General features: G+C 44.5%; 1 protein-coding gene across 2 annotated transcripts; it reads left to right on the forward strand.

The window, feature by feature from the left end:
* The first annotated feature begins 9354 nt into the window (after positions 1–9354).
* On the forward strand, positions 9355–52919 carry copb1 (COPI coat complex subunit beta 1). Of its 2 annotated transcripts, XM_084337993.1 has the most exons (23): positions 9355–9424; positions 11289–11438; positions 12068–12297; positions 16328–16497; positions 20166–20280; positions 20391–20483; positions 21228–21338; positions 22426–22563; positions 23528–23647; positions 24182–24289; positions 24648–24794; positions 25381–25526; positions 25647–25743; positions 33861–34021; positions 34298–34418; positions 34908–35135; positions 41870–42049; positions 43377–43521; positions 43645–43764; positions 48738–48883; positions 49430–49519; positions 50722–50877; positions 51758–52919. In XM_084337993.1, the coding sequence occupies exons 2-23, from the start codon at positions 11348–11350 to the stop codon at positions 51815–51817; spliced, it is 2973 nt and encodes a 990-aa protein (XP_084194119.1). In that variant the 5' UTR covers positions 9355–9424; positions 11289–11347; the 3' UTR covers positions 51818–52919. The 2 variants fall into 2 exon arrangements, with proteins under 2 accessions (XP_084194119.1, XP_084194120.1); XM_084337994.1 differs by lacking the exon at positions 21228–21338 and having other exon boundaries at positions 51758–52917.
* Positions 52920–61195: the final 8276 nt, after the last annotated feature.

The following is a 61195-nucleotide window of genomic DNA, read 5'->3' on the forward strand; positions in this document are numbered from 1 at the left end:
CAACTGTTTCCACTGACTGTACATAACTGTTTCCACTAGAGGGCGCTATAGGCGGAGCCGCTAATGCTACCACCAGGTGGAGAGTATTTAAGGAGATGTCTCCTCCCCCTCTACCTCTTTCCCATCTGCCTCTCATGGAGAGTAGAACTCATGTACTGCTGCTTTACCATGCAAATAATAAACCACGCTGATTAATGGCTGAAGGTAGAAACCATGCCTCTTGACCACATTATTGTCGCCCCATAGCCAGACTCTGTCAACAGTGTCTGTGTTCATCATATCTCGAAAAGCTAATTGTGGTGAACATTCTATCAATCCATGCCAAAGCTAGATATGTAAAAGGTGAAAATCTCACAGCTAAATTACATCCAGCCGTTTTGAAACAACTTTTAGTCAGGGGAGTGTCATGGTTTCTCCATAGAGCCCTGTTGTATTATTTTAGCACAGCAGCTCACGCAGGTAGTCGGCAAATTAGTCACGTGACACAGTTGGTATTGCTGATTGGCTCGAACACGTGGGCGGAATCCACAAAGAATGGATTGCACGGTGCTAATTGCACCCTTAACTGTGAGTTTAGCGTGCGGTATCTGCTCCGTCTTTGTTTGCTCCTGATCTGCTCCAGCGCAGTTGGCTCGCGGAGCAGTCTGCACCTGACAGCGCTGTTGGCAGATATCAGGAAGGGGACAAATAAACCCGAAATGAGGCATAGACATAACAGCATTTTCACCATTAGTATTCTGTTCATTTCGTATTGTATTTTGTTTACTTCGTAATGTATAGAGCTTGATTTTTATTTTCATCACACATTGCGTCCTTTGTTTTTGTCTTCGCCATTGCATAATCGTCACCCTCTTAAAATAATGGCCTAAGTCATTTTTTGGAGAAAATGTTTTTTTTGCCTAACTCATATCTTCATGATGCTGGCCACCCTCTGGTACAATCGCCTACATCCTTAATTGAAAGGATCATGCTGTTTCTACCCTGGAAGAATATTGCCTATGTCAAGAGTGTGACTTAGGCAGTTTTATCTTTTGCCTAAGTCACAAGACATGCGACTTAGGCAATTTTACAACTTTTCAAGATGGCAAGCCTGCTTGCCTCAACGACTACCGCCCTGTAGCTCTCACCTCCATAGCCATGAAGTGCTTCGAGAAGCTAGTAAAGGGCTACATCTGCTCCTCCCTCCCCATCAACATGGACCCCCTGCAATTTGCATACCGCCCCAACAGGTCCACGGAGGACGCCATATCCCATGTGCTGCACACAGCAGCATCACACCTGGACAAGAGGCAGGGGAACTATGTGAGAATGCTATTCATCGACTACAGCTCGGCATTCAATACCATAGTCCCCTCCATACTCATAGCCAAGCTCAGGGACCTGGGCTTGGGCTATGACCTCTGCCAGTGGGTCTTGGACTTCCTGACTGGCAGACCCCAGGTGGTGAGAGCAGGCAACTGCACCTCCTCATCCATCACCCTCAACATAGGGGCCCCCCAGGGCTGTGTTCTGAGTCCCCTCCTCTACTCCCTGTACACACACGACTGTGTGGCTCAGCGGAGTAGCAATACAATCGTCAAATTTGCTGACGACACAGTGGTGGTGGGCCTGATCTCTGCCAACGACGAGAGGGCCTACCTGGAAGAGGTCAAGGTCCTGGCGGGATGGTGCCAGGAAAACAGCCTCTCCCTGAACGTCAGCAAAACAAAGGAGATGATTGTGGACTTCAGGAGGTCGGGGGTCAAGGACTACAGCCCCCTCAGCATCGACGGGGCACCGGTTGAGAGAGTCAACAGCTTTAAGTACCTCGGAGCCTACATATCCGAGGACTTGACATGGACCACACACATTAACAGTGTTGTGAAGAAGGCACGACAACGCCTCTACTTCCTCAGGCGCCTAAGGAAGTTCCAAGTCAGCCAGAAGATCCTTAAGAACTTCTACTCATGTACAATAGAGAGCATCTTGACCGGCAACATCACCTCCTGGTTTGGGAATAGCACTGCACAAGACCAAAGCAGACTACAAAGAGTGACACGTTCAGCCGAACGCACAATTGGAGGGGGGCTCCCCACCCTCCAGAACATTTACTACAAGCGTTGCAAGGGCAAGGCTAAGAGAATCATTAAAGACTCCAGTCACCCGAACAACTGCCTCTTTGAACTGCTGCCGTCAGGCAAGCGATACAGGAGTCTCAAGGCGAGCACAGAAAGACTCAGAAGAAGCTTCTATCCCCAGGCCATCAGGCTGCTAAACGAACAATGAATGAACACTACACAACAACAACCACCAAACGCACATAGCACACACATCCACACGCACACACTCACTTTAAACAAACACACTGTAGCACCCACTCCACACACTTATAGCACACACCCACTTTAAACAAACACACTGTAGCACCCACTCCCCACACTTTATATTTATGGATGAAGGATTGCACTACAACTCGTACACCTTACTGTAAATTGTACCTAAAATTGTACCTCATCCCATTTCTGCTTTGCACTAGATAGTACTGTACATTAGTACACTGCATAGTATTGTGTATTGTATATTATATGGTAACTCAGAACATTGTACATATGTCTATACCGAACACTGTGACCTCATTTTCTTCTTTGTCTAGCACAGTCTCTGGAGCGTAACAGTAAGAAGCTTTTTGTATGAAAGTATTCTGTACTTCTGTATGACAACTATTAAAGAACTTGAACTTGAACTTGGCAGATGCTTCGAGAAGCAAGAAAAGCTACAGTCTGGATGAAGTAATTTCCATGATTCAGGGCTCGTCCCCTATTGGTAAGTGATAAGGTTTACTATAATATAGGCCAGGCTATACATGTTGTGTAGTTATTTAGTCTTTTACTGTCACAAATTATAGTTTAATTACAAACACAAAATAGTGAATGAATCCAAGCAGAAACGTCTCAAAGGAATGCCATACAAGGGCAAAGGTGGCAACAAAATACCTGCGAAGGCTAAGGGTCCTCCCTGCAATTCAAAGTTCTGTCAACGAGTCAAGACTCGAGACTGCCAATCCATTACAGAAGAACAGAGGCAGTGGATATTTCAGAATGTTTGGTCGATGAACACCTGGGAAGAACGTCGGTTATACATCAAAACTTTGGTCACAAAGGTCGCCATAAAGCAAAGGAAAGTTGCTGAAGAATCCAGGCGCAATGTGTCATTGTCCTACCAACTTAAACTTCAGGATGGAACGAGTCATAAAGTGTGCCAGGCACTTTTTTCTTTGTCTCCATGAAAGAACCATTAGACACTGGCTGAATGAAGACACCATCGACCATGACAGACAAGCAGCAGCCCCGCCAACTAAATCTGGACCTAAGAGTGGCAAGCATGCAAAGCTGGAAACTGACATCACAGATTTCCTTAAGGACTGGTTGAAGGACCTGCCCACTGTTGATTCGCATTACTGCAGAAGCACAGCGACCTACAAAGACAAGAAGTTCCTTCACCCAGGCACAACCATCTCCCAACTACATCGGGAATATTAACAAGCAGCTGCAACTGCTGGAGTGAGGGCCGTTGGGATACGGCATTTTACAGATGTGTTCCATGAAGGAAAGTATTCCGTATTCATTCCTCGAAAAGATCAGTGTGATGTTTGTGTTTCATTCAAGCATGGTAATATCAGTAAGGCCAAATATGATGCACATGTGATGGCAAAAGATGAAGCAAGACAAGAGAAATCACACGACAAGGATTCTGCAAACAATGAGAAGTCCGTTTGGACAATGGACTTGCAAGCTGTGCTGCTGTGTCCAAAAACCCAAGCCAGCTGCCTGCATTACAAAACAAAGCTGCAGGTCCATAACTTTACCCTCTATGACTTGAAATCAAAGGAAGGGTACTGCTACATGTGGGACAAGATGTGAAGGTGGTCAAGCATGATGAAATCCTGAAATTGAATGGCTCTTACATCCTCAGCATCAGACCAGGCAAAAAAGCTGGAGATCCGACTGTACATAATTTGCGGGCTCTTCAGTTTAGCAGTGATGGCAAGGTCCATTACAAGCTACCCTTCTCGGATAACTCATGGGAAGCACTGCCACAGAGGGTCCAGGTGCCAAACGAGCTGATGACATGGATTAGAATGTTTCCACATGCTCTGCCAATCACAGAGAGGAAGTTTCAGGAACTTCAGTCCATGAAACATGTCATGCCCACCGAGTATCATCACTTCTTCGATAATTTGCCACATAAATAGGCATCAATCGTTAGCTCTGCAAAGAAGAGCTGAAGGGAGAAGTGAGGAGAGGAACATGCCTCCCAGTGTTTGATTTTCCTGCCATTTGTTTGATTTTGAGTGATTTAACTACAATAAAAACCCAGTAAAGAAGAGCTGGGGGGAGAAGTTAGGAGAGGAACATGCCTCCTCCTCAGTGTTTAATTCACCTGGCATGTTTGATTTAGCCAAGAGTGATGTAGGAGCCAAAGCTATATATTTAGGTTATTGTATTATATGAATGTTTATTTTTATAACCTTACATTGAAACGGCATTAGGAATATTGATTGGATTTAGATAAAGTCATTGAACCGTCTTATTTGTCATAATAGAACATTCTAGAACATTTGTGATGTCACAGTATGATGTCATGACAACAGTGTATCCAGCCTATGTGGCGTCTCCTCTCCTCTAATCCCGACAGAGAGCTTAGTCAGAGTTGGCCGCTCACCAGAAGAAAATTCTCCACGTAGAGAACCACATCGGCATCTCCATCGCCGGCCTCACTGCCGATGCAAGGCTTCTCTGGTAAGAATGAGAATGGATTAAATGGATCTATAGACCACTGCACTTCCGCGTTACATTGAGCTCATGTGAGAGAGAGCGGGGGGAGAAAATGAATGAATGTGGATGAGAGCCTTGACATTAAGTGGTTGTAGCTACGGCTGTGGGGGTGCTGGAGACATGATCCAATAGACTTTTATATGCCTGACCTGAGTCTCCTGAGCATGGAGAGACCAATCCCAAGTCGATCGGCACTTTATCGGCTGAGCTACCTTTCCCGCACCTTCCCGTACTCCGCATGCGCGGATTGCCCACAGAGTCAATAGTATCCAGCTGCAGGACGACAGCACCAACACTCTCAGGACCGCGACACTTTAAGGACCCACACTTTAAGGACCCTCGCTTCCATTGGCTGATTTGGGTCATGTGACCGTCCCACCCAATGGCTGAATTGGAGTATTGCACTGCGCGATTGATTGATTGATTGATTGAAAACTTTATTAACAGATTGCAGAATGGGTATACGTGACCGTCAAAGGCCCGGATTTGGGTCACGTGACCGTCCCACCCAATGGCTGAATTGGAGTATTGCACTGCGGGATTGATTGATTGATTGATTGATTGAAAACTTTATTAACAGATTGCAGAATGGGTATACGTGACCGTCACAGGCCTGGATTTGGGTCACGTGACCGTCCCACCCAATGGCTGAATTGGAGTATTGCACTGCGGGATTGATTGATTGATTGATTGAAAACTTTATCAACAGATTGCAGAATGGGTACACGTGACCGTCACAGGCCCGGATTTGGGTCACGTGACCGTCCCACCCAATGGCTGAATTGGAGTATTGCACTGCGGGATTGATTGATTGATTGAAAACTTTATTAACAGATTGCAGAATGGGTACAGTACAGCTCAATACACACAATTGTTAAGGGGATGCAGACCAGAGAAAGACCTCAATGCAGTACTGTTACATTTGTGACATACAGTAAATATATACAAGGGGGAGGCTTGATCTCTCTCTCTCTCTCTCTCTCTCTCTCTCTCTCTCTCTCTCTCTCTCTCTCTAAGTCTGATGTTTTTTTTTTATCCACTTTTTCTCCCATTTTCTATTTTTCTCCCATCCCAATTTCGTATCATCCAATTCAACCCTCCCCTGTCTCAAACGCTGTTTCTTGCCTCCCACAAGCCGGCTGCAATGTGGACTAAGTCATACATAGCACGAGTCCCCTCCGATACTCGAGGTAACAGCATTCGCATCTTTTCACCTGCGCGGCGCGATCTTTCAGTGTCAGGGGTCTGCACTTTGGAGGGGCGCCGCCCCCATCGCTTCCTGATTCTACTGCGCAGGCGCACCAACCGACCTGTAGGAGTCGCTGTCCACAACGCCCGATCCCCACCCATCAGTTTCCCACCCCCTAATACTGCCAATGTGTATTAGTACGGACGACCAGCTAAACTGAAAGCAATGTGGAGCGCTGGGCTCGAACAGGGGGCAAAACTAGCGGAGGTCAGTGGCCAATCAGAGAGCAAAACGCGAACGCGGAAGCATGAACCGGTTGCCTTTCGAATAGACGCTGCTGCGTTATTTTTTTTTCCTAGCCGCATTTCTGGCAAGACGCTCTCTGATTGGCCGACGCCTGTTTCTACACTGGTTAAGCTTAGGCATTCTTTTGAAGTTGGTTAAGGTTAGAGTTTGTCTTAGAGCGTGACGGCAAGTTATTTCGACGGTTAAGCTTAGGCACTCTTTCGAAGTTGGTTAAGGTTAGAGTTTGTCTTAGAGCATGGCGATAGAACGCCAGGTAGTTTGCAGGCTGTTCGACGCGGAAATGGGCAAAGACACAGCTCGTCACGCGATTGGGCAAACATGTCAGTGGCCAATCAGAGAGCGTCAGTCAGTGGCCAATCAGAGAGCGTCTGCCAGAAATGCGGCTAGGAAAAAAAATAACGCAACGCTGCCGGGTCTTGCTTATCCGGCCGCGTCTATGCTTTTACCAACGCGTTCGTGTTTCCGGGTTCCCGTTTTGCGCTCTGATTGGCCAGGTCATGTGACATGTGCGCCAATCGTGGGACGGCAAGTTCTGCGCCTATTTCCGGGTCGAACAGCCTGCAAACTACCTAACGCCTAGTTTATCACTGGTTAAGCTTAGGCGACTCTTTCGAAGTTGGTTAAGGTTAGAGTTTGGAATCAGGGCAGGCGTTCTATCGCCATGCTCTAAGACAAACTCTAACCTTAACCAACTTCGAAAGAGCGCCTAAGCTTAACCAGTGTAGAAACTTGCGGTCCCACGATTGGATGTACATGTCACATGACCTGGCCAATCAGAGACGCGGAAACACGAACGCGTTGGTAAAAGCAATCAGGCTATCCGGCGTGTTGATGGGATGTACAGTAGGTGGCGGTATGCGCCTTTTTTGTGATTGCGACCCGACATTAATTCCAAAGAAGAAGAAGGTATATTGGATTTGGCCCATTGACAAAAAATGCCGGGATTTTTGGCAGGGACTCTGGGGCTAAATCTTTTATAAAAGGTCCATAGAAGTCAATCATCAAAACATCTTAGCCAAAGAATGGTCACGGAATTGAGGTTCTTGACCCAACTATTATGAGCAGTTAATCTCTCTTGACCCTCCGAGTCCTCAAAAGCACAAGCCTAGCTCTTTTTTGGACTCTAGCCCAGTGGACGCTCTCTCTCTCTCTCTCTCTTCCTCTCTCTCTCTCCCTCTCCCCCCCTCTCTCTCTTTCCCTCTCTCTCTCTCCGTCCCTACCAAATAAACTATCAAATGAAATCAATCTCTCTCTCTTTCCCTCTCCCCCCTCTCTCTCTCACTCTCTCTTTCCCTCTCTCTCCATCTCTCTCTTTGATTGATGATTGATTGAAAACTTTATTAACAGATTGCAGAATGGGTACAATACAGTACAGCTCAATACACACAATTGTTAAGGGGATGCAGACAGAGAAAGACTTTCGTCTTGTTTACATCAGGGTCCCCCATTTTCAATTCATCAGGACATATATGACATACATTGACATACAGATATACAGTACTGCTACATCTATACATTTATGACAACAAACATTGTGATACAAAAAGAGTCCAGAAAAGAGTATATACATTTGACGTAAAAACTGTACATTGGGGGAGGTTGGATAGGTGGGGTGGGGGGGGGGACTGTACATTGGAGGTGGGGGGGGGGGGGGGGGGGGGGGGGGGGTTGGGGTAGGGGGTGAGTGGGGGACACTGTACACTGTACATTGGAATACTGGACAAAGCCATACTTGGTCATTTACTGTACAACTGGGTGGGGGGGGGGGGGCTGTACATTGGAGGTGGTTCGGTGGGGGGGGGGGGGGGGGGGGGGGTTGGGCAGGAAGGGGGTGGGAACACTGTACAACTGTAAGCAAAACTGTACATTGGAATATTGACAACCATACTTGGTCATTTACTGTACATTGAGGGGATTGGGTTAGGAGATTTACATGGGCCAGTTTCGAATTGCAGTCTCCCGTAGGTGTTCTTTGAGAGTGTTTTTGAAAGTGGGTAGTGATTCACATTCCTTTACAGCTTTGGGTAGGGCGTTCACATTGATGTGGCATAATTGCGAAACGTGTTTAGTCCCTTGTTTGAGCCGAATCTGGGTTTAACATGATTTGTGGAGCTCCCTCTGGTGTTGTGATCGTGGTATTCACTGACCTTTGGGAAGTATTTTGACATGTAAATTGTACCTTGGTCGTGTAGTGTATCTTGTAGACCAGGCCCATTGCAAGTTGCTGTACTCTGTCGTCTACTCTAAGCCATCCTAGGTTGGTCAAAGTGGGCAGGGGTGAGGTGGGTTCTAGAGTAAGGTCAAGCAGTAGTCTGACCAGTTTGTTTTGAGATGTTTGTCATTTTGTTTTTAGCGCCTTTGAGGTGCTTTGGTACCATGAGGTGCAAGCATAGTCGTAGTACCTTTGTATGAGTGCTCCTGCCAGAGTCCTCAGGGTGTTCTTGTTTACCAGAGAGGAGGTCCAGTACACTCCCTCTCTCTTTCCCTCTCTCTCTCCCCCCCTCTCTTTCCCCCCCCCCCTCTCTCTCTCTCTCCCCCCCCCCTCTCTCTCTCTCTCTGTTGCCCCCCTCTCTCTCTGCCCCATCCTCTGTCTCTTTCTCCCACTCTCTCCCACCTGTCACCGCTCTCTCTCTCTCTCTCTCTCTCTCTCTCTCTCTCTCTCTCTCTCTTCTCTCTCTCTCTCTCTCTCTCTCTCTCTCTCTCTCTCTCTCTACCTCTTCATCTCTCTTTCTCAGCCTCTCTCTCTCTCCCACCTGGCATCGCTCTCTCCCTCTCCATCTCCCCCCCTCTCTCTCTCTCTCTCTCTCTCCGGGTCTCTCTCTCTCTCTCTCTCTCTCTCTCTCTCTCTCTTCTCTCTCTCTCTCTTTCTCTCTCTCTCTCTCTCTCTCTCTCTCAATATAGTAATAGTTGGAGAAGAAAAGCAGTCCCTAGTATTTACCATTCGCGTGGAGAGAGTAGAGACCTTGAATGTGACCCTCTTGCCGCGCTGTAGCAGTGACGTGGCTCAGAGACTGGTCCTCCACGTCACCACGTCACTAACCTCCACGTCACAGGGAAGTAGTCAACTGGCAGCTCGGTGAGAGGCGCTCTACAGATGTAACTGGCACAACAAACGGTACATATCGAACACTTGACGTATACATCTAGATATCTATCCTCGGTTTCTTATGATGATGAATGCGTGGTAATAATAACGTGTTTATTAGTTGATGGCTGTCTGTTTCATTGTGGCGAACGTTAGCAATGGTTTGCTAGTTGACTTGGACGCTACTAGCTAACATTAGCTTATCTTCCTACGCGTTTCCCACTTCTTCTACGTTGTTGCTGTCATATTATAAATATAATAAACATTTAAATGAGCAGTGTTTGAGTTGCTCTTGTTGTGAGTTGTCTGGTGATTAAGTAGGCCGTTGATTAACAACGATGTAAAGTTGGTTGAACAGTGTTTTACAGTATGCTTTATTATTACGAGTAACGTTAGAGTTGAGCTCAGAGAATAATGGTGTAACTTATTAATGCTGTTTGATCGCCTCTTCTCGTATTGTATGTCTGGAAGGGCATCTAGCTAACGTGAGCTATAATCTATAATATAATCCAAGTCTGCAGACAGTAAGCTATTAGGCTAATTGGTTAGCTAGTTGCACCAGTGGTTCTCAAGCTTTTTCATAACAATCAAGCACTCCCAAAATGATACACAGTTGATTGATTGATTATTGTATGAACAGATTGCAGGGTGGGTACAGTACAGTACGGCTCAATACACACAATTGTTAAGGGGATGCAGACCAGAGAAATACTTTCGTCTTGTTTACATCAGGCAGGGTCCCCCATTTTCAATTCATCATATGACATACAGATAGACAGTACTGCTACATCTAGACATTTATGACATACCTGATTTACAAATACAGTACTGTTTGTGATACAAAAAGATAAAAAAAAAAAAAAAAAAGTATACATTTGACGAAGAAACTGTACATTGGGGGGGGGGGGGGGTAACTGTACATTGGATTATTGACGAGTTGGGAGCCCGAGTTGTCCACAGGCTCCCATTTGATCAACTGTACATGGCAGCTAACGTTGCAGCATTGACATCCCTGACTGCCTTTGAGTTACCCAAGAGATACACCTGTAATCAAAAAGGTTATTCTTAGGCCCATTCTATGATTCTATGTAATTGTGCTCAACTTAAAATATGGTAGAAAAAATCAACAACTATTTATTTAGCTAGGGACACCCTGGAATCACCGGACCCCACGTTGAGAGAACCACAGGTGTCTCTAGACAAGTAGTCCGCTTTTCTCGCCACACTTTGGCAGTTAAGGTTAAACTCGCATGGTTCTATTTAGTGACAGCAAGGCTATATCTTGTTTTTCTTGTGGTTCTTTTCTGGACACTTTTCACATTTGGAGAGGAAAAGGGTCCTCCAGTTTCCCTAATTTGACATGGTTTTAACTTTTAAGGATCCTCTTGGGTCTCAATCTTGGACCTGGTGACAAATTAGCATTCGTCTGGTACGGTAGTCTGAAGGTTCCCGGTTTGATTCCGGCTCCCCCCGGCAGCGCATAGAAGTGTCCTTGAGCAAGACACTTAACCCCTAACTGTCAGCAGGTCGGCACCTTGCATGATTGCCTCTGCAGTCTGTGTGTGAGTGAATGGGTGAAGGTGAGACATAAGTTGTGAAGCACTTTGGATAAAGCGGTATTTAAAAGCAGTCTATTTACCATTTTAATGAGAAATGCTAACAATGATGTGCCATTATTATTATTATTATTATTATTATTATTATTATTATTATTATTATTATTATTATTATTATATATATATATATATTTTTTATAACTTGAAGCACACATGTAGACACTTTAACTACAGTGCAAGTAATGTCTGGTTTATATATATAAAAAAAAAAGATAGAATTTCTGTAAATGTAATGGAAATGAAATAAGTGTGGTTTTGATGTTTTTGCTTTCTCACAGATATCAGACAGTAACGTCCGTTGGGATTCTATAAAGAGAGACACACACCTAACGGCAGAATGACGGCGGCAGAGAACGTCTGTTACACCTTGATCAATGTTCCAAACGACTCCGAGCCCCCTTCTGAAGTCAGTCTAAAAGCTGACCTAGGTACGTTTTGGAATACACTGCGGCTAGTGGTCAAAAAAGAAAAAAAAACATGCTTGCATTGTTTTAGGTCCTATTTGTCACTTAAGATTATAGGTGACGAGGGCCGGCTGATTGGCGCAGTGGGCAAGGCACTCGCCACTAACGCAGGAGACGCTGGGTTCGAGACCAGCTCTCGCCGTTGCTACCGGCTGGCCGGTCGTTCATACTAACACAATTGGCAAGTGTTAGAGGGTGGGAAAGCCGGTGGGTTGGGATTTGACGTTGTGCACAGCGACTCCTACAGGTCGGTTTGGTGACGCCGGTGCGACGGAAGCAGGAAGTGACGGGGCAGGGTGAGCCTCCCACACGTTACTCCTCGCCACAGAGTTCGAGCTGCTGCGGTGAAAAGATGTGACAGGCTGCCTCCTTGTGTCCCGGAGGGGACACGTGATGCAAGGCTTCTGTCCTCACTACAACCGACCTGTGGGAGGCATAGTCTAGCAACGTTCAAGACGGGAGGGAAGAATTGGATAATACGAAATTGGGATGGGAGAAAAATAGAAAAAATGGGGAGAAAAAGTGGATAAAAAAAAATAGTATAGGTGCCGAATATGTGGGCTAATAATTGTTACGTGTGGCCCCGTCCAAAGAAAAGGGAGAGATCAAGGCGAAGACGGAGGCTCTGAAGAAGGTGATCATCATGATCCTGAACGGGGAGAAGCTGCCTGGACTGCTGATGACCATCATTCGCTTCGTCCTGCCCATGCAAGACCACACCATCAAGAAGCTGCTGCTGATCTTCTGGGAGATCGTCCCCAAGACCACGACAGACGGCAAGCTGCTGCAGGAGATGATCCTGGTCTGTGATGCCTACAGAAAGGTACGATGGTGACTAGGTGTACGTATTAACACTTCAATTAATGCCTGTGTCTGATAAGGACCAAATGGTCCTTTGAGATTATTATTTTTTTAATAACTTTGCAGTGGTTATGTTTGTAGCCAGTATATGTGGCAAAGGTGTGTATTTTTAATTCTCTTGGAATTTTCTTTTGGAACACACCTTCTGTGATATTGTCGCAGTGAAAGGGTTAGCCGCTTAGTAGTGCGGCAGTGAAAGGGTTAACACATTGAGTGCCACGCCCCTTCCGGGAAGTGACCCCTTCCCTGCCATCCATTAACCCCATGTAAACGTAGTTGTAGTTTGTAGAGCTAAACCTATATTTTATATTATAGCTATGGGTCTAATAAAGCCGTCGAGTCTCAGAGAGTTGCTTCTGGTCAACGTGCAAAAAACAGATTATTTTTTCATCCGTACACTTCCGTTTTATACCGTTTTCAATATGAATATAGTTTGGTTGCTTCTGAGTAATTCCAGGGAAAAGACGCGAAAACAGCGTTTTTGTGTAATTCAATAAACACGTTGTCATTTTTCGCCTGATTATCGGATCCTCCTGAAATCAGCGCTAGATCATAATTATTATCCTTGTGTGGTTTAGACCTCACCGCGCCGCGCGCTCCTCAGCTTCCTCAATTTATACGCATGGAAGTATTGACTACGCCGTAACGAATCATTAAAAAAATATACCATTAACTGGAATATGTTGTTTCTTTACACATATGTTGGATTATGTAATTGGTTTGTCATGACAAACCAATAAAATCGCTACTTTACATCAGGCTGAACGCTGTTGGTAACACCACCCACTTCAATGACAGAGCTCTCATATTTGCGAATGCATAAACTATTAAAAAATATATACCGTTAACTGGATTACAGTTCTGCGTTTTGTTTTGATGTGAAAAGTGATAAGTGATGCTGCTGAGAGGGTTGTTTCTTGACTCAGAGTGGCGTTGCATAAGATGACTGCGTTTCAAGTGATAAGTGATGCTGCTGAGAGGGTCATTTCTTGACTCAGAGTGGCGTTGCATAAGATGACTGCGTTTCTTGACTCAGAGTGGCGTTGCATAAGATGACTGCGTTTCTTGACTCAGAGTGGCGTTGCGCGTGATGCGCGACAATATTATAAAATACAATATTATAAAGCACTTTAAACTTACCAGAACTTTAGCACGCGGAGGCGGAAACAGGCTTCGACAGCGACTTTAGAAGCGGCTGATTAACAAGACGAAAGCGAAATACGAAAGTGAAAGTCAAGTCGTCGCCACTCATAGCAAATATGAGAGCTCTGTAGCGATTTTATTGGTTTGTCATGACGAACCAATTACATAATCCAACATATGTGTAAAGAAACAACATATTCCAGTTAACGGTATATTTTTTTAATGATTCGTTACGGCGTAGTCAATACTTCCATGCGTATAAATTGAGGAAGCTGAGGAGCTTGGCGCGGCGTAGCGGCAGGCGGGCATAAGGGGGCGTGCTAGCGTGGGGTCACATGGGCGTTGTGGCCAATCAGAGGAACCCGGAAACCGAACAGCGTTGTATTTGGCATAGACGCGTCCCCCCCACCACTGACAACAGAGTTACGCCCTTGTTTGGACTACTGACCTCGCCCGCCCGTTGAAGTGCAATGCCCAACAACGTCGGAGACAGGATCGCTGTGGATAACTGGAATGGCGATCATATAATTGGATTCTTTTTTTTGCATTACATCAGAGACCAGGTAAGGACACTATATCAGGGGTGGCCAGCTCGCGAGCCGCATGCGGCTCTTTGCCCGTCAATGTGCGGCTCTTCCACCCATAAAATAAAATAAAATCTTAACTTTTTTTTTTTTTTTTTTTTTCACACAGAAAATACCACTTACAGCACCTTTAATTAACAGCCTGGGCTTTTATTTGCTTCAATCACTGAACACATTCATTCAATCTTTATTTTGACATGAACATTTACACAGGGGCAACTCTCATTCACAGTGTTGGCAAGTTACATTGTCATCATCAATAGTCAACAATCCTCAATTAATATATAGAAAGAGAAAACATACTTTTTAAAATAATAATAAAGAAAACTGTACTATAAGTCTTATAAACATAGATTCCTTTATAACTCAACAGGACAGGCCTTTACTTCCTTTCACACAACTCTTCCTCAGCAAAGATGCAAAACTATTTAAACCAGTATGAATATTTCTTGTATAAAAATGTTATAGAAAATCAAATAACATGTAAATTATGAAATTATTTATTTGATCTCGCTTTGAGAGGCAGCACTAGTGAATGTAACATTAGAAAGAAATGAGACTTTGTTTTCAGTTCCCACTCAGCTCTTCAGCACTGGACAGCGCCCAGCCCACACACACTCAGCAGCTTCCTGTGCAGAGAGTCAGATCTTCAGCCCTGGACAGCGCCCAGCCCACACACACACTCAGCAGCTTGCTGTGCAGAGAGTCAGATCTTCAGCCCTGGACAGCGCCCACCCCACACACACTCAGCAGCTTGCTGTGCAGAGTCAGATCTTCGGCCCTGGACAGCGCCCAGCCCACACACACTCAGCAGCTTGCTGTGCAGAGAGTCAGATCTTCAGCCCTGGACAGCGCCCAGCCCACACACACTCAGCAGCTTGCTGTGCAGAGAGTCAGATCTTCAGCCCTGGACAGCGCCCAGCCCACACACACTCAGCAGCTTGCTGTGCAGAGAGTCAGATCTTCAGCCCTGGACAGCGCCCAGCCCACACACACTCAGCAGCTTGCTGTGCAGAGTCAGATCTTCAGCCCTGGACAGCGCCCAGCCCACACACACTCAGCAGCTTGCTGTGCAGAGAGTCAGATCTTCAGCCCTGGACAGCGCCCAGCCCACACACACTCAGTAGCTTGCTGTGCAGAGAGTCAGACAATACAGTGCTGCTGACAAGTAAACTCTGTTACCTTGGCCAGTCTGGGCCACTCTGGAATGATTTACACCAGACTTTATGACCCTACAATGTAGTTTACTTTAGCTTGTAACAAGCTTCCTCACCACACAGTCTGGCCCTTTTAACGTCTCGAATTTCAGGTTGTAATAATAATAATGGACTTTTGAAGAAGTCTTTATTCGTCATGCAGTGCCAGTGACACACACATGCGATGGGCAGAGAGTCGTATGCAGAGGTCGTATGCAACAATGTTGCGTAAAGATGGCCTTTTTCTAGCTGTTAAATGAAAACGTATGGGTTGTGGATCAAATAGATATCCGTGTTATGTTCATTCTCTTCAATTTCATTCCCTACCAACGACAAGACACAAGGCATTTGCCTCATCAAGATTTGAGCGAGTTTGCTAGGTGCGCCTGTAAAAAGTGACCGTGTGGAGGTGTGGAGGCGCGTGCCAAGAGCGAGACTGCAGCAAACTCGTACATTTATATGAAATGTGTGCTTCTCACAGTGTTTTAACCTGTATGAAATGATTATTAAAGGACAACTTCGCTAATTTGGACCTTTGACCCTGTGTCCGTCTACCATGTACTTGACACATAGAGATCATCATTGACTGATTGGTCCAGTGGAAATGGGCAATTGTAAATCCTTTGAAACAACAACAATAAATGGGAAGCTAAGGGGTGTATTCTTACTGGCCTCAGTATGCTCTCCTTTTTATTTAATTATTTTTTTAGCTTTGTGCCCCATTTCTCTTATAAATTATTAAAAATAGACTTGTGTTACAAATAGTGCTGCTGTAGGCTACTAGCCCAACGTGAGGTGCGGATTTGCCATCCGCTAGTAAATACCATCTGATTATTAAAGGAACACGTGACACCAACATTTTGGGAAATTAGCTTACAGTCTTCTCCAGAGAGAGACAAGAAGATATACCAGTTTCCTCTCTGTGCGTTCAGTAGAAAGCCATCTTGTCTCTCTCTGGAGAAGACGATAAGCAAATTTCCCAAAATGTTGGCATGTTCTTTTAATGGGTTGACTGACACATCTGGTCGCGCCCTGCTTCTCATTGAGAAATTGTCGTGTTCTGCTCCAGGACCTGCAGCACCCCAACGAGTTCATCCGCGGCTCCACGCTGCGCTTCCTGTGCAAGCTGAAGGAGTCAGAGCTGCTGGAGCCGCTCATGCCGGCCATCCGCTCCTGTCTGGAGCACCGGCACAGCTATGTGCGCCGCAACGCCGTCCTGGCGATCTACACCATATACAGGTACATCTAGAGGAGTGTTTAAAGGTCACAACACTGTCCTGGCCATCTACCGTACTTTTCGCACTATAAGCCGCACCTGACTATAAGCCGCAGCAGCTAAATTGAACGATGTGTACATATATAAGCCGCACTGGACTATAAGCCGCAGGTGTTTTAATGTTTAATTACCATATGTAATTAGCATTGGGACACAATACTGTCGGACAAATAACAAGAATTAACTCATTTACAAGTTGTATTAAGTTTAGCAAATAAGGGAACATTTCAATGCAGTCAAAAAAGCAATATTTAGATTTTTACATTTTCGGGTTTGGTCACGTCGAGTCACATATAAGCCGCACCGTTATATAAGCCGCAGGGTCGAAAAATGGGGGAAAAAGCCGCGGCTTATAGTCCGAAAAGTACGGTACACCATATACAGGTACATCTAGAGGAGTGTTTAAAGGTCACAACACTGTCCTGGCCATCTACACCATATACAGGTACATCTAGAGGAGTGTTTAAAGGTCACAACACTGTCCTGGCCATTTACACCATATACAGGTACATCTAGAGGAGTGTTTAAAGGTCACAACACTGTCCTGGCCATCTACACCATATACAGGTACATCTAGAGGAGTGTTTAAAGGTCACAACACTGTCCTGGCCATTTACACCATATACAGGTACATCTAGAGGAGTGTTTAAAGGTCACAACACTGTCCTGGCCATCTACACCATATACAGGTACATCTAGAGGAGTGTTTAAAGGTCACAACACTGTCCTGGCCATTTACACCATATACAGGTACATCTAGAGGAGTGTTTAAAGGTCACAACACTGTCCTGGCCATTTACACCATATACAGGTACATCTAGAGGAGTGTTTAAAGGTCACAACACTGTCCTGGCCATCTACACCATATACAGGTACATCTAGAGTGTTTAACACATTGAGTGCCACGCCCCTTCCGTGCCAGCCCATTAACCCCATGTAAACGTAGTTGTAGTTCGTAGAGCTAAACCTATATTTTATAGTATAGCTATGGGTCTAATAACGCTGTAGAGTCTCAGTGAGCTGCTTCTGGTCAACGTGCAAAAAACAGATAATTTTTTCATCCATACATTTCCGTTTGATACCGCTTTGAATATGAACATAGTCCGGCCGCTTCTGAGCAATTCCAGGGAAAAGACACGAAAACAGTGTTTTTGTGTAATTCAATAAACACGTTGTAATTTTTCGCCTGATTATCGGATCTTCCTGAAATCAACGCTAGATCATCATTATTATCCTTCGTCGTGCACGCATTCAATGTGGTTTAGATCAACGCAAGCTTTCATATATAGTGTCCTTACCTGGTCTCTGAAGTAATGCAAAAAAAAGAATCCAATAATCTCATCGCCATTCCAGTTATCCACAGCGATCCTGTCTCCGACGTTGTTGGGCATTGCACTTCAACGGGCGGGCGGGGTCAGTAGTCCAAACCATCCCTACAAGCGTGTGTTTTGCCGGAGTGTTTAGGACCCGCCCCCACGCCACAGATTGGTAGAGAAAATAAACGAACCCGTTTCTAACGGGGTGCAATAATGGCCGAAGGCGTTGGAGGGCGGTATAAGACCGTCTGCCAGCTCAGACACACTCGGAACAGTTTGCACAAGGTGCCCCGCTGAATTATGAATGGCAATAGCAAATAAAAGAAACACTGTGACAGAAACGTAGATCTACGCTTCCGGCACTCAACGATCGGGCGACAGAAATGTAGTTCTACGTGAACGGCACCCAAAAGGTTAAAGGTCACAACACTGTCCTGGCGATTTACACAATATACAGGTACATCTAGAGGAGTGTTTAAAGGTCAGGTTCGCTCATATCTTTGGGGTAAAGTGACCAGATAGCTGTCAGGTCCTACTTGGATTATTGTTTTAATGATGGTATATAAATGCGCTATTTTTATGGTTTTTGGTCAGGATGTTATTGTCTTGTATTTAGATATGTAGAATATGGATTTATTGTATTGGACTTTTGCTTTATGTGTTGTTTGTTGTTACTTTTGTATGTCCTTTGGTCATAACATCGGTGACCATGCTGGAAATGGAAAATCCCTTGGATTTGTTGTGTCTTTGGATCCATAAATAAATTCAATTCACTGTGGGAATTCAGCTCAAATTCACTAGATGACGGCCCTTTCGCTATTCTATTTAGTTATGCCTTGGTTATTAGAGGAAGGACTGTTAGGACTGTCTGACTCTTAATTATATTCTTATATTCAGAGTTAGTTATATTGTTTACACTGTTTATTATTTTAATTTCTTTATATTCTGATACAATTTTGTATGTTGCTATGACACCTGAATTTCCCCAAGGGAATCAATAAAGGAATATCTTGTCTTAATTGCTAAACATTGCATGGACTCTGCCTCAGTGTGCTACCATGATATATACCATGTATACTATTATTATTATTATTATTATTATTATTATTATTATTATTATTATTATTATTATTATTATTATTATTATTATTATTATTATTATTATTATTATTACCGGTATTGATAGAATATACTGCCATTCCACTACTATTATGATCTACTCTATTATTATAACTATTTCTATTATTGTCTTTCCCTGTCTGTACCTCCCCTCCCCCATGCTGCTATGACTCCTGAATTCCCCTAAGGGAATTAACTCTTTCAGTGCCACTCACGAGATTTCTCGTTTTTTTTTATAGGTGGTTGCGTGCCACTCACGAGATTTCTCGGAATTATTATAATTTTATTTTTTTTGCGATCTGAAAAATTATTGCATCACCCGAGCCTACCCGAGTATAGCCGAGCTGCGCCGGTGATCACTGTGGAAAAAAGCGCCCCCTGTCGTCTCCCAGATGACATAAGTGATTTTGGAATGGACTCAATGAAAATGAATGGGGAAAAAAATCCGGTACTCCACATTTTCCAGTTCACTGATCCAGCCGGGGTTACCACAGTTCATTCTGGAGCCTCAGAGCCCCGCGGATCATGGAGATCTACTGTGTCGCGTTGGATCCATACACGTATCGATTTTTTCGAATGGTGATCAGGAATTGGAATATACCAGTTGGATACCATCTGATGTCAGGTAAGGACTATGTTATCAGTGGTAGGATAATCGGAGTAAGTTTGATGAAGTTATAAGCTGTTTTGTGAAATGTCTTCTTTCGGTTTCACTGTAAAACTCTGTGAGGAAATCAACGGAGCGATTATCAGTGCGCGGCCGTAATGTGCTTGCGTGCACGTATAATATTGATCATCTAGCGTTTATTTGAAAACGATTCATAAAAAGGCCGACGAATATCAACGTTGTGGAATATTCCACTAAAAGACGATTTTCATAGAATGCTCCAGAATGAGCTGTTTTTTATATCAAAACGGGGGCTTTTCTAACTGCTCTGAAATGGAAACGACGCGATAAAAAAACAATCTGTCTTCACAGCACTGACTGGAAAATAGTCTTTGATAATGCGATGGGCAGATTAGACACATAGCCATAATTTAAAACATAGATTAGGCGATATTAACGTTAACATTGGCGCCGATGGTGGCATTCAAGCGGTAAAACGGAAAACCAGGCGTGGCACTGAAAGAGTTAATGAAGGAACACTTGACTTGACTCGAAAGCACTTAACACCCACCGTGTTTCTATCGCTCAGGAACTTTGATAATCTCATCCCAGACGCTCCGGAGCTCATCCACGATTTCCTCGTCAATGAAAAAGACGCCAGTTGCAAGAGAAACGCTTTCATGATGCTGATTCACGCGGACCAGGTGTGCAGCTCCTTTCCCTTTTCACTGGGCGACCAGCAGAGTTCACCACAGTCAGACCCCCCCCCCCCCCCCCCCCCCTCCAACTAACTGTGCAAAATGTCATTCTACAGGACAGGGCTCTGGATTACCTCAGCACCTGCATTGATCAAGTCCACACTTTTGGCGATATCCTCCAGCTGGTAATTGTGGAGCTGATTTACAAAGTGAGTAAAATCTTCCCCTCTCTTATTGAATTCGAATTGCCTATGTGAGCCGTATGAGAGCCGTTCTGACAAGGCTCCTCACCATTTCTCCCTATTTGATACACTTAAAATGGTCATCTACTCCCTATAACACCAGAGCATATCTCGCTAGATGTTCCCTGTGTTTCTTCGGTCAATCCTTCTACAAATTGATCCCCCCCTCACTACTTTTTGTTTTATTAGAAGGGATCTGTCAACTAAAGCTGCTCAACTTTATATGCATGCTATGATTCTTTCCCACTTGTCTTATTGTATCACATCATGGTCACAAACCTCACAAACATACTAAAACCCATAACTATAATATACAAACGGGCTATAAAAATCATGGACCGTAAACCAATGCGATGGCATCACTGCAGTGTTTGAGTAAGCAAGCACAATCTTTTCACGTTTGACAATTTTGTAATTTTCTGTAATATTAGACTAGTTTTTAAATGTTTGCACAATCATGTATCATCATTATTTTCTGGACTGGTGGTTAGACGTTGGAGCTCTAGTAGAGCATAAGAACAAAGCGGGGCTTGCAACTCACTTGTAGTTCCAAGGTGATTTTAATAAATAAAAAAAGGCAGTAGATGCAACGTTTTGACCTTACCGGTCTTCCTCAAGCATGCATACAACACAAAATGACATATTTTTTTTTCTAGTAGAGCAAACACACAAGCTTCCAATAATGGTGACTGTACTGTTCCCATGTGCAAGAGTTCGTTTGGACAGTCTGCCTTCTCTGTTAACGGGGCAAACTTATGGAACTCTCTGCCTACTGGCTTAAAACTGGAGTCCAATGCCAACGTCTTCAGCAGAGGACTCAAGGTATGGCTGAAATCAAAGCAGCAGTGCTCACATATGTAGACACTAGGGCTGACCCCTATTAGTCGATTAGTCGACTAATCGGTCGAAAGGAGCCGTAGTCGACTGCCAACCTCTTAGTTGAATAAAAAAAAATATAATTTATTTTTTTATCATTCTTCCCAAAAGAAAACAGGCCTAGAAGCGTGGCTAACACTAATGGCACGCATACCAGAGGCTAACTGCCTATGAAAACAGGCACAGAGGCACTGAAAGAGGATTTCACCCATCTAATGAACACACTAGACTAGACTAGACAAATATCAAGATGTATCCATCAGTGGACCAATTGCATGCTTTTTCAGAGGACAAGAAGCCTTCAGTCGACTCCTTCAGACATTAAGCACCCCCCACAGCCCAAATGGAATGATAAATAAAAAATAAAAATAAAAAAATATTATATATTATATATTTTTTTTATTTTTTTAGTCGACCGACCATAGTCGACTAACGGCAAATTTTGGCCAATCATAGTCGACCATCCAAATCCTTAGTCGGGGACAGCCCTAGTAGACACGGACTGGTTTTGTTATTTTGATCATGGACTCTTGCTCTGGTAACTATTTGTTCTGATTTGTGATTTAAATTCTGTATTTTACTGTTAAATTTATTCTATATTTTAGAAAAGCCTCAATGGACTAGTGTTGAAAACTAGCACTTGTCTTGTGCTATAAACACGCAAAACAACACATCTGGTCTGTCCACTGTGACTGGTCCAATGTAGCTGTGGTGTCTATTTTAAATAAACGTTTTCATTCATTTTTAAGAACATCTATCGAGTTGTTTACACACCTGCCACTGTCACCCAGCTTTTTAACTGTAATTTGACTGTTCTGCTTCATGTATTTTATTTGGTTGTTTGATGTGTGTTTTAATTATTTCCCTTACCTCTGCGATGTATCTACTTTTATTCATACGTCCCCTTTCCCTGTTACTCTTCGAGGGGACCCTTTGTCCTCTCGCCAGGCCATCACTGAAAATAAGAATTTGTTCTCAACTGACCTGCCTGGTTAAATAAAGGTTCTCTCCCCCCCCCCCCCCCCCCCGTCAGGTGTGTCACGCTAACCCCTCTGAGCGTGCACGCTTCATCCGCTGCATCTACAACCTGCTGCAGTCCTCCAGCCCCGCTGTGAAGTACGAGGCCGCCGGCACCCTGGTCACCCTGTCCAGCGCGCCCACCGCCGTCAAGGTGCCAAGGCTCTGCATATACATGCATCTTCTTAATACATTAGAATATCTAGGAAAGGTTCATTTATTTCAGTAATTCAATTCAAAAAGTGAACATCATTATATTATATAGATTCATTACACACAGAGTGAAATGTTTCAATTCAATTATTTGTAAACATTTTGATGAGTATGGCGTACAACTAGTGAAAACCCAAAATGTTGTATCTGAGAAAATTTGAATACATAAATCAAATCAAATTGATTTGTAAGGCCTGACAACACACGTTAATGTTCCCATGGGCCGGACACATCTTCTTTAGACAAGTCAAGAAGAAACATCACAATAAATCTAGAACAAAACAAAAACACCATAAAGTCCAAACATTTTAAAATAAATAAATAAATCCAACACTCCCAGACATACCCCACGCGAAGGTAAGGAAAAACTGGAACCAATATATTTCCTCAATATTCAAATGTTTTGAGATGCACCTGTACATGTTGTGCATACGATGGACCCACATGGTCAAATCTATCTTCATAGCATATTTAAAAACAACCGAGGTTGACCAAAGTGTGCTGCACAATAAAGGGTATAAAAGTACTTTTAAACACAATACTAATAAAAATACAACACAAGATGCACAGTTTACACAACCGGAAATAGTACCGCAAACCGTACGACACGTATATAACAATTTAAAACTAAATAAAATGCACAGATATATTTCAACATAACGGTACAATTCACATATGTTTCAGGCTAGATGTACAATTTCTGCTTTGTACTTCACTAGGTGCTAAACTTGACCAAAGTATATTCATTATTTCAGTATTCCCATGTGTGTGTGTCGTACACCAATATGGTCCAATGTGTTACACGGCTCATGACTGGTAATTTTAAATCACCTGTTGTTTGATTACAACCACCACCTGCTGTACGCGGCCTCTGACTGAACGCCGTGTCGTTGTGTCGACTCCAGGCCGCCGCCCAGTGCTACATCGACCTGATCATCAAGGAGAGCGACAACAACGTGAAGCTGATCGTCCTGGACCGTCTGATCGAACTGAAGGAGCATCCGACCCACGAGCGCGTGCTCCAGGTATCCCGAGCTGTGCTGAGAGCCGTTTGCCTGTTACTTACTTAGCATCCGTTTCCTTGTCAAAAATCGCTCCCAGCGGTTTGAAACGGTGCCTGTAAAGTCCTGCGTGCGCCCGCTCTGCTGCCGGTGTCGCCGCACGGTACCATGTGATGCCAAACCAAAACATTTCAAATAATAATCCCTCTATCTATTTCAGATCTCATTTCATGAGAAAGTTTACTTAAAGGGGAACTATCTTATAAATGGCCTTTTTGAGTGTTTAGCATTGTTTCCTAGCTATGTGAACTTATATTAATATGATATATGTCTCTAATTCTCATATTGGCGCATTCTTCCAATTCTCCTCTCACAATATTCACCCTCACTGAACTGAGTCATCTGAAAATGTGCTGATTTGTGATGTCAGAGAGACTCAGCTGCATGATAATGTGGCAGATGCCACCAGGCCACACAGTGGTTTAGGAGCCCAGCCTCAAAACGGCTATCTTAAATTCCCGCCCGGCGACTCATGTGCGCGTTCCGTCACCCCCCCAGGATCTAGTGATGGACATCCTGCGTGTGCTGAGCACACCTGACCTGGAGGTGAGGAAGAAGACCTTACAGCTGGCCCTGGACCTCGTCTCATCCCGCAATGTAGAGGAGGTAGGTGGACATGTGAGAGAGGAGGAGGATGAGGAGGGTCACTCCTGGTACTTAACTGTCGCAAACAAAGACATTTACGTGTGCAGAGGAGCGACAGAAGTGTAGCGGAAGTGTAACAGAGGTGTAACAGAAGTGTAGAAGAAATGTGTAACAGAGGTGTAACAAGTGTAGAAGAAGTGTGTAACAGAGGTGTAGCGGAAGTGTAACAAGTGTAGAAGAAGTGTGTAACAGAGGTGTAGCGGAAGTGTAACAAGTGTAGAAGAAGTGTGTAACAGGTGTAACAGAAGTGTAACAGAAGTGTAGTGGAAGTGTAGCAGAAGTGTAGCAGAAGTGTAACAGAAGTGCGCTTGTGTTCCAGCTGGTGATCGTCTTGAAGAAGGAGGTGATCAAGACGAACAACGTGACGGAGCACGAGGACACGGATAAGTACCGGCAGCTGCTGGTGCGAACGCTCCACTCCTGCAGCGTCCGCTTCCCCGACATGGCCGCCAACGTCATCCCTGTGGTGAGTTCACCTTGCGAAGGCCCGATCCTGCCGGTGAAGGAACGCGCCAACACTTTGGGAAATTAGCTTACCGTATAAATATCCTCAAACAAAATCCTCAATTTTAATAAAGTGATTAATCTCTAGTGTAGCCTAATCTTTATCTGCAACTCTAAAGAAAAACCCCATTGGTTTAAACGGAATGAATAAAAAAATTAAATAAAGAAAATCGAACGTTGATTTAGAATTCGAATGTCAACGTTATGAATGAAGCTTCGCACTGTTCGGTACAGCCCTAGTATTATTAGACAATGATGCATCTGTTTCTCAGCTGGCCCCATGCTGCAAAAAAGAAAGTTAAGAATATATATATATATATATAAGAAAGAAAAAAAAGATTTTAATAATCGATTATGTCACGTCACTGCAACGATGCAGAATCGTCCATGTCCGCATCGCGATGCATCTTAGAATCGAGAAATGTCCACACCCCTACTATGTATACAGTATACTATGTAGTCTACCTTTCAGTGTCCCGACCTTGTAGTTTTCAAGAGAGCTGACAAGACTGTGTGTGTGTGTGTGTGTGTGCGCGCGCCTCTTTCAGCTGATGGAATTCCTGAGCGACACTAACGAGGCAGCCGCAGCTGACGTCCTGGAGTTTGTGAGGGAGGCCATTCAGAGATTCGACAACCTGAGGCCTCTCATCATCGAGAAGATGCTGGAAGTCTTCCACTCCATCAAAGCCGTCAAGTAAGGCCCCTCGAGCACTCTGCTTGGGAACATGGTTCACTTCACCGCTTGGGATTTATTATTGTAATGTACTGACACATTTCTAATGGGGATCATTAACATTGTGTTGTTGTGTGTTAGGATATACAGAGGAGCACTGTGGATACTGGGAGAATACTGCAGCACCAAGGATGATATTCAGAGTGTAATGACGGAGATCCGCAGGTCACTGGGAGAGGTACAGTAGGATTTGTTTACTGTAGATCAATAATGAGAGGTTTTCATTGACTAATCGTACTATTAGTAATTTAAATAACTTCACAGACAATCATTGAAAATACCCACCTGTCCCACATTAACTCAATCAGCGCCGGAGCGATATGCGTGATGTGTTGTTAAAAGGCCGACGCTCTAAAGTATAGGAATACGTGGCGGTGTTTGCAGGGCTATAACTATATTCTATATTATAGCTATGGATACAATACTATGGCCCATTTTACATCACCTATCTATCGTTCAATATGTGAAAAAGAATACATTTTTCCATCCATACGTTCGTTCCCGTGTTATACCGTGGTGAATATAAGTATGGTTTTAGAGCGGTCTAGGGTAATTCCCGAAATGCTGAGTTATAGCCGTATACGTCAATTCCACTATAGACGTTGCCGTGTCTTGCCTTTACACGCTAGTATTCCGAAATCAAATCTATATCATAGGTATTATCTTCCATCATGAATGCATGAAAAAGGGGGGGGGGTCGTTTCTGATTATTTGATTGTCAGTAACGGCATTCGTATTGAAAACTAAAAAACGCTTATCAGCCCGATCGGTATAAAAGCTTTGCAGGATCAAGCTAAAATTGACGTCGGATCGTTCTTACCTGTGATCGGGAGTATTCCAAAAATAATATTCCAATTGTTTGATCGCCATCTGGTATGTCCATTTGCTCCACGGCATAATCCACCACAACATATGGATCAGGGATATTTGACACGCTTCAATGGAACTGAGAGAACCGTTCGCCTCGCCCGACAAGGAAAAATGAAACCTGAGACATTTGGCCGTTCCACAGGCCAAGATACAAGGTTACAAAGGGTGCTCGATACTGCCACCTGGGTGGATGCGGCCGGTATTGCACTTTGGCATTCTCACGATGATTCCCCATCTTAACCCAGATGTCCGTGTGCTTGTAATGAATGGAAATATTGAATAAAAGAAATAACTATGAAAACCCGACTATACTTGGGTTTGGCACCCAAGCGTCGGCGAGTTAACCCGACTATCATCGGGTCTGGCGTGGATTGAGTTTATGTCCTCCTGCAGATGAGAGTGAAAATGACAAAGACCAGTGCATGTTTGTGATGTCAGACCAGTGTATGTTTGTGATGTCAGAGACCAGTGCATGTTTGTGATGTCAGACCAGTGCATGTTTGTGATGTCAGAGACCAGTGCATGTTTGTGATGTCAGACCAGTGCATGTTTGTGATGTCCGAGACCAGTGCATGTTTGTGATGTCAGAGACCAGTGCATGTTTGTGATGTCAGACCAGTGCATGTTTGTGATGTCAGACCAGTGCATGTTTGTGATGTCAGAGACCAGTGCATGTTTGATAGTTGTGATGTCAGAGACCAGTGCATGTTTGTGATGTCAGAGACCAGTGCATGTTTGTGATAGTTGTGATGTCAGAGACCAGTGCATGTTTGTGATGTCAGAGACCAGTGCATGTTTGTGATGTCAGACCAGTGCATGTTTGTGATAGTTGTGATGTCAGAGACCAGTGCATGTTTGTGATAGTTGTGATGTCAGAGACCAGTGCATGTTTGTGATAGTTGTGATGTCAGAGACCAGTGCATATTTGTGATAGTTGTGATGTCAGAGACCAGTGCATGTTTGTGATAGTTGTGATGTCAGAGACCAGTGCATGTTTGTGATAGTTGTGATGTCAGAGACCAGTGCATGTTTGATAGTTGTGATGTCAGAGACCAGTGCATGTTTGTGATAGTTGTGATGTCAGAGACAGGGCGCTACGCTAACCTTTTTCACTAGGGGCACAGGTGCTCCTAAATGAAAAAATTTAGGAGCACACAAAGAAATTTAGGAGCACCCAAAAATATTTAGGAGCACAGTGAAAATATGTCAAGTAACAGAGTTTATTTTTTTTCAGAAATAAATGTATATTTGTACTGTGCGTGCATGTGCAAACGGGACACATCTGTGCAATAGCACATACCACCAAAGTCACTGGCCCACTGTGTGCGTGTGTGTGTATCATCTGCGTGTGCAAACGGGAATGGGACAGACATTTGAACTATTAATTAAGTGATTAATGCCTACTATGGCAAAGTTGTAGCCAACAACTAGGCCTAATAAGAAAGGCAGTGATATTGAACAAAAAGGAGACACTGGCTTTACAACCAGGGCCATCAGTAGAGGGGGGAGCTAGTGTTGCTCTTTTTGAAAAATAATCCTTTCAGGGTTGCCTATTGAAATACTGTACACCTCCAGTACAGTAGTTTGCGTGTCAGGTAGACCATTGATTGACAGTCGATTCTGCCAATTACGACGTCACACCGCTTGCACTCTGGCCGTCCGGCGCTACAGCTGGACCCATTGCCCACCTCTGCGGTTGATAACACTAGCCAAGTTAGCTGTACACACATACACAGTGGGCCAGTTGTGTGATTGATTGATTGAAAACTTTATTAACAGATTGCAGAATGGGTACAATACAGTACAGCTCAATACACACAATTGTTAAGGGGATGCAGACCAGAGAAAGACTTTCGTCTTGTTTACATCAGGGTCCCCCATTTTCAATTCATCAGGACATATATGACATACATGACATACAGATATTCAGTACTGCTACATCTATACATTTATGACATACCAGATTTGCAAATACAGTACTGTTTGTGATACAGAAGGAGTCAAGAAAAGGGAGTATATACATTTGACGTAGAAACTGTACATTGGAGGAGGTTGGGTGGGGTTGTGTGGGGGGGGTTGGGTACATTGGGATATTGTCAACCATACTGGGTAATTTACATTGGAGGTGGTTGGGGGGGGGGGGGGGGGGGACACACTGTATAAACAAGCAAAACTGTACATTGAGGGGGGGGGGGAGACACTGTACAAACAAGCAAAATTGTACATTGGACTATTGACAACCATACTAGGTAAATGACTGTACATTGGAGGGGGTTGGGTTAGGACATTTACAGGGGCCAGTTTTGAATTGCAGTCTCCCGTAGGTGTCCCTTGAGAGTGGTTTTGAAAGTGGGTAGTGATCCACATTCCTTTACAGCTTTGGGTAGGGCGTTCCACATTTATGTGGTATAATTGCGAAACGTGTTTAGTCCCTTATTTGAGCCGAATCTGGGTTTAACATGATTTGTGGCGCTCCCTCTGGTGTTGTGATCGTGGTATTCACTGACCTTTGGGAAGTATTTTGACATGTACATGGGTACCTTGGTCGTGTAGTGTATCTTGTAGACCAGGCCCATTGCAAGTTGCTGTACTCTGTCGTCTACTCTAAGCCATCCTAGGTTGTCAAAGTGGGCAGGGGTGAGGTGGGTTCTAGGAGTAAGGTCAAGCAGTAGTCTGACCAGTTTGTTTTGAGATGTTTGTAATTTTGTTTTTAGCGCCTTTGAGGTGCTTTGGTACCATGAGGTGCAAGCATAGTCGTAGTACCCTTGAATGAGTGCTCCTGCCAGAGTCTTCAGGGTATTCTTGTTTACCAGAGAGGAGATCCGGTACAAGAATCGAGTTCGTTGGTTGACTTTTTTTATTACACTGGATGCCATTTTGTCACAGGAGAGATTAGCCTCTAGGATGGAACCCAGGTAGGTAATTTCATCTTTCCTTGTGACAATATTGTCACCCACTGTAACTGAGAAGTCGTCGGTCTTGCTGAGTTTGTTATTTGAACCGAAGAGAATGGACTCTGTTTTGCCCATGTGTAATGATAGTTTGTTATCCGCGAGCCATATGCAGATTTTACCTAGTTCCGAGCTGAGGGTTTTTTCAACCTGTAACTTGTTCTTGTCAGAGACCAGCAGGGCTGAGTCGTCCGCAAACAGGAACAAGTTGCAGTCACAAGCTGACGACATGTCATTTGCATAAATTAGGAACAGTAGCGGTCCTAGTATGCTTCCTTGTGGAACACCACAGCTCACTGTGAGGGGGGGGGATAGGGTACCGTTTACCTCCACCATCTGTTCCCTCCCCTCAAGGTAGGATTGCATCCAGCTCACTGATAGATAGACTATCAAAACCAATTGCTTTTAGCTTGTCAATCAGAATGGAGTGATTGACAGTGTCGAAGGCCTTTTGTAGGTCCAGCATGACCATGCCGCAGTATTTGCCTGCGTCCACCTCTTGTTTGATGTGGTCATTCAAATAGAGAAGGCATGTGTCAGTGGAGTGGGATGTTCTGAAGCCAGATTGAAATTCGTAGATTAGATTTTTTTCCGCTAGGTACTTTTCGACCTGTTCGTAGACTATTTTTTCCATGACTTTCGAGATGGAGGTGAGAATAGAAACAGGGCGGTAGTTGCCTGGGTCTAGTAATTTGCTGCCCTTTTTGTGCAGAGGGGTCACCCTCGCAATTTTGAAGTCCTTGGGGACGTGTCCCTGTTTTATGGAGAGGTTTATTATGTGTGTGATGACTGGGGTGATGGCGGCTGCTGAGTCTCTGAGGAATTTGGAGGGGATGTTGTCATGGCCAGTGGCCTTGTTAGGTTGGAGGGCGCTCAGTTTATTGAGTACCTCATCTGTTGTTACCATTTCCAGCTTGAAGTCGTCCTTGCGGACCCCTAGGTTTTTGTAGGGGTGTAACAATGCATCGCAATGCATCGATCCTACTTTGCAATATTTACAAAACATGACATTGTTTTCGAACTCTAGCCATGGGGAAATGTTTAGCCAATTCACGTTAAATTTGTATGTCTTCCCTCCGGCTCCAGTGGGTGTAGCTTCGCTAGCTACAGTGGCTACATTGGGTGCTACAGTGGGTGTAGCCTCGCTAGCTTGGCCAACTTCGCTAGCATGCTGGCTAGCGTCAGTATCTTGGTTAACGTTAACATTAACCATCACCTCTGTAACATGAGCTGCCTCGCCTGACTTCTCATTCTCCGGTATCTTTCGCGCAAAATAAAAATGAATGGGCTTCGACATGGCTGTATTATTGTTTGACTCAGACAGTGACGCAGCCGCTGATCATTACTTTCGGTTTCCAGTCGCGTGACCACAGGAAACTACTGTGATTGGAATGTTTATGCGGCTGTGAAATGTGGGACTTGTAGTTTTTTAACGATTCTCGCAGCGGAGAAAAAAAAGGACGAATGAGAGGCTGTACTCTGCACTCGCTGGCCCCACTCGCACGCCGTGCGAGTACTTGATTTTGCATGTTCGCACGCACATATTTTTAGGGGCATATGCGAGCAATATGGTCGCACTGTAGAGCCCTGAGAGACCAGTGCATGTTTGATAGTTGTGATGTCAGAGACCAGTGCATGTTTGTGATAGTTGTGATCTCAGAGACGAGTGCATGTTTGTGATGGTTGTGATGTCAGAGACCAGTGCATGTTTGTGATAGTTGTGATGTCAGAGACCAGTGCATGTTTGTGATAGTTGTGATGTCAGAGACCAGTGCATGTTTGATAGTTGTGATGTCAGAGACCAGTGCATGTTTGTGATAGTTGTGATGTCAGAGACCAGTGCATGTTTGTGATAGTTGTGATGTCAGAGACCAGTGCATGTTTGTGATAGTTGTGATGTCAGAGACCAGTGTATGCTTGTGATAGTTGTGATGTCAGAGACCAGTGCATGTTTGATAGTTGTGATGTCAGAGACCAGTGTATGCTTGTGATAGTTGTGATGTCAGAGACCAGTGTATGCTTGTGATAGTTGTGATGTCAGAGACCAGTGCATGTTTGTGATACTTGTGACCAGTGCTTGTTTGATAGTTGGAGTGATGTCAGATACGTTGCATGTGATTTCTAGCACATTAACCAATAGAATCGCTGTCAAACTAAATTAATGATTGACTAACAAGGACACATAATGTCATAGATGCGAAGCGCTTCACACAGAGCGTGTTCCCTGTGAGCCGCCACTAGGGGCAGAGCGGCTCACCGCAAGTGAGTTTCTGATTGAGAGAATTGGTGACATCGCCGGTCAGGACCTGAACAGTCAACTAATTGACTGACCTAGTTTGAGGATTTATTATCGGACATTATTTCGACACCTGAGCATCCAAGGCTCCAGATTGTGACCATTTTAATCACATCTTGCGACCATTTCTTGAGACAGTGCGACTAAACATCAGAACTAGTTGTTAGTCGTATCAGTGCGACTAGCAAATATACCCCTGTTTGTTTGTTTTGTTGTTTTTTACTCATCATCGTGTCTCATTCATCACTGGGAGGGAGAGATGTGTATGTGTGAGAGAGACTGACGGAGACTAGAGCCAACGCGAGGCTTTCGACAGAAAGCAGACTTCTCGTTCTCTCTCTCTCTCTTTCTCTTTCTCTCTCTCTCTCTCTCCAGTGCCCTCGATTGTAGCGGCATTAAAGCACATCGATTCCTTTTTCAAAAGAAAACATCATTCTGATCCTTCTCTGCTTCAGACGGTAGTCCCACACCTCCCACGAGGAGCACAGACAGTTTAGAGGAGTCGGCAGGTGACCTCATGGAAAAGGCCACAATCCCTTTCTCTTTTCTTCCTGGTCGTTGCGCTAGGGAGGGTGTAGAACTACTAGATGCCTCCTCTGATACATGTGGAGTCAGCCAGCCGCTTCTTTTCACCTGACAGCGAGGACTCTCACTGGGGGAGTGTAACGCGTGCAGAGGTTCACTCTTTTTCCCCCCCGATCCCCTCCCTGCTGAACAGGCACCCCGACCGACCAGTAGGAACCCCAGTTTACAACGACCAGGACACATACCCCGCCGGCTTACACTGCCAATTGTGTTAGTAGGGACGACTGACCAAGCCGGAAGTACCGCTGACAGCTGGATTCGATCCCAGAGTCTCTGCGGTGGTAGGCGAGTGCATGCTCCACTGCGCTACCCAGCCGCCGCACAATCCCTTTCTCTGACTATAAAGGTCTACGTTTTACTGGATTCAGGAGCTCTTTGCGGGATACTAGGCTTGTGGCTCTCTTGGAGCTCTTTGGGGCGATGCTAGGCCTGTGTCTCTCCTGGAGCTCTTTGGGGGGATGCTAGGCCCGTGTCTCTCCTGGAGCTCTTTGGGGGGATGCAATACATAAATAAATATGAATCTCCATATATGAAATAGAACATTTAGATAAGGTGCTACTGAGATGTTTTGGTGAGTTCTTTGTTTTTTTGTGGAAGTAGCCCTTCTTAAAAATGCATGAACATTCACTGATAATTGGTCTGTAGTGGAGTCTACACGGTCTACATTGCCGGACCATGTAGAATCCGGACCTTGTAGACTGACATAATTCTGTGCATAGTTTAGTCTACACAGGCCATATTTCAAATAATCAAAATCTTACTTCATTCATCTTAAACATTCTTGATTTGGGGGATTGGTAGTTCCCATGAAATCTGAAGTTCAAACGACAACAGCGATCCACCTTGAATTAAATCACACTGTGTTGGCTGCGTCACAGTCACGAAAGGGGCTACTTAATTCATTAATCCAATCCACTTTATTTATAGAGCACATTTAAAAACAACAAAGTTCACCAAAGTGCTGTACAAGTCCCACAACATAAGATAAAAAAAATTATATATATATATATAAAAAAAGAAAAAAAAATATTATAAAAAAAAAAATCGAAGGTCAGCCCTACTTGTGTCTCTCTTGGAGCTCTTTGGGGCGATGCTAGGCCTGTGTCTCTCCTGGAGCTCTTTGGGGCGATGCTAGGCTTGTGTCTCTCCTGGAGTCATCCAGCAATAACTCTTGATCTATTTGTACTTGATACTCTGTCTGAGCTAAATAAACCTGTGTTAACTAAGTCTATATCTGACTTGAGTACATCCTTACTCATGGTAAATCCCTCCACATAAAGCACAATAACACTGCGGAGCATGGAGCATGCAGGGACAGATTTCTCCTGCTGCTATAGCACTGAAACACACTTCTGGATGCTAAGGAACCGTCTCCCAAAAGGGCACACTGAGAAAATGGCAAATGGAATATCATAGCATCCTAATGAAAAATACTTGCAAATACTGCATTGACTGCATTTGAAGAATCCATTTCAGTAGAATACATAGAAAGTGCTACCAGTGCTAGAAAGTGGGTTTGGATCCCTGCCACCCAAACGGGACAAGATAACACCGCTGCCACCGTCTGACCTCTGTGACTTTGATCCCTTTCAGATCCCCATAGTGGAGAACGAGATAAAGAGGGAGTCTGGAGAGGTGAAGGCGGAGGAGGAGGTGAGCGCCGCTCCGGCCCAGAAGCTGGTGACGGAGATGGGCACCTACGTGACACAGAGCGCCCTCAGCTCCAACCGGCCCTCCAAGAAAGAGGAGGACAGGTACAACAAAGGCGCCTTGTGTGGTGTGTGTGTGTGTCGGTGTTGGGGTGGGGGGGGGGGGTGGGTGGGATGCTCTAGCTGTATTCTGCTACTATGCCACACATAGCTGGAATAAACTGCCAGAAGAGATTTTTTAAGAATAGGCTAAATACCGGCGACTGGGTGGCGCAGCGGACATCGCGCTTGTCACCGACGCAAGAGACTCCGGGTTCGAATCCGTCTGTCGGCTTTGCCTCCGGCTTGGGCCGTACAGTAACGTGGCTTCTGTGTCTCCAGGCCTCCGCTCCGAGGCTTCCTGATGGACGGAGACTTCTACGTCGCGGCGTCGCTCGCCACCACGCTGACCAAGGTGGCCCTGCGCTACGTCGCCATCGTTCCCGACAAGAAGAGGCAAAACGTAAGCCCCGGACTCACTGCACTCCAACGGAGCGCGCCGTCATGTAAGACGGGGGGAAATGCCCCTCTTCTCCGAGTCGGACAAGAAGACTGATGCCGATTCCCTCTCGGGTGCCGTTCGGTATAGAATGCTTATCCGGCTGCAAGCTAGCCTAGCACAGCACAAATGAATGGAAGCGGATACGGACCGGCTAGCCTAGCTGTCCGGCCAAAAACACCTCTCCCGGAGTTTTGAACTAGGCTAGTGCTCCGTATCCGCTTCCATTCATTTGTGCTAAGCTAGGCTAGCTTTCTACTGAACACACGGTGAGGAAATTGGTATCTATCTTCTTGTCTGACTCTGGGGAGGACAGTAAGTGCACTTCTCATAATGTTTGTGTACGCCCTTTAAACAAATATTTTATATATATATATATATATTTTTTTAAAGTATTATAATTTTTTTTGACATTTTGCGATGTGACCCGTCTCATCGGCCTGCGCCGCTCAGTCCTTCGTTGCAGAGTCCATGCTGATCATGGTCACGGTGCTCCACCTGGGCCGCTCCTCTCTGCCCAAGAAGCCCATCACAGACGACGACGTGGACCGCATCTCGCTCTGCCTCAAGGTCCTGTCGGAGTGCTCGCCGCTCATGTACGACATCTTCAACAAGGAGTGCCGCAAGTCCCTGTCGCACATGCTCACCGTCCGGCTGGAGGAGGAGAAGCTGTCGCAGAAGGTAAGAGACGCCACTCTCGCCCGACGCTTGAGCTCGAGTCGGAGAACGACGAGGGGGCGGCGAAGGTGCCGCGTTGATTCTGGTTCTCAGACCTCGTCGTTGCTCGACGGGAGCTGTATGTATTAGGGATGCTGCAGCGATGTGACATTTAAACCGTGATTAATAAACAAATGACAACACCGGTTGTTGCGGCTACATGTAGGCCATCAACCAGAGCCGCGAGGGGCTAAGCAGAGGAGCGTAAACACTGACTAGGCTAAACAGAGGAGTATAAACACTGATGAGGCTAAACAGAGGAGTATAAACACTGACCAGGCTAAACAGAGGAGTATAAACACTGACCAGGCTAAACAGAGGAGTATAAACACAGACGAGGCTAAACAGAGGAGTGTAAACACAGACGAGGATAAACAGAGGAGTATAAACACTGACCAGGCTAAACAGAGGAGTATAAACACTGATGAGGCTAAACAGAGGAGTATAAACACTGACGAGGGTAAACAGAGGAGTATAAACACAGACGAGGCTAAACAGAGGAGTGTAAACACTGACGAGGATAAACAGAGGAGTATAAACACAGACGAGGCTAAACAGAGGAGTGTAAACACTGACGAGGATAAACAGAGGAGTATAAACACAGACGAGGCTAAACAGAGGAGTGTAAACACTGACGAGGCTAAACAGAGGAGTATAAACACTGACGAGGCTAAACAGAGGAGTATAAACACTGACGAGGCTAAACAGAGGAGTATAAACACTGATGAGGCTAAACAGACGAGTATAAACACTGATGAGGCTAAACAGAGGAGTATAAACACTGATGAGGCTAAACAGACGAGTATAAACACTGACGAGCTAAACAGAGGAGTATAAACACTGACCAGGCTAAACAGAGGAGTATAAACACTGACGAGGCTAAACAGAGGAGTATAAACACTGACCAGGCTAAACAGAGGAGTATAAACACTGACGAGCTAAACAGAGGAGTATAAACACTGACCAGGCTAAACAGAGGAGTGTAAACACTGACGAGGCTAAACAGAGGAGTATAAACACTGACCAGGCTAAACAGAGGAGTATAAACACTGACGAGGCTAAACAGAGGAGTATAAACACTGACGAGGCTAAACAGAGGAGTATAAACACTGACCAGGCTAAACAGAGGAGTATAAACACTGACCAGGCTAAACAGAGGAGTATAAACACTGATGAGGCTAAACAGAGGAGTGTAAACACTGACGAGGCTAAACAGAGGAGTGTAAACACTGACGAGGCTAAACAGAGGAGTATAAACACTGACGAGGCTAAACAGAGGAGTATAAACACTGACGAGGCTAAACAGAGGAGTATAAACACTGACCAGGCTAAACAGAGGAGTATAAACACTGACGAGGCTAAACAGAGGAGTATAAACACTGACGAGGCTAAACAGAGGAGTATAAACACTGACCAGGCTAAACAGAGGAGTATAAACACTGACCAGGCTAAACAGAGGAGTATAAACACTGATGAGGCTAAACAGAGGAGTATAAACACTGATGAGGCTAAACAGAGGAGTATAAACACTGACCAGGCTAAACAGAGGAGTATAAACACTGACCAGGCTAAACAGAGGAGTATAAACACTGACCAGGCTAAACAGAGGAGTATAAACACTGACCAGGCTAAACAGAGGAGTGTAAACACTGATGAGGCTAAACAGAGGAGTGTAAACACTGACGAGGCTAAACAGAGGAGTGTAAACACTGACGAGGCTAAACAGAGGAGTGTAAACACTGACGAGGCTAAACAGAGGAGTATAAACACTGACCAGGCTAAACAGAGGAGTATAAACACTGATGAGGCTAAACAGAGGAGTATAAACACTGATGAGGCTAAACAGACGAGTATAAACACTGATGAGGCTAAACAGACGAGTATAAACACTGATGAGGCTAAACAGACGAGTATAAACACTGACGAGGCTAAACAGACGAGTATAAACACTGACGAGGCTAAACAGAGGAGTATAAACACTGACCAGGCTAAACAGAGGAGTGTAAACACTGACGAGCTAAACAGAGGAGTATAAACACTGACCAGGCTAAACAGAGGAGTGTAAACACAGACGAGGCTAAACAGAGGAGTATAAACACTGACGAGGCTAAACAGAGGAGTATAAACACTGATGAGGCTAAACAGACGAGTGTAAACACTGATGAGGCTAAACAGAGGAGTGTAAACACTGACCAGGCTAAACAGAGGAGTATAAACACTGACTAGGATAAACAGAGGAGTATAAACACTGACCAGGCTAAACAGAGGAGTGTAAACACTGACCAGGCTAAACAGAGGAGTATAAACACTGACGAGGCTAAACAGAGGAGTGTAAACACAGACGAGGCTAAACAGAGGAGTATAAACACTGACGAGGCTAAACAGAGGAGTATAAACACTGACCAGGCTAAACAGAGGAGTATAAACACTGATGAGGCTAAACAGAGGAGTATAAACACTGATGAGGCTAAACAGACGAGTATAAACACTGATGAGGCTAAACAGAGGAGTATAAACACTGATGAGGCTAAACAGACGAGTATAAACACTGACGAGGCTAAACAGAGGAGTGTAAACACTGACGAGCTAAACAGAGGAGTATAAACACTGACCAGGCTAAACAGAGGAGTATAAACACTGACGAGGCTAAACAGAGGAGTGTAAACACAGACGAGGCTAAACAGAGGAGTATAAACACTGACGAGGCTAAACAGAGGAGTGTAAACACTGACTAGGCTAAACAGAGGAGTATAAACACTGACGAGGGTAAACAGAGGAGTATAAACACTGACGAGGCTAAACAGAGGAGTATAAACACTGACTAGGCTAAACAGAGGAGTATAAACACTGACGAGGGTAAACAGAGGAGTATAAACACTGACGAGGCTAAACAGAGGAGTATAAACACTGATGAGGCTAAACAGAGGAGTATAAACACTGATGAGGCTAAACAGACGAGTGTAAACACTGATGAGGCTAAACAGAGGAGTATAAACACTGACGAGGCTAAACAGAGGAGTATAAACACTGACGAGGATAAACAGAGGAGTATAAACACTGATGAGGCTAAACAGAGGAGTATAACACTGACCAGGCTAAACAGAGGAGTATAAACACTGACGAGGCTAAACAGAGGAGTGTAAACACAGACGAGGCTAAACAGAGGAGTATAAACACTGACGAGGCTAAACAGAGGAGTATAAACACTGACCAGGCTAAACAGAGGAGTATAAACACTGACCAGGCTAAACAGAGGAGTATAAACACTGACGAGGCTAAACAGAGGAGTATAAACACTGATGAGGCTAAACAGAGGAGTATAAACACTGATGAGGCTAAACAGAGGAGTGTAAACACTGACGAGGCTAAACAGAGGAGTGTAAACACTGATGAGGCTAAACAGAGGAGTGTAAACACTGATGAGGCTAAACAGAGGAGTGTAAACACTGATGAGGCTAAACAGAGGAGTGTAAACACTGATGAGGCTAAACAGAGGAGTGTAAACACTGATGAGGCTAAACAGAGGAGTATAAACACTGACTAGGCTAAACAGAGGAGTATAAACACTGACCAGGCTAAACAGAGGAGTGTAAACACTGACCAGGCTAAACAGGAGTGTAAACACTGACCAGGCTAAACAGAGGAGTATAAACACTGACTAGGCTAAACAGAGGAGTATAAACACTGACCAGGCTAAACAGAGGAGTATAAACACTGACTAGGCTAAACAGAGGAGTATAAACACTGACTAGGCTAAACAGAGGAGTATAAACACTGACCAGGCTAAACAGAGGAGTATAAACACTGATGAGGCTAAACAGAGGAGTATAAACACTGATGAGGCTGAACAGAGGAGTATAAACACTGACCAGGCTAAACAGAGGAGTATAAACACTGATGAGGCTGAACAGAGGAGTATAAACACTGATGAGGCTGAACAGAGGAGTATAAACACTGATGAGGCTAAACAGAGGAGTGTAAACACTGATGAGGCTAAACAGACGAGTATAAACACTGATGAGGCTAAACAGAGGAGTATAAACACTGATGAGGCTGAACAGAGGAGTATAAACACTGACCAGGCTAAACAGAGGAGTATAAACACTGATGAGGCTGAACAGAGGAGTATAAACACTGATGAGGCTGAACAGAGGAGTATAAACACTGATGAGGCTAAACAGAGGAGTGTAAACACTGATGAGGCTAAACAGACGAGTATAAACACTGACCAGGCTAAACAGAGGAGTGTAAACACTGACGAGCTAAACAGAGGAGTATAAACACTGACCAGGCTAAACAGAGGAGCGTAAACACTGATGAGGCTGAACAGAGGAGTATAAACACTGACGAGGCTAAACAGAGGAGTATAAACACTGACCAGGCTAAACAGAGGAGTATAAACACTGATGAGTCTGAACAGAGGAGTATAAACACTGACCAGGCTAAACAGAGGAGTATAAACACTGACCAGGCTAAACAGGAGTATAAACACTGACCAGGCTAAACAGAGGAGTGTAAACACTGACGAGGCTAAACAGAGGAGTGTAAACACTGACGAGGCTAAACAGAGGAGTATAAACACTGACGAGGCTAAACAGAGGAGTATAAACACTGATGAGGCTAAACAGAGGAGCGTAAACACTGATGAGGCTGAACAGAGGAGTATAAACACTGATGAGGCTAAACAGAGGAGCGTAAACACTGATGAGGCTGAACAGAGGAGTATAAACACTGACGAGGCTAAACAGAGGAGCGTAAACACTGATGAGGCTGAACAGAGGAGTATAAACACTGACTAGGCTAAACAGAGGAGCGTAAACACTGATGAGGCTGAACAGAGGAGTATAAACACTGACGAGGCTAAACAGAGGAATGTAAACACTGACGAGGCTAAACAGAGGAGTGTAAACACTGACTAGGCTAAACAGAGGAGTGTAAACACTGTGACGAGGGGCTAAACGGAGACGAAATACTGAAACTTACATATATGGCTCCTACACCAGTGTTACCATTGACACTGGACATTTTTACAAGATGAGGCTCAGTAGTGCTTACTTTGATCTTTAATGTTATGCGGCTACATTGATCCACTGTGTCTGTCCATCTCTACTACATCTACATCGAATTAATTTTCAATGACTAGTATTCATTTGTTAGACAGAGTTGGCGTTCGCTTCTAATTGAAAAAGAATCCAACGGACAGTAATACCGTACATTTTCTATCCGCTCATACTAGGGCTGGGCCATATGGCAAAAAATTGTCACACATTTCTTTTGTATCATGTAGTTCAATATGGATAATTATCGATATTTTTATTAGTATACATTTGATTAAAAAAAAAATATTATTATATTATATTACAGCCCCTCACACTCCAGTTCTCAGGCTGCAGCTGGTAAAAAGTGGCTATGGCTCCAGGGGAGTTGAACAGTTCTGGCTCTGCTAGTTTCTTTTCTATCTTTTGGCGCTTTTTTGGTGGACAAACCACCGCACACGTACACCGTGATTCGCGACTGGAGACTAGCTCTGCTAACCTACTGTGTACAGACGGTTTCAAACTGTATTTTAAATTAGAAAGCAAACCAAATACCTTATATGTGAAATATACACAATGGAAAGACTTACTTTTATTCTCAGATTACAGGAAGAGAAAGGTTTGAAGTACTGGGGAAAATGGGACTTTTATATGTTAATTACGACAACCAGTGGATGATGTATAGTTGTAAAGAATATTCACCATACCTATAGGGAAAGTAAGAGAATTGAGAACTCAGCATGTGAAAAGTATATTTTTGTAAAGTGACACTAATAATGCAGCCCGGGATTGTGTTTTTGTTATGTCTTGTTGGTTGTGATTATTGTGAAAAACAATAAAAATAAAGCAAACCAAATAAATGGACAAGAGAAAAATAAATCTCAATTTGGTCAGTATTATCATTTGGACAAGCAAAGCCAATACTTTAAGTTGCAGGCAAGAAAGATAAGTCAGTCCACTGTCTCTGGTTTTAAAGCTGCCCTGTTGCAGGTCACAATACAAAAGAAGAAAAAAAAACGTTTCATATCGACAAGGAAAAATATATCGCGATAATTATCGTTATCGCTTAGCCCTAGTTCATACGTGACCGTTCAATGTGGCATCCTTATTTAGCGCATCGCGCAAACATACTTTGGTTGGACTGATCCTCTGAGCTCCTCTCCAGTCGAGCTGCTGCAGGGTTTAAATCCTCCGCCGTCGTTGTGTAACATGTCGTGTCGTCTGTAGAGCCTTCTTTCTCTCCTTACTCTAGAAGTGAAAGTGAAACTTGAGCTACTCTGTACAGCGACTCTGCTGCAAAGATCCATAAAATAGTTCCGCTGTCTGTCACTTTCAGTTAATAATTTTGTCTGATTAAGATTGATAACACACTTTAGTATTTTACAAACTAGAGTTATTAATTTGATGAATGTGGCCACTGATATGTGAAATTGAACTAAATTGGTTTTATTTCTATATAAATAAACTAAAACGAAGCATACACTGGTGGGAGAAGTCTGCAAGTAATGTACTTGGTGGATGCCTGAACACAGCAAGCCTAATGTGTCTAATCTAATCTACTATTCATGGGAGATTGTTCTCGTATAATTTCCATCCTTCCATTTGGTTTGTTTGCTTGTTTCATGTGTAATCTTCAATTTGTCGTGTTATTTGCAACCACAGAAAGAGTCGGAGAAGCGCAACGTAACGGTGCAGGCCGACGACCCTATCTCCTTCATGCAACTGACGGCTAAGAACGAGATGGCCTCCAAGGAGGACCAGTTCCAGCTCAGCCTGCTGGCAGCCATGGGCACCACCACGAGGAAGGAGGCTGCTGACCCCCTGGCCTCCAAGCTCAACAAGGTACCGATCAAACTACAATACTGGGGCGACAGTGGGGTACCTCCGACTCGGGAGATGGAGCAGTCGTCTGGTAATCCAGAGGTTCCCGGTTCGATTCCCGCTCCTTCCAGGCAGCGCGTCGAAGTGTCCTTGAGCAAGACACTTAACCCCTAATTGCTCCCGATGAGCAGGTTGGGCACCTTGCACGGTCACCTCCGCCGTCGGTGTGTGAATGTGTGAGTGAATGGGTAAAATGCGAGGAACAAAAATGTAAAGCGCTATATAAATGCAGCCATTTACAAATACGTCTTTTGTCCAACGCTGAAGTGGAAATGTGCGCGGCTGTGCTCTCCCTAGTAGCAGCACTAGTTTTAAGTTAAAATATTATAAATCTACATGCCTTGAGGATGTCTATTTTTAAGCTCAATAAACTCTGACCGGAATTTCTCTCATTTGACCAGTAGATTTAAATCTACCGGACCCTGAGACCGGCAACAATTTTTTCTAACGGAAACCCTGGTATTGTACCCATTCTGCAATCTGTTAATAAAATGTTCAATCAATCAAACGGTGGTAGGACCCATTTCAAGGCTAAAGAAAGCACACGCCCCAGTGGTCGCTCTATTCAAAGCAAGATTTATTCTGTGTTTTCTAAGCCTTCTTGCTCATAATTCATAGTAATTCATTGCAGATTACTTGTTTCTAATAATCGTGCCATAATTCAAACGGCCATCAGGGGGCACTTTGTTTGTGTTCAGCAGCCAGATGGAGAAATTGGTGCATTATTACCAAGACTGTACAACCAGGGTTCACACAAGGTCCTTGAAGTGCTTAAAGTGCTTGATTTTTTACCAAAAATTCCTTGAAAACAGCAAAAAATAATTACAAGGTGCTTAAAAAACCCTTGGAATTCAAATCAACCATTCTCATTGAAAGTTTTGTTCATCCATGATACAATTGTTCTGAATCAATAAATATAAAAAAATTTATTTAAAGTGTAACCAATTGTCGGAAATTGGTTTTAAGCCATAAATATTGGATCATAAATATTATTTCTATAAAAAAACAGCATTTAAAAGTGAATTATATCCTTTTAAATGCCTGTTTAAAATGAAAAATAGTGCTTAGAAAAGTACTCGAAAGTCCTTGAATTTCATTTAGCAATGTCTGGGAACCCTGCGTACAACTGTATGTACCCATAAAGCTATGATTAGTTTTTCTATAGTAGTAGTATTTCTATAGTTCTATGCTACTCAGGCATTGAGAGAGAAATGACACATCATCTTAACGGTATGTTATGGGTATGTTAGGACATGTGGTCTTTAATTGATGTGACCTCACTTTCCAGGTAACTCAGCTGACGGGCTTCTCAGACCCGGTCTACGCCGAGGCCTACGTCCACGTCAACCAGTACGACATCGTGCTGGACGTGTTGGTGGTGAACCAGACCAACGACACTCTGCAGAGCTGTACCCTGGAGCTGGCCACGCTGGGTGAGTCCGGTCTCATCATCACGTCGTTTTTAGTAGAAACTAGTCCCCACGATCCTCCACACGTGTGTCGTCGACGTTTTGTCTTTGCATCGTTTACTTAATGGTGATTCTTCCGATCCTCAGGTGACCTGAAGTTGGTCGAGAAACCGTCTCCTCTGACTTTGGCCCCTCACGACTTCGCAAACATCAAGGCCAACGTCAAAGTGGCCTCCACAGAGAACGGCATCATATTCGGTAACATAGGTAAGAGGAACTATTAGCTGATGTTTCCTGAAACGATCTGATACCAGCCTGAAGTTATTATTGTTATTATTTTTTATTTATTATTTTTTATTTGATTTTTATTTGTCTCGAACATAGAAACATAAAACAAGTTTAAAAAAACAAAAAGGTAAATAGTCAAAGACTATTTCCATACAATAAGTGTTCGAGAAGGAACATGGGGAAGTAAAAAACCTATCAAGCCCTGCCCCTTCCTTACAATATTTTACATTATGATTTAATAAAGAAATAAAGATAATATAACAAATAATGAAAAATAAAATAAAAGTACATGTATTAGGCCAGGGGTGGCCAACCAGTCAGAGATTAAGAGCCACAAAAATTACTGTGGTACCACAAAGAGCCACACCATATACCAGCGTTTCTCAACCTTTTTTTTCATTCACGGCACCCTTCATGTGTTTATAGGTCTCACCCTCTGGCCTCTGAAGTTGCTAATGTCTTTTTTATTTGGGCCTCACAGGGTTAAAAGTACCCTGTGAGATCCACGGTTGCAAAATTACAAAATCACTTTTAGCCATTTAAAAAAAAAAATCTGTAAATGTTTATTTAAAAAAATGTTAAGCACATGTATAGTCAATAGGTCCTGTTGTTCAGCCTCACAATGCTATTTGATAGTAAATGTGTTTATATGTCCTACCCTCTGGCCTCTGAAGTTGCTAATGTCTTTTTAATTTGGGCATCACAGCGTTAAAAAAGTGTATATTTTCAGCATTACGTTTGTTTACCAATGATTTTAACTGTTATTAGTGAAATATAAGATTATAGAAATCTAAGGGCATTTAGTCGTAAACCGGCGCATATTGACAGGAGGAAGTGGAGCAGCCAAAAGTGAGTGTAGTCTTTTGAAGGAAGAGACTCAGGGCTTTCGAATTTCGAAAAACTACCCTACCCAGCTCACACCAGCCCCTGTCAATCATCTGACTTCTGGATTTCAAGTTCAAGTTCAAGTTCAAGTTCTTTAATAGTTGTCATACAGAAGTACAGAATACTTTCATACAAAATGCTTCTTACTGTTACGCTCCAGAGACTGTGCTAGACAAGATAGTATCAAATAACATAATAACATAATATAGCATGAATTTAGAAGAAGAAAATGAGGTCACAGTTGTTCGGTATAGACATATGTACAATGTTCTGAGTTACCATATAATATACAATACACAATACTATGCAGTGTACTAATGTACAGTACTATCTAGTGCAAAGCAGAAATGGGATGAGGTACAATTTTAGGTACAATTTACAGTAAGGTGTACGAGTTGTAGTGCAATCCTTCATCCATAAATATAAAGTGTGGGGAGTGGGTGCTACAGTGTGTTTGTTTAAAGTGGGTGTGTGCTATAAAGTGTGTGTAGTGGGTGCTACAGTGTGTTTGTTTAAAGTGAGTGTGTGCGTGTGGATGTGTGTGCTATGTGTGTTTGGTGGTTGTTGTTGTGTAGTGTTCATTCATTGTTCGTTTAGCAGCCTGATGGCCTGGGGATAGAAGCTACTTCTGAGTCTTTCTGTGCTCGCCTTGAGACTCCTGTATCGCTTGCCTGACGGCAGCAGTTCAAAGAGGCAGTTGTTCGGGTGGCTCGAGTCCTTAATAATTCTCTTAGCCTTCCCCTTGCAACGCTTGTAGTAAATGTTCTGGAGGGTGGGGAGCCCCCCTCCAATTGTGCGTTCGGCTGAACGTGTCACTCTTTGTAGTCTGCTTTGGTCTTTTGCAGTGCTATTCCCAAACCAGGAGGTGATGTTGCCGGTCAAGATGCTCTCTATTGTACATGAGTAGAAGTTCTTAAGGATCTTCTGGCTGACTTGGAACTTCCTTAGGCGCCTGAGGAAGTAGAGGCGTTGTCGTGCCTTCTTCACCACACTGTTAATGTGTATGGTCCATGTCAAGTCCTCGGATATGTGGGCTCCGAGGTACTTGAAGCTGTTGACTCTCTCAACCGGTGCCCCGTCGATGCTGAGGGGGCTGTAGTCCTTGACCCCCGACCTCCTGAAGTCCACAATCATCTCCTTTGTTTTGCTGACGTTCAGGGAGAGGCTGTTTTCCTGGCACCATCCCGCCAGGACCTTGACCTCTTCCAGGTAGGCCCTCTCGTCGTTGGCAGAGATCAGGCCCACCACCACTGTGTCGTCAGCAAATTTGACGATTGTATTGCTACTCCGCTGAGCCACACAGTCGTGTGTGTACAGGGAGTAGAGGAGGGGACTCAGAACACAGCCCTGGGGGGCCCCTATGTTGAGGGTGATGGATGAGGAGGTGCAGTTGCCTGCTCTCACCACCTGGGGTCTGCCAGTCAGGAAGTCCAAGACCCACTGGCAGAGGTCATAGCCCAAGCCCAGGTCCCTGAGCTTGGCTATGAGTATGGAGGGGACTATGGTATTGAATGCCGAGCTGTAGTCGATGAATAGCATTCTCACATAGTTCCCCTGCCTCTTGTCCAGGTGTGATGCTGCTGTGTGCAGCACATGGGATATGGCGTCCTCCGTGGACCTGTTGGGGCGGTATGCAAATTGCAGGGGGTCCATGTTGATGGGGAGGGAGGAGCAGATGTAGCCCTTTACTAGCTTCTCAAAGCACTTCATGGCTATGGAGGTGAGAGCTACAGGGCGGTAGTCGTTGAGGCAAGCAGGCTTGGATTTTTTGGGTACAGGGATAATAGTGGACTTCTTCAGGCAGGTGGGGATGACAGCCTGTTCTAAGGACAGGTTAAATATGTCAGTGAATACTGGGGCCAGTTGGTCGGCACAGACTTTTAGGACGCGGCCGGGGATGCCGTCCGGACCTGCTGCCTTCCTGATATTCACTTTTTTAAAGGTCCGCCTCACCTCATGCTCTGTTACCCTGAACACTGCGCCTCCATCAGCAGCCGACCCCCCCCCCCCCATTGCCGAGGCTTGTGAGCTGGTGTTGTTATTACCAGCATCAAACCTCGCATAGAAGGTATTGAGGTCGTTTGCTAAGGAGATGTCACTGTTCAGTTTGAGGGAGGCGCCTTTGTAGTCTGTCATCGTTTTGAGCCCCTGCCACATAGCTCTAGAGTCAGCTTGTTCAAACTGGAGTTCAATTTTATCCCTGTAGCGCCGTTTGGCCTCTGACACTGTCCTCCTTACGTTGTGTTGCGCCACCTTGTGGTCATTCATGTTGCCTGCCACTAGGCCGTCATTGTATGCTTTGGTGCGCTCTCTCAGAGCTTCACGGACGGATTTGTCTACCCAGGGTTTTTGATTTGGGTAAACTTTCATTTTGGTAGTGGGGATTGTTTCTTTCACCCTAGTACAGACATAGTCCAGCACTGTCTCCGTGTAGGCATTAATGTTATCTGTGTCGCGGAATACAATCCAGTCTGTGTTGTGGAACACTGACCGGATCGTATCCTCTGACGTCACATCCCATTTCTGCACCTCTCGCGAGACTACGGGAGTACTGGTCGGCTCCGCCGTCGGTTGGCCACCCCTGTATTAGGCAGTCACATTACTGCTCAAGCTCCTCTCTCTTATATGTGTCCATAAGTGCTTGTTTATAGCTACCTTTAAATTGATTGATATTATTGCTTAATTTTATACTCACCTCCAGACCATTCCAGAGTCATACCCCACAAACTGCAATGCACATACTTTTAAGAGTCGTAGGTTGTTTTAAAGCTAATGTCCCTCTAAAATTATAAACAATCTCTCTAGCCATGAAAATCTTTTGAATCTTTGGAAAGATCCAGAATTGCACACTAATGGACTGCATTTGTATAGCATACAGCTCACGCCTCGTATTCACCCGTTCACTCACACATTCAACACGCCGACGGCGGATTTACTTTTTTATTTCTCTTATTTTTTGGGATTATCTCCCACAAACCTGAACGTTATTGCCATAATAATAATCTTCATTTATAAAACAGAATGCAGTTAGTTTCTCTACCTTTCTGTGAACGTCTAGCAATAAACGGTGTTGCAATATGATGAAAAATGGTGGAGAAATTTACAGGGCTATAACTTTTATTCATTTGCTTAGATTTTTCAGGTCTGGTAAATTTTAGCATGGTGTTATTCACAGTCAAAGACATTTAATTTTTTTTAATATAATTGATATTCTCCTTTGGTTCATCACAATTTACTCAAGCCTAGTAACACAGACACACTATTTCTGACACTGGGAATACATTCCCTGAGATCCATAGATGTCCCTAGATTCAGATACCAAGAACATGCAAACAAATCGGTAAATGTTTATTCTACGTCCTTATGGAATGAGTGACAAAAAAAAAATTCAAACAAAGAAATTATATATATATACTATTTTTTTTATGGATGGAAGAGCCACACATTGACAGGCAAAGAGCCACATGCGGCTCGCGAGCCGCGGGTTGGCCACCCCTGTATTAGGCAGTCACATTACTGCTCAAGCTCCTCTCTCTTATATGTGTCCATAAGTGCTTGTTTATAGCTACCTTTAAATTGATTGATATTATTGCTTAATTTTATACTCACCTCCAGACCATTCCAGAGTCATACCCCACAAACTGCAATGCACATACTTTTAAGAGTCGTAGGTTGTTTTAAAGCTAATGTCCCTCTAAAATTATAAACAATCTCTCTAGCCATGAAAATCTTTTGAATCTTTGGAAAGATCCAGAATTGCACACTAATGGACTGCATTTGTATAGCATACAGCTCACGCCTCGTATTCACCCGTTCACTCACACATTCAACACGCCGACGGCGGAGCCGACCATGCAAGGCGTTGGAAGCAGTTAAGGGGTTAAGTGTGTTGCTCATGGACACTTGGGACACGCTGCGGCCGGGAGGAGGGGGAACCTTCCGATTACCAGAAGACTGCTCCTGAGCCACTGTCGCCCCTTAACTAACAAACACACTAACGTGTGTGTGTGTGTGTGTGTGTGTGTGTGTGTGTGTGTGTGTGTGTGTGCTTGTGTGTCCTATCTCAGTCTATGACGTGTCGGGAGCTGCCAGCGACAGGAACTGTGTCGTCCTCAGCGACATCCACATCGACATCATGGACTACATCCAGCCGGCCTCATGTACCGACGCCGAGTTTAGACAGATGTGGGCAGAGTTTGAGTGGGAGAACAAGGTGCGCCGGTGCGGCACGTTAACTGGGAACAAGCGTAGGGGGAAATGTTCACTGCTTCACAGAAATCTGTTTTGTTGTTCGCAGATCCTGAGTCATCATCCCCCCCCCACCCAGACTGTTCTCACTTCTCCTATTTCATTTTGGGGCGCGGTCGGTCGCACACACAATGGTGCTCGAATAGGCATTCATGCATAATATGCTTCTCTTAACGCTTTCCATTGTGGAAGAGCAAAGTGAATCTGTGTAAATGATGGGCCAAGTCCAACACAATGCAGAGATGATCGAATATCAAACTTTGACATAACCCTTTCACTACCACACTACAGAAGGTTAACCTTTCACTACCACACTACAGACGTTTTTTTTTTTGCTAACCCAAACACATATCCTTTCTCGGAAGCTTTATTGTCATGTTACTGAAGAGACAATATAGACGTATATGGACACGTGCACAGACTGCACACCGATAGTCCTGAGTGTTTAGGATATCAAAATACATTTAGAAAAATAATGAAAGTGACGTTGAATGAACTGTCTCTGTTGTAGGTGACAGTGAACACCAACATCACCGATCTGAACGAGTACCTCCACCACATCCTCAGCTCCACCAACATGAAGTGCCTGACTCCTGAGAAGGTACGCGGCAGAATGAGATGAAACAAAGAGTATAGGACTTATACGCAGTGGGCACGCATAACCCTCAGACTATTCTCTCCTCCCCCTAAGCCCCCTCACCTACCTCCCTCCCTCTCCCCCTTTCTTCTCTCTCTCTCCCTCTGGTTGTCGCTCTCCCTCTGGTTCTCACTCTTCCTTTCTCTTTTTCCCTTTCTCTTTTTCCCTCTCTCCCTTTCATTCTCTCTCCCTTATTTATTGTTGTCCTTGTATACTATTGCTACTGTCATTTTGTATTTTATTTACTTGTATGCATGTACATAACCTTGTTTTTGTTACAGCCTCCCCCCTTCCCACAAAAGGCCTTTGCTTTTTGGACAGGCTACTTTTGTATATAAGAATGTGTTCTTAATTGCTTGCCTGGATAAATAAAGGGTAAATTAAAAATAAATTAAAAAAAAAACTGATTTAAGATAGACGATGAAGATCTCTGAGCTCCTTTTTTATCATGTTATGTTGTTGAGATTAGTTTGGAAGCTTTTCTCCCCTGATCCACTCTGGCTTGACAGAACGATGTACAGTACAACTGACTGCTGATACAACTGATTGCTGACTGAAGCATCGTAGTGTCCTTTACTCACATTCCAGCAACAGCTGTGATTGGAGGATAAATAAAAGGGGGCGGGCTTGAGATAGGTCATATGGTTGGCAACAGAGATGTTGGTCTATACAGGAGACGGGTCGCTGGTAGTTTTGAACGGGAAATTCACAACAGTAAAGACGGTGGCAACAACAAAAACGACGTGCTACAGAAAAGCATATTCCGAGAAAATAATCAGATGTGATATGAATTTATGTTTTTTTAACTGATATATTTTATGAAATGTTCTTTAAAAAAAAAAATTATAATGAATAATGATCTCTGCCTAAAGGCTTGGGGATGTCCAGTGAGTGGTTGCCATGGTAACTAAGGACTCTGTGGCAGAAACCAATGGATGGCATACATAGAAGCTGGTCTGAGTGGGGGGGGGGGTTATCCTTTTTTTCATTCTGGGTTGTCGGTAGTTTACCAGTGAGTTCAAATGTGACGGACGACTCCCCGTCCAAAGAGATGACAGTCAGGTGACGCTAGTCTTTAGTTAGTTTCAGAGGGACTAGACAGACTCCTCTACAGACTGAACGGTAACATGCTGATCGGTCTTCTCTTCTCTTCTGCTCTGACCCAGGCGTTGTCCGGCTTCTGTGGCTTCATGGCCGCCAACCTGTACGCCCGCTCCATCTTCGGAGAGGACGCGCTGGCCAACGTGAGCATCGAGAAGCCCATCCACCTGGGGCCCGACGCGCCCGTCAACGGCCACATACGCATCAGGGCCAAGAGCCAGGTGGGTCACCGGCCCCTCGGCCTCCGTCGTTAGACGTCCGCGGAGAGACGAGGTTCATCTGATCTCGGGTTGAAGGATGGCGGTCGGCACACTTTAGAGGGTGTTCCCACAGCCACCGGAACCGTGGAGAAAAGTTATGGAGTGTGTTTTAGAAGAGATATGAAATCCCCATAACCTTTGGAAAGGTCATGGACATTTAAGATTGCGGTCATAATAAGTTTATTGTTTATGTACGTTTGAAAGTATAAATGACGGGAATAGGTCAGAGAGGCTGCGTGGTGGTTGGTGTTTATTGTGCGATTCTGACCTCGGGTCGCAGTGAAGCTGTCATGACACGTTTACAGAGCAAAGTTTTGGCTTGTGAATTAATTTATTTGAATCTTTTAAATGAATAGGTCGAAACTGTTGTCTGAGTTATATGTACTCCGGAATAGGGACATGGCTCAGCAAATATTGTCTGATCCTTTGCATCCCCTTCATAGTGGGTTTGACAAGCGTCTGTCTGGAAGGCGCTATAGAGGTTCCCAGAAACACATTTAAGAAGTCTTTCATCCCACATGCCATTGCTCTGATGAATTCTTAGATTTTCATTTTTAATCTGTCTGTGTCTCTCTCTCTCTCTCTCTCTCTCTCTAAAAGTACACTTAACCCTTTCACTGCCGCACTACCAAACGGTTAACCCTTTCACTGCGACAATACACAGAAGGTTAACCGTTTCACTGCCACACAACGGCAACCATCGGTTGTGTGATAGTAAAGGGTTAACCGTCTGTCGTGTGGCAGTGAAAGGGTTAACGGACTGTAGAGTAATATTGTGACTGTTTGAATGCCAAGGGATTTTTATTGAAGCTAATGTGATGAACTCTCCTTTCTTCCAAAGGGTATGGCCCTGAGCCTTGGAGACAAGATCAACCTTTCCCAGAAGAAGTCGACTGTCTGAGGCCACTTTGACTAATTCAGCTGATGTCTCTCACTTGGCAAGAATCGTGTAATATTCCCTTCTATCGTCATCTCTGACCCCACAAAAAAAACAAAGATATGGTCAGATTGTTCTATATTGTTATTTCTGTTTATGAATTTTACACGACCTGTGTCTGTTCGCTGTCCTTCCTTCTCTCCATAATCGCTCCCTTTAATTTTCAATAAACATAATTATGTAAAAGAAAAAGAAAAGAAAAGGTATGCCTATTTCCTTGTTCCTTGCTGTATTTATTCAGTCATGTTTTCCCTTCAGCTATGTGACACACATTCCCAGTGTACTGCTACTCCTTTTGATGAATTCATGAGTTACATATACAAATTGTGAATTAGATAATGAAGAAATAAATTAGCTTTGCTTAGTGCAATAGCTGCCTTGATTGGTATTTCAGGGCTGAAATGCAATGACTACGTAGATTTTATTTGCAGATGAGATAAGAATTTAGAATATGAATGCTGCTGCCATACACTATCTTTAAGGGTTTTATCACAGTAAAGAAGGAGTTCCCCAATGAACATTAATGGTAAATGGTGCATTCATATAGAGCTTTTATCCAAAGCGCTTTACAATTTTACAACGTTCAAGTTTGTTTTTATTTGTCAGAACAAAATACAGGGGCGGCTAAGTGGCGCAGTGGGCAAGGCGCTCGCCACTAACGCAGGAGATTCTGGGTTCGAGCCCAGCTCTCGGCGTTGCTACCGGCTTGGCTGGTCGTTCATACTAACACAATTGGCAGTGTTAGAGGGTGAGAAAGCCGGTGGGTGGGTATTGGACGTTGTGGACAGCGACTCCTACAGGTCGGTTGGTGCACCTGTACAGCAGAATCAGGAAGTATCGGGGGCAGCGTGAGCCTCCCACGCGTTACTCCTCGCCACTGAGAGATCGCGCTGTTCAGGTGAAAAGATGCGACAGCTGCCTCCTCGTGTACCGGAGGGGACGCCTATATTCGAATACCAACCGATTCATGCTTCCACGTTCGCGTTTTGCGCTCTGATTGGCCACTGATGTTTCTGGTCGCACCAATCGTGTGACTGCAAGTTCTTCACCGGTTAAGCTTAGGCACTCTTTCGAAGTTGGTTAAGGTTAGTGTGTGGATCGTAGGCGTTAGGTAGTTTGCTGCTGGTCGAGGCGGAAATGGGCGCGTCACGCGATTGGGCGCACATGTCACATTACCAGAAACGTCCGTGGCCAATCGGATCGCACCAGAAACGGCAGTGGCCAATCAGATTTGCAAAACGCGAACGCGGAAGCATGAACCGGTTGGTATTCGAATAGACGCGGCGGGGACACGTGATGTAAGGCTTGGTCCTCACTGCAGCTGACCAGTGGGAGGCATAGTCTAGCAACGTTCGAGACAGGGGAGGGGAGAATTGAAGGGAGAATTGGCGAGGCGAAATTGGGATGGGAGAAAAATAAGGAGAAAAAGTGGATTTAAAAAAAAGAACAAAATACAGGATACTTTATAATGAAATGCTTGTTTCTCATGAGCCCCTGAGAGTGTGCTGCATACAGTAAAGAGAAAGTAAGTAAAGTAAAAGTAAAAAAAATTATAAGTGGCGGCTGGGTGGCGCAGCGGACAAGGCGCTCGTCACCAACACAAGAGACACTGGTATCGAATCCAGCTGTCAGCGTTGCTTCCGGCTTGGCCGGCCGTCATACTGGCTCGATTGGCAGAGTCAGCGGGAGGGAAGCCGGTGGGTGGGTCTGGGTCGTTGTGGACAGCAACTCCTACAGTTCGGTCGGGGTGCCTGCACAGCGAGGGAAGGATCTAAGGGTGGTAGTGTGACCTTCCACACGTTACACTCTCAGTGAGAGTCCGCGCTGCCAGGTGAAAAAAAAGAAGCGGTGGGCTGGCTACACATGTGTCGGAGGAAGCATGTGATAGTCTCCGCCCTCCCAGACCGACGGTAGGGGGTAGAGTGCGCAATGACCAGGAAGGGGATTGGGAATTGGCATAACGACTAACATTGGGAGGGGAGAAAAACGGAAAAAAGAACGAGGAAAAAGATAATAAAAAGAAATTTAAGAAGTAAAAAGTAGGTAAAGTCAATATACATATATAAAATTTTTTATGTATACAATAAACCGTGGGTTGTCCACTCTGGGAAAGTCTTTCCGGTTGCACCATCAAACTGGTAGAGATAAAGCTGCAGTTGGCAACTTTGGTGAAATTGGCAAGAATGAGTTTACCTGAAGTTGCCTACTGCAGATTTAACCCTTTCACTACCAAATGGTTAACAGTTTCACTGCGACAATACAGAAGGTTAACCCTTTCACTGTCGCACGACAAAGTGTTAACCCTTTCAGTTTCACTACCACACTACAGAAGGTTAACCCTTTCACTACCACTCTACAGACGGTTAACCTGTGGTGTGGTAGTGAAAGGGCTAAGTCTTTCTCCTCGAACCATTCCCAGCTGTAAATCTCTCCCACTACTATTAACCCAAAGCAAGGGGTGTCTTGTATTACATGCTATGTAGTACTGGTAGATATCTGCTAACCATATTCTTTCTCTATTTTTGCAGATTCTTTTTAAAAAAAAAAATTATATAACCGATTGTGTTTTTTGGCCCTCCATTGGAAGCCGGAGAATAATTTATTTCCTTAAACCAGCTGGTGGGAAACATGAGTGGTCTAGATGACAGAAGAAAAGCCAGCCTTGGGGCAGTGTTTGGTTTTCCAGTGTAAATCGTAATGTGATATGGCACAAGTTTGCTACTGTCGAGCAGAACGGTTCAATTAATTTCTATATCCTTTCGTCATGGTTCACGGTTAAAGTATTAAGTTGTTGGAAGAGAATGTTGTGATTTGAGCATCACTGTGGGGAGAGGGGTTATAAAAACAAAAAGACTACACAATATCTGTGTTGCATTACACTACTGTATTTAATTCTGCAAGCACAATCAAATAAATACAAATATATAAATCAGAAAAGTCATTCATGGTCAAATTAATTTTTACAAGATAAGATTTGACCCACAGAGATAAAGGCTAGACTCAATATTTTAATGTCTATACCTATTTCATACCTTTTGGGTTCCACTTCAAGGGGGGTGGTGCCAAAATGTGATTGAAGAGTGAGCTGATTAAGTGGAATGGCCTCACTCTTACTGCGATTTTACTTTGTAACCAGAAAGTCGGTTTTAGCACAGATGGCATGCTTTGGATTTGCCAAGACTAGAGTCATCAACATGTAATTGGCACATGTTTTTGAGCTTGTATGGCACAAGCAAGGGGTTCGAGGGCACGGATATAAAAGATAGCTGGTAACACCGGACAACCTTGGCACGTGGGGGTGGGAATCACCAGAGGCCTCACGATACGATACTATCACGATACTTGAGTCACTCACGATACGATAGTATTGCGATACTAAATATATTGCGATATGCTGAGTATTGCGATATTAATATTGCGATATATTGTGATTTATTACCTTTTTTCAACTGCAAAGTAAAACTGTCAACATGTTTTATCTAATAAAATAAAGTTCAGTCTGTTCATCTCACTTCAATCATTTGTATTGCAGAACATGGTATTTTCTCAAGCAGACAGTCAGATGTAAACACTGTAATCTGACAAACTGAACTGTTTGTATTACAGTCATATTCCAACTTAACTGAATGCACATGTGTGTGTGGACTACTGTACTATTACAGGTATTAAAATGAATAATGCAACTTCCTTATCCTTATAAAAAAAAAAAATTTTAATAAACATTTTTATATAGATACTTGGCGTCCCTGTATCGATACAGTATCGCCACGCAATGGTATACTGTAGTATACCAGTAGTATTGCGATACTACTACGTATCGATTTTTTCCCCCACCCCTACGTGGAACGATAAAGATGGAATGGTTCAGACTTGATACTATTTGTTTTAACTGTCACTACTGGTTCATGATAAAGTGCCATTATCCATTTCATAAAAAGTGGTCCAAATCCATATTTGGATGGTGCAAACACAAGACGGGTATCTCCATTCCACTCTATGGAAGGCTTAATAATAATAATAATGCAGGACTTTTTAGAAGTTGCTTTCTCAGCATGCTGTGTTACTGCTACTGCTGGGATGCTGATAAGCCCCGCCCTCATCATGTAGTAGCCTCCTTGTACTGTTTGAGACGAAGCGACCTTGTAAAGCTGACTTGATCAATGCATCAAAAGAGCTAATAACTTTTACCATTCGCCTTGCAATGATCTCTGCAAACAGCTTCTAACGGTTGTTTAAAATGATCAAAGGCCTAAAGTTACTTATTTGCAGCAGGGGGTCCTTGCCTGGTTTTGGAAGTAACAAAATAGTGGCTTGATGCGTGGTTAGTAGCATAGATTCATTTATTCATTCATTCATTATATCAATGAACAGCAACAATAAAAGTGGTGCAAGAGTGTCTTGGAAACATTCATAGGCTATCCAAATCACATTTGGTCATTGGAAGTAAATTGTCTAACGAAAACATGTCTGGTGAAGTGCTGCCTTCAAATGGTTGTAAGTGGAAAATTCTTAGCCTCAGTGGCTTCAAGACGCATTGCCCAGTTGCCTAGCAATGGTGTCCTCACAAGTTCAACCCACTTGAAGGAGAGACCACTTACACAAGTTCTATTCGAAGGTGGCATTGAACTGGACATTTTTACGTTAGCACGGTTTCATCAAACCATTTTTGAAGTTCTGAGCATACAACTGGATAAACGAGACTTAGAATATACTGCACAAGTCGTCAAGATAGTTTGTAAACAGATGTGTTGATGTAGCTTTGCTTTTGTTAAACCAAAATCTCCATTAACTTAAATTCATCAAGTATTTCTACAGTTTTTTTGGATTCTATGTTCACCGTGGAGACATGAGAGGAGAAGGAAATATTTTCAGGAATTCAAGGCATCATGGGGTGAGTAATTGATATACAAATGATCATGTTTGGGTGAAGTTCTCCTTTAAATGAATAAGGGAACATTGCAGGGAGTATATGCCTCATAATGGGTTCACAGCCACAGCCTTTAGGCTACATCAAAGGCCCATTCTGTGATCCAAACAAACAAATTAAATGGTATACCCCCCACCCCCAAAAATAATAGAAATGGAGTTTTCATTAGTTGATTGACTGAGCTGTTGATACAAGGACTAACGTAAGGTTATGTATATAACCAAGTTCTATGAATACTGGTGACGCTTAGCGTCATTCTGCACTAACCTCAGTTCGTGCACAGCACTAAATAAAAAATCCACAATGTACCTTTACATACCGACATCCGTCTGGCCACACCCCTATCCGCTTACCTTCATAAGCAGGTGTGTGGTCACCTACTCGCCTCCTTCCCAAACTTTCACCACAAGGCGAGGTCAAGGGCCGCAGTGGCGTCCTGACGCTGAGCGTCACCAGTATTCATAGAACTTGGTTATATACATAACCTTACGTTCTATTTCATACTGGCCGCTCAGCGTCATTCTGCACAACAGGAGCTGAGCGGGAGCCAGAAGCTCGACAAATGTACTCCGCTGAGGCCCCCCACAACCATCAGACCGGAGAGGACCGAGCCCCCCGACCCTCCCTAATGGAGGACGGGAGGGAGACGATCCGACCGTGCGAAGAGAAACTCGAGCAACAGGGTGAGCAAACCGTGGCTTGACCCCACGACTACGCACACGCACAACCCGCATGCCACCAGGGAACGAACGGAAGGAACAACCCTCGTTACTGCCCCCAAAATCACGGGGTCAAGAGCAAACTCAACCCCGTGGCAAGGCCGTAGCAGCGGAGCGCGAAGGAAGACCCAGACCCACTGAAGGGACTGGATACCCTGGAAAAAGGGGGCCTGGAGAGGTCAATGACGCCAAGCATCAAGACCTCACCAGACGGTCACTTCGTGACACCGCCCCCCACATCGCCAGCGTATTCGGACAGGGCCCCTCCAAGAGCGGGCCCTTCCCCCCACTAGTATGCCGCCTGGCACACTGACCCTGCAACACAGGCAGTCAGCATGGCCGTAACTTGAAGCACTCAAAAGGCTAACCATAACGGAAGCAGGCAGCGCACCGGGGAGACGACCCCAGAGGGGTTGATCCCTTAAACCAGGCAGTAGGCTTTAGACCCGAGCCTGGAGCACTGCGGACGAGACAGGCGCCAAAGGGGTCAACTGAAAACAGCACCCCGGCGGAAGGGGCGTATGCTGGCATTGTTGCGCACCATGACAAAGCCTCCACCAAAAACCCCCACCCAGAGGGGTCGAGGCAGAGAAGGCTGACACGATTGGCAGACGTCATGAACGTGCAGGGGCACACTCAACCGGGTAACCCGGGAGTTGACTCTGCTCCAACACACCAGGGAATCAACCACCCTCTTGGTACCACAGGCAGTGGTTGTTCCTATATCCCCTCAAGAAAAAACTCCAAAACACAATATACTGCAGTACAAGTGTTTCAGTTTTCAAAAAAGGGTTATTCCAGGCCTACGGGTCGACGAAACACAACTTCGGACCGGGCCCGGCGGCTCGGGAAGCACACAGGGCTACCAGAGGAGGTCCAGAAGACCACCCCAACAGCCCCCTCTTCGCCATGCGTGAGAGAGGAGCGAAAATAATGGAAAACCAGCCCCTTTATGATAGGGCCAGGTACAATGTGTACCCAACAAAGGGTCTCCATAACGCCCAACCCTGTGACACCCGAAAAAAGCACAAGTCCCTCAGGGTACCAGAATAGCAGATCTGCGTCCCCGGCGGACAACGGGTTAACTGACCTGGACCAGCGCGACCAGAACCAGTCACGTGCCCTAACCACGCCGACATCCCCACTCCAAGAGAGGGGGTAGGTACGCGTGTCGATCTAAAACATGAAAAGAGGGCGCCACCCAGACGGTCCCATTCGTACCGCGCTCAGTGGCCCACCCCAAGGGCGTGAGACCCCTCTACCTATGTTTTGATCTATTCCGTTAACATCCCCCAGATATGAACGAGAATTCGTCGAGACCTAGTAACAGGCGCTCGGAAGAGAAAACCTCCAACCCAGTTGCCCTATAAAAACGCCGCTTTAATAACGAGCAACCAAGGCGTACCAGCCTCATGCGTGATTCTTATCAGAAACACCCCGAGCCAGCACTATGTACGCGTCGAGGCCCAAACACATCAATGGATAGTCTAACAAGACACCAGACATTGTTCCTCCAAGTCGCCTGGGAGAACGACAAGGAGCCGTCGTGCTTCATGTTCTTTCCTCTTTTTATTTAAAAAAGAAAGAAACACAGACTGACATGAATCCCACGTGACGCGGCTGAGGGTAAAAATTATTTTCATTTTTACATCCCACCACCCTCGCCACAGGGAGGAGATGGGAATCCCCAGAGAGACTTCCCACATGAGCTGTATAGATTGAAAAGAAATATTGCAACATTGAGCTATGTAACACTTGGGTTAGGGCTCTCCGAGGAGGAGGCACTGAACCAATACACACTCAATAATCGAATTGAATCGAATACACACACAATAGAGCAGAACTCCTTTTTGAAGTTCTACTCACCTTGACAATCTGAGGAGGAGGCTCTGAAACTCTGAGGAGGCTCCCTCACAGGGAAGGAGAGTCCGAACTCACAGAAGGCACTTCTCCCCGAGGAGGAGCTTCGTGAGGAGGAGCTCTGACAACTCCCTGAAACAGAGTTGTACACTCTTGAGTGTACACAAAGTACACTCTTACTACAGAGGAATGCCGTTTTTCATAACGAGAGAAGACACAAGTCCTCGATTATGTAATGGCCACAGACCTTGCTAAGCACACATGATAAGTGACCAAACAACCTTTTCTTTAGGAAAAAATAGTTTCTCAAGCGGAAGCACAACCCCAGCAACTTAAGCTGAGGGTTACATCGTATCCCCACAAACACAGTGACACAATATATTGTAAACAACATGTCTGAGAGGAGGGGGGGAAAGCCCCAGGGAAACCGGGGGGTCACCCCTCCTATCTTACCCTTGATACGACCAAGGTGAACAGGCACCCCTGTTAATATGTGAACATGCTGTTCATTGTCATCACAGGCTGAGAAAAAGATTCATTCCTCAATCACATGTCACTAAGCATAGCTTCACAGGTTAACTAACCCTCTTAGTTGTGAGTTCACCCACGTTACAACGTTACATGAACACACATGTTTTCATCACAACCAACCAGTTCATTTTTACACAAAAACAATGCCGATTTACTATGGAGAGAGAAGCTATACCAGTGACAAGACAATTCACACACAACACGTGTCGTATCCTCAATGTATTGCAGCAACACATGTTTTGGAAACATCGTTATTACAAAACATTTAGAAGGGAAGAAAAGAAGAAGTGTTTAAAGTCCGGTCAGGACTCCTACCTTCACCCTGAGCGCAGGCCGAGAGGACTACCACACTGGTTAACGGGACACCGAGTCGAACCCAGCATCTCCTGCATTGGTGACAAGGGTATGTCCGCTACGCCACCCAGCCGCCGTTCTCCATGTTGACGAAGTCCTCGCTGGCACTGGCACCCGGGTGTAGGGTCGACTAACATCCTCTGTCACAGATGACGTCGTAGTCAGAGTGTTTAAGGCATGTTATAGTCACAGTAACGTTTCAACAGTGTAGCATTAAGCTAACAGTCGTCCGACTGATAGCAACAAGCTAACGTTTACTAGCCTAGTAAACACAACGAGCTAGCGCCACAGCTGACTGGCTAACACAGTAGGCCACAAACTAGCACGCCAGCTAAGCAGCTATCACCTGAACTGTACACAACGACATAACAAGCCACACTTCAGACAGGCCGCTGTCCAAGTCTCTCCCCATCAACACAGTTTTCAACGGTGATTTACCAGACATACAGCGGAGCCGGCACAATTCCCATCCGGGCTGCAGCCGACTTGAGCATGGAACTCCCGATAATGAAGATCCATGCCCACTTTTCCTCGTGCTTTAGGGTGTACTTCCACATTCATGTGAAAGATGGGGCCTGCACGGGACGCGTGAATATTAAAGGCAACCAACTTGTGTTCAGCTTTTCGTTCAGCGTTTCTCTGATTGGCCACACGGCCAATCAATCAATCCACTAGCACACGCCCTTGCGGCAAGAGAGACGCGGCAGAACCAGCGGTGTTCTGTTGTGTGACTGTACTACAGCGGTGTTCTGTTGTGTGACTGTACTAAACTCTTCCACCACATGACTGTACTACAGCGGTGTTCTGTTGTGTGACTGTACTAAACTCTTCCACCACATGACCGACATTTGACATACAGTACACCTCCTATCTATGTTGGGATTATGTTTGGTCATGACAAAACAATAAAAATCGCTACTGTTAGTAATGCTGCTACCACCCACTTCAATG

This window comes from Notolepis coatsorum (genome assembly GCF_963971535.1).
Source record: "Notolepis coatsorum genome assembly, chromosome: 2".
Classification (NCBI taxonomy): Eukaryota; Metazoa; Chordata; class Actinopteri; order Aulopiformes; family Paralepididae; genus Notolepis; species Notolepis coatsorum.

Bases quoted from the DNA above. Each gene is read 5' to 3' on its own strand.
- copb1 (XM_084337993.1), top strand. From the start codon at position 11,348: ATGACGGCGGCAGAGAACGTCTGTTACACCTTGATCAATGTTCCAAAC. The intron at 34,022-34,297 runs GTACAACAAAGG...CTGTGTCTCCAG, and splicing joins TCCAAGAAAGAGGAGGACAG to GCCTCCGCTCCGAGGCTTCC. The intron at 43,765-48,737 runs GTAAGAGGAACT...GTCCTATCTCAG, and splicing joins CATCATATTCGGTAACATAG to TCTATGACGTGTCGGGAGCT.